Source organism: Sorex araneus, chromosome 9, assembly GCF_027595985.1.
Source record: "Sorex araneus isolate mSorAra2 chromosome 9, mSorAra2.pri, whole genome shotgun sequence".
Lineage (NCBI taxonomy): Eukaryota > Metazoa > Chordata > Mammalia > Eulipotyphla > Soricidae > Sorex > Sorex araneus.
Window position 1 is genome coordinate 64,535,542 of NC_073310.1, and position 68,521 is coordinate 64,604,062.

The 68,521-nt window shown below is 57.4% G+C and overlaps 2 protein-coding genes across 3 annotated transcripts in view; both read right to left on the minus strand.

Moving 5' to 3' along the window:
• The window catches only part of MCM10 (minichromosome maintenance 10 replication initiation factor), a 16,292-nt gene extending 2,782 nt beyond the window's left edge, over positions 1-13,510 (minus strand). The window contains exons 1-15 of the mRNA XM_055147436.1: positions 13,454-13,510; positions 9,756-10,046; positions 8,965-9,066; positions 8,707-8,847; positions 7,086-7,257; positions 6,166-6,331; positions 5,428-5,595; positions 4,903-5,019; positions 4,339-4,538; positions 3,333-3,421; positions 2,596-2,703; positions 2,399-2,516; positions 1,593-1,773; positions 892-1,036; positions 463-581 (exon numbers count right to left, since the gene is read on the minus strand). Coding sequence (XP_055003411.1) covers positions 463-581; positions 892-1,036; positions 1,593-1,773; positions 2,399-2,516; positions 2,596-2,703; positions 3,333-3,421; positions 4,339-4,538; positions 4,903-5,019; positions 5,428-5,595; positions 6,166-6,331; positions 7,086-7,257; positions 8,707-8,847; positions 8,965-9,066; positions 9,756-10,046; positions 13,454-13,460 — 2,124 coding nt within the window. The 5' untranslated portion in view covers positions 13,461-13,510. The remainder of the gene's footprint in view (positions 1-462; positions 582-891; positions 1,037-1,592; positions 1,774-2,398; positions 2,517-2,595; positions 2,704-3,332; positions 3,422-4,338; positions 4,539-4,902; positions 5,020-5,427; positions 5,596-6,165; positions 6,332-7,085; positions 7,258-8,706; positions 8,848-8,964; positions 9,067-9,755; positions 10,047-13,453) is intronic.
• Positions 13,511-16,951: 3,441 nt separating this feature from the next.
• On the minus strand, positions 16,952-50,325 carry OPTN (optineurin). Of its 2 annotated transcripts, none has more exons than XM_004605325.2 (14): positions 50,132-50,325; positions 43,733-43,914; positions 41,772-41,974; positions 35,711-35,896; positions 33,767-33,840; positions 31,070-31,204; positions 26,962-27,064; positions 25,907-26,022; positions 24,129-24,278; positions 23,030-23,123; positions 21,581-21,739; positions 18,924-19,054; positions 18,109-18,188; positions 16,952-17,664 (listed from the first exon to the last, which is right to left on the minus strand). In XM_004605325.2, exons 2-14 carry the CDS (start codon positions 43,896-43,898, stop codon positions 17,552-17,554), a joined length of 1,710 nt encoding a protein of 569 aa, XP_004605382.2. In that variant the 5' UTR covers positions 43,899-43,914; positions 50,132-50,325; the 3' UTR covers positions 16,952-17,551. The 2 variants fall into 2 exon arrangements, with proteins under 2 accessions (XP_004605382.2, XP_055003369.1); XM_055147394.1 differs by lacking the exon at positions 50,132-50,325 and adding an exon at positions 49,824-49,830.
• Positions 50,326-68,521: the final 18,196 nt, after the last annotated feature.

Consider the following 68,521-nt stretch of genomic DNA (forward strand, 5'->3'; position numbering starts at 1 on the left):
CACACTGCCAAGGCCCTGCTGTCCCCCAGGCTGCCGACGGGGAGCAGACAGGTCCCCTTCCTGCAGGGGACGGTGCACCCCCAAACCCGAAGGTCCCTCTGAATACCCCTCAGACCCCCAGGCCACACAAACTATTTTTATCCTTTTTGGGTCACACCCAGCAATGCACAGGGGTCACTCCTGGCTCCGCACTCAGGAGACCAAATGGGATGCCGAGGATCGAACCTGGGCCAGCCATGTGCAAGGCAAACGCCCTCCCCGCTGTGCTATGGCCCCTGCCCCCAACACATACTCACCCCGAGTATTTTCCATCCTAGGGCCAAAGGGACAATACACAGGAAGGCGTCCAACCCGAGCTTAATCCTAGGGTCCCCTGAGCACTGCCAGGAGGGAGTCCCGAGCCCAGAACCAAGGGCTCACCCTGCCTTAGGCCCTCCCGCTTGCGACGCCGCTTCCTCTCACCTCCTTCACGATCCCCGTGTGCCTCGACTTGGCCTTTAGGATCTTCTGGAACTCCTCGGACTCCAGGTAGGCCTGCTGCTCCCTCCTCCTCTTCCTGGCGGGCTCCGAGTCCTCCTCGGCTGCAGGAGGGAGGAGTGGCATGAGCCCGTGGCCCCGGCGGCCTGTCCCATCCCCCCGCCTCCCCCGGGTCCCCGCGCCCTTTAAACGCCCGGCCTGCAGGTAGCAACGGTAGAAAGTTCTAGCAAGACAGTGAGAGACAGAACAGGCACCGGCAGTCTGGCCGGGCCGGCTACGGAGCCCGACCCCCGTTCTGGAACCAGGAGCCGACCGTGGCGACAGCGGACAGCAGCCAAGCCCTTGCAGAGCACGCGGAGATGCCCTGCGGGCCCCCCCGTGGCACAGGCCCCCCCGCGGCCCCCGCCACAGTACCTGGCGCGGCGCCCGAGACGCTCTTTTCCACACGGCCCTTCACCTCGAGGACAGCCCGGGGGTCCTTCGGCGTCTTCTTGATGGTGTTCGGGTTGGTTCTGGTGAGGATCTGGCCTTTGGCCCGCAACTTGGTAATGGCCGCGAGCTGCACCAAGAACGAGGGGGCAGGGAAAAGCCGACCTGAACAACGGGAAAGGCACGGCCCGAAGCGGTGGCCCCGGGGCAGCAGAGGCGAAGCTGGTCTCAGCTCGACACCCACCGCGCGCGCGTAGCCCAGCCCGCAGGGGCCACACATCTGGAGGGTCCCAGCAGCCTCCAGTCTCGGGCTCTCGAGAAACACGGGGCGAGCACTGCCTGACGGGCCCTGAGAACACTGCAGGTCTCCACGGGAGAGCAGCCCGCCGGGCGGGGAAGCCCCCGCGCGCTGCGTCTCCAGGCCAAGGCCGGGGCCAACCCTCGGCTGGGTGCCCACACGGCCCCGGGGGCTACACGCGGTCCGAGCATCCCGGGGAAGCCTTTGTCCTCGGGGTCTGGGGCTGGCCCGGGGCCGGCGCCCCTCAGAGCAGAGCCCTCCCCAGTGAGGAGCGGCTTCCTCGGGTCGCTCTCACGTGAGACTGACACCCTAGAAGCGTCTTCGACGCTAACGACCCCAACAAGCGAGGGGTCGGTGGCACCCGCCGCCCACAGCACCATCCACTCACCTTCCTGGCCTCGGCCAACGCGCCCAGCTGGGGTCTGGGCGGCGGCGACTCGTCGTAAAAGAGAACGTCGTCCCCCTCTGCGATGCCTCGTCCCAGCCGGGGCAGCTGCGGCCCCGCGTGCGGCGTCCCTGGCGGGGGTGGCACAGCCGGGTCCTGCAGTCGGCCCGCGCTCTGGAGGGAGCTTCAAGGCAGAGCGGGAGAGGGTCAGCGCGCCCGCAGACGGCCTTCCCGCACCTCAGGTGGGCTGCCCTGCCCACGCAGCCCCCGGCACCACCCGCAGCACCCTGAACCCCTCTGAGTCTGCAGGGGAGGGCCTGGTGGACAGAGGGGCCCTCACAGGAAGGTGCGGTCAATTGGCCGCTCACAGGACGGCGGGGGAGCGCCCAGGGGTGAAGGCCCCGGCCTTGCAAGCGGCCAAGCCCGGTTCTATCCGGGACCCCACAGGGTCCCTTGAGCGCCGCTGGGCATGAGTGACCCCTAAGCACTGGGGCCAGGCCTAGCCCTGCCCCCAGCACCACTGGGTGTGACCCCGACCAGCTGTTTTTCTGGGGCCCAAGCGGCGTACACCGGGTAGGGGGCTTGTCCTGTACGCAGCCGGGCCCCACCTGAGCCCTGGCACCTCAGGGGTCCCCTGGGCCCTACCAGGAGTGACCCCTGAGCACCACCACCAGGGGTGGCCTCCAAACCCCCAAGTAATTTTTTCCCAGTTTTTGAGTTCCAGGGTTAAAAACACATCTAAGGTTTTTAGATGTGTTTTTAAGAGAGCTGCTAAGACACGGCTCCCGGCGCAGGGCGTGGTCACCCACCGTTTCTGAGCCTCTTCGGCCCTCTTCCTCCTCATCTCCAACATCTGCTGCTTCTGCTGCTTCAGCAGGGCCGAGGCCGAGATGGACTGGACGGCCGATCTCGGGAGCCCCGTGGCCCCTAGAACACAAGCCGCGGGCTGAGGGCGTGGGGGGCGGGGCGGGCCTGGGGGACTGGGAGTGAGTGGCCCCCATTCTACCTGACGTGGCCTTTGCCAAATGCTGCTTCAGGTTCCGGGCGCCAAACGTGGGCAGGTCCATCAGCTCCTTGAACTCCTCCGAGCACGACAAGCTCTTCTGGGGCACTCCTAGGGCCGAGCGGACGTCACGTCAGAGGACCCGACGCAGGGCCTGTGACGTGCCACAGACATTACAGACGCCAGAGACAGGGCCCTTGGCCCGCTCGTGTCAGCTAAAAGGAGACGCGGTCACCAATCGGAGCCAAGGCCCAGAGCGACAGGGCAGCGGGGAGGGACTTTGCCTGCATGCAGATGACCTGGGTTCGATCCCCGGCGTCCCATATGGTCCCCCCAAGCACCACCAGGAGCACTTCCCGAGTGTGCGAGCCAAAGTAAGGCCTGAGCACCACGGGTGTGACCCCAAACCCTCCCCCCGCCCGAAAACACCAAGTACAGGTGTGGGCTGTGGGTGTGGCCCTAGCTGGAGCCAACCGGGCTGATCCCTGGCCCCCGCGCAGCACGGCCAGGAGTGACCCTGAGCCCAGCCACTGGGTGTGACCCTCCACGCCCCCAATGTCAGACCCCGGTACGCCAACTCAGAAAGGCAGACAGCTCTGGTGTGGCTGTGGGCACTGTGGGTTTCCTCCTGGGGCTGCCCCCGGCACGTGCCGGCCTTACCCACACCCACCCCCGCCCAGCCACATGCCCGGCCCTGGCCCGCAGGCCGTGGAGACACCCCGAGCGGGAGCCCCCGTTACCCAGCTTCCGCTGCGTCTCCTGGAGGACCTGGTCCGAGCCCCTCACCACCAGGTGGCTCAGCGTGGTCTGGATCTTCTTCTTGGGGGCTCTGCAATGACAGGGGTGCCCCCAAGGGGGTCGCTGAGCCCCAGGTCACCACAAAATGGGGCGGCCGAAGCCGTGTGGCCGCTTGGGCCCAAGGCCGTGCAGGCCCTCGCTGACCACCAGAGTCATCTGAGCGTGGTCGGCCCGCAGGACTGAGGAGCAGGGCACAGGCTCTGTGGGAGACGCCAGGCACGCGGCACCGACCCACGGGGAGGCGCCGTGGAAGCGGCCACCGGGGCCACGTGGGGGTCCGCCACGGAACGACCCAACAGGGACACGGCGTCTCGTAGGGAGTGAGGCGGGTTCCAGGGCCCAGGTGAGCCCAGTTCCTGCTGGCCGCAGGCAGTGCGGGACGGAGCGAGCTCGGGCCGACCACACACGGGGCCGCTCCTTCTGGCGGGCGCACTCCGGGGGATGGTTCTGAGTCTGAGACAGGCCGAGAGGGGCTGCTCCAGGCCCTGCCTGCAGGAGGCCCCTGTCCTGTGCCGGGGTCGCAGCCAGCTCGGGCTCCCCTGTGCCGGGCCCCCGTGACGAAGCCAGTGGCCACCTCCTGGAGCCCGGAGGGCCTGCCCCAGTGCCCAGTGTACCCCTGCCCGGTCCCAGGAGGGCCAGAACCTCTCCTAGGGGGCACGAGGGAAATACTCAAAGGGGTCTGAGGACGACAAACACACTCTCCCCCGCAAAACACACTTTTGGGTTGTTTATTTTTTGGCCACACCCGGTGGTGCTCAGGAGTTACTCCAGCCTCTGCACTCGGGCCTATTCCGCCTGGCAGTGCTCAGGGTTATATGAGGCGCTGGCACGCAGGGCAAGCACGAGCCCTCCCACTGCTCGACCATCACGCTGACCCGCCCCCCGCCCTCAGCAGCCCTGACCCGCCCGTGCCGGGCCACGAAGCCCCAGTGCCCGCTGGCCACTTACAGGGAGGCCGCGTAGGAGGCGGAGGACACGCCCCCGTAGTAGAAGCCGTCCTGGCACAGCCGCTCCTTGAGGCTGGCGCCCCTGCGCGCGAACTTCTTGGGGACGCGCCCGCCGGAGAAGCTGGACTGCAGGTCCGGGCGCTTGGCGCTCAACCGCCTGTACTGGGCCTGGATGTGGTACTGGCAGTACTCGCAGTCCCTCTGCGGGGAGGACGGGGCCTCTGCTGCTGGCTGCTCCGCGGACGCAGTGCTGGGCGCCCACCCGCCGCGCCCACCCGCCAGCCCCCTCAGCCCAGCCTCGTGCCATCGCCTCCAGGCTCTTCCTTTAAGCATCGCACGGGAGTCAGGGTCCGCCCCGCCGTAACACCCACCCTGGCAGTGCTCAGGGCGCTGGACGGCGACAGGACACGCCAGGGATGGACACGGGGTCTCCTGCCTCGGCTGCCTCTGCGCCCCCAGGGGGCGATCACGGACGGCACGTTCCCATCCCCCCACACTCCTGATTATGGGGACAGTCTGCACGGTGCCAGCACCCCCCCGCCCCTCTCTGCGCGCCGAGACCCACCAGGTTGACCGTCTGGGTACACGGCTCCCCGTTCTTCTTCTTTGCCCGGCAGGTGCCCAGGTCCAGCGCCTCCCCCATGACCAGGACCTTCTGCGGATGGTCGATGCTCAGGCACACCTGTGGGGGGCCCTTGGGTCAAGCAGCGCCCCAGCCTCGCTCCAGCCCGGGCCCCTCGCCGCCCGCCGCCCCCGGGGGCCCATTTGGGCTGTACAGGGTCTCGAGGGCGAGTGAAGCTGCACTCGGGGGCAGGGGAAGGTGCCAAGGGCTATTCTCCCCTCGAAATCTCTCTCGCCTCAGCACAGGAACGGGGTTTGGTTTGGGCCAGCACAGGCAGAACGGAACCACTCGAGGCCGGGGACAGGTCTGGCCGCCCTCTTCACGGCGCTCCCTGGCCGGCCCGTGCTGCAGGACTGCCGGGAGCACCTACGCCCGCATGGTGGGCCCCGACCTGCTGCTGCCCCAAAGGACGGGGGGGTGGAGGGAACTCGGACTCCGCGGGGCCAGGCCAGCGCAGACAGCACTCACCTCCTCGGAGCCGTCCCGGGGCTTCATGAGGTTGGCATTGAGCAGCCCGACGACGCTGCCCTGGGCCGTCTTCCAGAGCTGCCTGTGCACGTCCCCGAACAGGAAGAGGGACACGTGCCGTGTCAGGTCACGGAGGTCGTTCAGGTGCCAGATGCTGAAGGTTTTCCCCTGCGACAAAGACCTGCTGCTCTCAGGAGGCCGCAGGGCACCTCCCGGCCCCCGAGCCCGTCAGTGCTGCCCGACACCAGCGGGGTCAGCATCTCCGCGCCAGGTCACGCTCGGGCCTGTCCTCTCCGAGGGTGAAGGGCAGTGAGGCCGCGAGGTGGCACCAGGGCCGCAGCTGGAGGGGGCCAGGGTGAGTGCCCAGCGCTTCATGCAGCTTAGGTTCGACCCCCACAGCCCCGGCGGGGTCCTGGGGCACTGCTGGGTGTGGCCCCAACCCAAACCCAGGGGCCGGGGGTGATGGGGGCCGCCGGAGGCATAACCAGCTCAAATCGGCTCACGAGGGGTCCTGGCCCAGCTGCAAAGCAGCCTCAGACCTAGCCAAGTCTCCGAGGATCCCAACTCGCTTCCGGTCCCGATCTAAGGGGCAAGCCCCGCCCCCCGGCCACTAAACACGGGTGAGGGAAACGTCGTGAGGACGAAGCGGACAAGGCGAGGAGCCGGGACCAGCCCGGCAGACCGGAGTGAGCAGGCCTCCTGGATTCCGGCCGGCGAGGGCCCGGGCACGGGACTCACGCTGTTGCAGCTCTGGGGGGTGACCTTCTTCAGGATCACCCCGAAGGTCACCCAGTCGATCTCGTCGAGCTTCTCGCTGGCCAGCTTCTCCTGGAGCTGGGACAGGCGGACCAGCTTCCGGCCAACCATCTTCTTGTTCATTTCCGTGGAGGACACGCGAGGCCGCCTGCGGGGAGAAGCCGCAGGTGACCGAGATGGCCTCTGCTCCCGGCCGCTCGGCGGGGCGAGGGGCAGGCATCCCCTTGGAGTTCCCGGGGGCCTTCACGATGTCACGGGGAGAAGACACATGTCTTCATAGCAAGTATGTAAAAAATTAGGTGACTTGCTTTGCTGGCCAGAACCGGGCGCCTGCGGTGCCCCAGGCCTCTGAAGGTCATTTCTTACTGGGGTCGGGGACAGTGCGGGCTTATGGCACTTGCGGGCAGCTGGCGCTCACTCACATTCCCCATACCACATATGGTCCCCCGAGCACGCGCGGGGTCACGTGACGCTGAACAGAGCCAGGAAGAGCCCCTCTCTGGCTGTGGCCCAGCCCCACTGCAGGAGGGGTCGGGAGACCCTGGTTCTGACCCCCACACAGCGGCATGGCCCCTATTTAATGAAAAGTGGGGAAAAGCGCCCACGGGGCCTTCTCCGCCCCCCGTCCTGGACGTGCACACTCTCTCCCGCTCCTCCGTCTCCCCGAGTCCGCTCCCCAGCGCAGAGCTGTGCTCCTTGGCTTGTTCCGGGGGGCTGCTTTGCTGGCTAAGCCGTAGGCGTCACCGAGCAGCTCAAAATCATCTCCAGCTCCGTCACTTTGTCCCCGGGACAAAGCAGGAAACGGGCCCGAAACGTCCCCTCCACGTGGCTCCTCTCGGCCGGGTTCTGCCAGCCCCACCACTGCCCCCACCCAGCTGCGAGCCCCGAGGGGCCTCACCAACCTGAGCCGCAGGCCGGAGAAGGCCTCCACAGACACGGGCTCGGCTGCGGCCCCGGGGCTCCCGGGCGCCTCCGTCCGCTGCCCCCGCGCCCCTCGGCCGGGCTCGTTCCCAGGTGTGCTCTGCAGCGGCCGGGCAGGTGCCGCGGTGGGCGCCAGAGGCGGGCTTTTGGGCTCTAGGGAATCAAGATAAAAAGTGAGTAAGCACCCAGGCTATCCAGCACACGTTTCTGGGGGGCAGTGTTTTCTTTCTCAACCAACACGGCGGGCCCAGGCGTGAGGGGTCTCTGCCCGACTGAGAACACCGCTACTCAAGCCGGACAGTCTCAACAGAAACCCACGTCCCATGGGGTGAACCGGTCACCGCTGGGCTGGACAGCGACGTCTGCCCCAGGACGTCTGCTGGGTGTTCTCTGAGGGTCCCCGGTCAGCGGCATGCAAGGCCAACGCCCTCCGCCCGGGACTATTGCTCCAGCCCCAACTCTTCACATTTCATTTACTGTTTTTGGTCACACCTGGTGGTACTCAGGGGTCACACCTGGTGGTACTCGGGGACCATATGGGGTGCTGGGTTCGAACCTGGCTCGGGCACGTGGAGGCAAACGCCCTCCCCACTGTGCTATCTATTGCTCTAGCCCCGACTCTCTGTACTTTAAAAGCACCTGCCAATCCCCTGCGGGTAAGGAAAACCGGCCGTTTCTGGGTAGTGGAGCCCCCTCTCTCAGGCATTGCTTCCAAGCCAGAGGGTGGCCACAGCAAGCCCAGAACCGGGATTAGTCTCTAAAACCCACCCTCAGGCGGGGAGCTGCCCCAGGAGACACCTCAGTGAGACCAAAGTGCCGGTGGGTGGACCCGCCTCGCCGGCAGTGGACTGGCCCTTAGACACGAACACCAGGTGCCACAGGCGCCCTGACCCCTGCCTGTGTCCACAAAGGCGCCTCTCAGGAGCACGGCAGCAGACGCTGCTCACCGGGCCCTGGGATCTTAGGGAAATCAGGAATAATGTATTTTCCATAGACATCATCTCCAAGAAATAATCACTTCAGCAAGAGGAGGCAGAACAATAAACCCAATACAGAGGGTCTCTCCCTCTCCCTCTCTCCCTCTTTTTCTCTCTCCCGCCATACCCAGCGGGGCCCAGGGACCAAATGGGGAGCCAGGGGTTGCTCACAGACGGGCTGTGCGTCAGGCCAGTGCCCTCCCCGCTGCCCTGTCACCCGCACCCTAAGGCCCCAGCACATCTTTCCTGTCTCACGGTAGGCTGAGGCGGGAAGACTGCATTTGAAGCCCGCGCTCCTGCCAGAGACAGCGTTTCTCAAGAATCACCCCCAGATTTAATACAGCTCCAAAGTGGCCACTCACAACCTTCACGATGAAAACTCGAGATCACGTGGGTTCAGCCCAGAGGTCAACTGACTACTGCTTACGTCTACGTCAACTAGACGATTACAGGACGAACATCCTCAGTTTAAGACAGTGTCCGGCTCCCCTTCCCCCAAACATGCTCTTCTCAATGGGTGCATGTGCACGCATGTGCATACACACACACACACACGCACGCACGCACGCACACACACAATTTCAAACAAGCCAGCACCTGAGGACCGGGAAGGCTGCGTACTCACCGGTGGGAGTTTTGGGGTCCACCTTTGGGGTCCGAGCCACTCGCTTAGCCCTGGGCGGAGCCGGGACATCAAGCTCAGCAGAAAAGCAGGCGGACTCCTGGATTCTCCGAGGCCTCTTCTCCTTGAGAGGGGGGCGAGGGGCTCCGTCTTTTTGGTCTGAGGCACAGCAAATTGGAGAAGAGCATTTGGACAGGTTGTTCTCTGGGCCCTGGGCCTGGAGCCACTTTCCCCGCCCCAAGAGACGGCCCTGAGTCTCACCCCGGGCGCCGGGCGGGAGTGGGCGCGCAGGCGTGGCGAGGGAGGCCATCTGCAGCTGCGCCTGCAAAGCCTTCATCTGCTCCTGCAGCTTCCTGAGTTCATCTGGAGAGAAAAAGAGCCTCGGACTTGAGCTGCACAGCAGGGAAATACTATCCACAACGGTAAACGCTGGGAACGGCTTTGGATTCCGCCCAAGCCACAAAACCTCAAAACCAGCAGCAGAACCACCCGCCGAGAACACACACCATTAACTTCCACGCCTGAGAGGCCCCAGGGAAGTAAACTCCACGTCAGTGACGGGCCTTTTCACGCTGCGCGAGTTATGAATCTGTCTCGCGGATAACTGTGGGCAGCCCGACTGACCCCTCCACAGGAAGCAGGAAATGACCGTTCAGTCCACAGACCATGTGTGACCAGAAAGAAACCGGCTTGTGTTGGACCCAACAGGAGGTGGGGCTGAAACGTGGGACCTTATTACAATAAAGTCGAGAGAAGATGCCAGGAGTCAGGGGGAGCGTGCCTCTTACTGTGAGCTCTGTTTCTAGAACATTCCGTGCCCATGGGCTGGGCAAGCAGGCAGAGGCTAGCTGCACTATAGGGACAAACCCCGCGTTACACTTCTCTGTGCCCAGCAGGAAAAGCACCAGAACCTTCAGGAAGGTCAATCAACGCCAGCTAAGGGGGATGGAAGGAGCCCGCTCAGGCGGAAAGGAGGCCTTCAATATTCGCCCCGCCCACCGTGCCCCGCGCCTGGCACTCAGGGACCGAGGCGGCAGCAGGTCCCCACACACCTTGCAGCTCCTGATGGGTTTTCCCGGGACCAGGAGCGTCCGGCTGCGGAGGGGCGCCTTCCTCTTCGTCCGTTAAGTCGCCCACGTCCCCAAACAGGGCGGCCACGTTCTCCTTCTGGTCTTCGAGGGTGCCCACCTCCTCGCCCTCCTCGCCCTCCGTGTAGGACTCCCCATCCCCGTCCGCGTCGAAGAGCTCGTCGAAGGTGTCCGGGCCGCCGTGGGGACCCCCGACCGCGGCCGCCTCGCTCTCCTCCAGCAGGGCGGTGAGCAGGCACAGGTCCTCCTCCTCGGCTGGCCAGGGACAGAAGACAAACCGCGGGGTCAGGTGGGACCGCGGCAGCCTCCAGCAGGGAAGGAGGACGGTCAGAGCTGCGGGGCGGTCACCGTCCCTCTCCCCGGCTGCTCAGGAAGAAGCCCCCGAAACGTGCTGCTGTTCCCGGGGTCTCCGCGAGGCCCTGCCCCCTCCTCCCCGCGGGACCACGTGGGCGCGACGAGAGGATGCTGCAGTGAGGGAACACCTGCCAGGGTAGAATCAGCTCCACCTACACCAACACAGCCCACCCCGCGAATCCAGCGGGGCCTGGGAACCAGGCCAGCCAGGAATCTCACGCGGGGAGAGCCAGGCAGCGGGCAGGGAGCTCGGCTTGCGAGTAGCCGACTGGGGTTAGATCCCCGGCACCCCAGATGGTCCCCCGTGCACCGACAACAGTGAGGCCTGATGCAGAGCCAGGAATAACACCTGGGCATCGCCAGGTGTGGTCCCGAAACAAACAAAAAAAAAAAAGAAGGAAAAACTAAAAATCTCATCAAAAAGTATCATTTCTTTTCTTTCTTTCTTTCTTTTTTTTCGCATTTTGGGTCACACCCGGCGATGCTCAGGGGTTACTCCTGGCTCTTCACTCAGGAATTACTCCTGGCGGTGCTCAGGGGACCATATGGGATGCTGGGACTCGAACCCGGGTCGGCCACGTGCAAGGCAAACGCCCTCCCCGCTGTGCTATGCTCCAGCCCCCAAAGCACCCCATTTCTATCAGAACCCCTAATGCTAACGGGCGGTGTGCAGCCAGCAGACTCGGCAGTGGGCTCAGCAGGATGCAAGGAAAGAAATCAAAGTGGGTGAACGCCCCATCTAGCACCTCGGGGCTTCCCTGGGAGGGTCCCCATTCCAGGGAACAGACTGGTCGGCCCGTCTCGAGCTCGTAAATCTCTGAGAAACTAGTTTCTCTCTTTAAGTGAGTGGCCTGTGTCCCCATGTCCACAAGGCCTGGATACCAGACGTCCTTTTCTATCAAGCAAACTCACGGTTAAGAAATTACTACTCTTGGGGCTGGAGCGATAGCACAGCGGGGAGGGCGTTTGCCTTGCACGCGACCGACCCAGGTTCGATTCCCAGCATCCCATACGGTTCCCTGAGCACTGCCAGGGGTAATTCCTGAGTGCATGAGCCAGGAGTAACCCCTGTACAATGCCGGGTGTGACCCAAAGTGAAACAGACAAACAAACAAACAAACAAACAGAAATTACTACTCTTGACTATAGACTGAACACGATGGCCACTTAATACCTCTACTGTAAACCACAACACCCAAAAGGAGAGAGTGCGCAAAAGGGAATGCCCGGCCACAGAGGTGGGGTGGGGTGTGGGGAGGAGGGTGGGAGGGATGCTGGGACCACTGGTGGTAGAAAATGGGCACTGGTGGAGGGATGGGTACTTGACCATTGTATGACTGAAATGCAAGCAGGAAAGTTTGTAAATCTGTAACTCTACCTCACGGTGATTCACTAATTAAGAATAATAATAAAAAAAATTACTACTCTTGGGGCTGGAGCGATAGCACAGCGGGTAAAGTGTTTGCCTTGCAGGTGGCCACCTGGGTTCGATTCCCAGCATCCTATATGGTCCCCCGAGCACCGCCAGGAGTAATTCCTGAGTGCAGAGCCAGGAGGAACCCCTGTGCCTCGTCAGGTGTGACCCAGAAAGAAAAAAAAAAAGAAAAGAAATCACTACTCTTGGTCCTTCTAAGCACAGAACAGGCATAGCGCGCTGCTGCCCTACCATCTGCCTCGCCGCCCCAGTTTTCTAAACCAGCGAGCGACTCTGCCCTCCCAAGGACAGAGAAAAGACCAACCCCCCCAGCGCTCAGCATCTCCTCTTTCCAGACTGACAACTCTGGAAGCCACGAATCACGGTCTGGACCCTGTTCGAACTCAGGTAGCACAAGGCGCCCCCCCGCATGCAGGCAGGAGCTCCTGGTCAGCAAGCAGCAGCCCCGGAAGGACCTGCTCCCACTCTCCCCTTAACGGCGTCGGGCGGTGAAAACTCTCCGGGGGAGACGAAGCAGGCAGGCGCATAACGGGTCCCCCACCCCCTCGGCAAGGAGATCTTGGCACGCAATCAAGCCCACCTGATGGACACAGGAACGAAAGGCCCGACAAGCCCTTCACTGGGGCCAGCACGCCGGATGGTCCCCCAAGTCCCACCGGGAGTCAGCCCTGAGCACTGCTGTGACCCAGGAAAACCAAAGCAGGGGCCGGGGCAGCAGCGCAGGCCGTGGCGCGAGGTCAGGGCGCCGTCCCTGGACTCCCGTCCCGGGTCCCAGGGCCTGGGAGATTCCTCACCTCGGGGCGTTCACTCAACACTGCCCTGATTCATCCAGGCGAAACAGTTACCATCCGCTCCTGTCTGGCAACTTTCTTTTTTTGCTTTTTGGGTCACACTCGGCGATGCACAGGGGTCACTCCTGGCTCCAGGAAATCACCCCTGGCAGTGCTCAGGGGACCATATGGGATGCTGGGATTCGAACCCGGGTTGGTCGCGTGCAAGGCAAACGCCCTCCCCGCTGTGCTATCGCTCCAGCCCCAAGACTGGCAACTTTCACTCAGCCTCTCCCAGCAAAAGCACTCCCTGGGGCCTAGAGCACTGCGGGTAGAGCACTTGCCTTGGCACATGGCTGACCCCGGGCCATCTGGTTCCCCGAGCACTGCCCCAGGAGTGATTCCCGCATGCAGAGCCAGGTGTAAACCCTTAGCATTGCCAGGTGTGACCAAAACCCAAAAAGAAAACAAACACAAAAGCGAGGCCGATTCTCACCCCTCGAAGAACAGAGCAGCAGCCCAGGTACCCCCAGACACACACCGTGTGCGCTCAGCAGCCCCCCGCAGGCCCCCCTCACTGTCCCATAACACGCGTGTCCAGCCCTCCGAGGGCGTGAGGGAGCAGTCCTGTTCATTTGCAGGCCTCAGGTCCCGGGAGGGCAGAGCTGCCCGTGCTCAGGGCCAGCAGGAGTCCCTCTCTTTGGACTGTGGTTTACTTCCTGGCGGGGTCCCCAGCTCCCCTTTTGGCCACTGACCCTTTATGCCGTGAAAGCTACAGGGGGCGGAGCAACAGCACAGCGGAGAGGGTTTGCCTTGCACGTGACCAACCCGGGTTCGATTCCCAGCATCCCATATGGTCCCCCGAGCACGGCCAGGGGTAATTCCTGAGTGCAGAGCCAGGAGTAACCCCTGAGCATCGCTAGGTGTGACCCAAAAAGAAACAAACAAAAACCAAAAACCAAAAGCGAAAGGTACAGAGTCTTGCCCACACCCGCAGCCCGGCCTTGGGAGAGGGCCCAGCCCGTAGGAGCCATGACCCCCACGACGACATGCGCCACAAGCCTGGGGTCCCCACAGAGGGACAGAGGCTCCTGCCGACTTACCGTCCATGCTGAGGCCTTGGAGGAGGGTCCGGCGCCCGGGAAGTGGCAAGGCGGGGGTGGGCCTGAAAGCAACACCTTGGTCAGCCGAGACCCTCCCCTGAGACCCTCCCCTGAGACCCTCCCCTGAGACCCTCCCCGCGCCTCCCGCTCCAGTTCATGAAGAGCTGCCATGTCTACCCCCAGCTGGGGCCGCCTCCGCCCGGAGGGGAGCAGCCCCCTGCTGCCGTCTAACTGGCCATGCGCCCAGGGAGGCTGGCCCGCACCAGGCTGGCGTTCCAGGGGTCTCCAGGCAGTCCCGGCTGGCGGGGGCGGGAGGAGCGGCTGACCTGGGCCGGGAGACTCACTCAGAGCGTCTGATCGTGGGGGGATTCCCACACTCCCCCTCGCCCTCGCCCTCGGGAGCTCCCGTGGGTCCCGCCTCCCCTCGCTCCCTGCGCTGCACCATCCCTCCTTTCTACCCTGACCCCCCTCCCTGCGGACACCACTGCACTGGGCCGTGAGGCGAGCCCCAGGCCGGCCCGCGCGGGCACTTCCTGCCCTCGGCATCTCCGCTTTCTTCCCCAGGTCACTCTCTGGGATCTGGGCCCGGCCCTGCGCAGAGGGGATGGCCTCAGAGGCTCCTGCCTGCCCCCAGGTCCCGGAACCCAGAGCTGCCCACGGCCGGAGCAGGCCAGGCCAGGCGGGACAAGGAGACACCGCAGGGAACACGCACACAGACCACGAGCCTCCCAGAGGTCCTGCTCCGGCCTCGGACCCGAGGCAGACCGGAGTAGGCGGGGCCAGGTGCTGCCTGGCACGCAGCCCACCTGGGTCCAAGCCTAAGCACCCCGAGGCCCCCATCGAGTCAGCCCTGCCCCGGAGACCAGCCCGCGCTGCACCTGGAGAACTCCACTGACGGAGCCGCTTCCTGCAGCCTGCGGCCCGACCCAGTGCTCCCACTCACCCAGACCCGACCCAGTGCTCCCACTCACCCAGACCCGACCCACTGCTCCCACTCACCCCGACCCAACCTGGCAGGGTGCTCCCGCTCACCCTGACCCGGCAGGATGCTCCCGCTCACCCTGACCCGACTCAGTGCTCCCACTCACCCCGACCCGACCTGGCGGGGTGCTCCCGCTCATCCCTGACCCGACCCGGTGCTCCCGCTCACCCCAACCCGACCCAGTGCTCCCACTCACCCAGACCCGACCCAGTGCTCCCACTCACCCAGACCCAACCTGGCAGGGTGCTCCCGCTCACCCTGACCCGGTGGGATGCTCCCGCTCACCCCAACCCGACCCAGTGCTCCCGCTCACCCCGACCTGGCGGAATGCTCCTGCTCATCCCGACCCGACCGGGCCCGGTGCTCCCGCTCACCCCTGACCCGACCCGGCCCGGTGCTCCCGCTCACCCCGACCTGGCGGAATGCTCCTGCTCATCCCGACCCGACCGGGCCCGGTGCTCCCACTCACCCCAACCCGACCCGGCCCGGTGCTCCCGCTCACCCCGACCCGACCCGGCCCGGTGCTCCCGCTCACCCCGACCCGACCCGGCCCGGTGCTCCCGCTCACCCCGACCCGGCCCGGTGCTCCCGCTCACCCCGACCCGACCCGGCCCGGTGCTCCCGCTCACCCCTGACCCGACCCGGCCCGGTGCTCCCGCTCACCGCGACCGACCCTGTGGAGTGCTCCCGCTCACCCTGACCGGGCCCGGCGGGGTGCTCCCGCTCCTTCTGGGGAGGGGAAGCCGCGTCCCGCGCAGCGCGACCCCCGCCGCCGGCGCACTCTGAGTGGCGGCTCCCGCCTCCGCCGGCCCCGCGCCTGCCCGCGCCTCCTCCCGGCGCGCCAAAATTCCAACTCGGCCCCGCCTCTCGTGACGTCAGACGCACGCCGGCGGCAGGCCGCGCTGGTTGGCTCCGCCGGGGCTCTCGGGGCGGAAGTCCGGGAGTGGGGAGGCAAGCTGATTGGCTCGAGAGACGGGCCGCCCTCTTTGTTGGGGGCAAGGTAGCTTCCGGTCGGGGAAAGGTGGTGATGGGAGTCTCCTTTAATTGAAAGAAAGTGCTCTGGCGCCTCCCAGTGCCAGGAGGTGGGAACGCAATTCCTAATGCTTCGTATAAACTCACTTCATCGTCTAGAACCCGGTTTTCTCTTTGGAGGGTGGAGCTAGGAAAGGGTACTACCCCGATCCTCCCACCAGAGGGCATCATTGTCCTGCCCCTGACCTTCTGGAAGGTCAGCTGAGTCCTCCCTCTCTTGCGGGGACTCGCACATGCACGTCAAGTGCTCTGCACTAAGCGTCATCCCCCAGCTCCGCTCAGATTGACGTCCGGCGAGTACAGATAAAGCAGTGCTGGCCGATCCTGCTCTTCCATAGCCTGCCCAGGGATTGGTGCTGTGACCCTGAAACACAACTGCATCTTGCTTTCATTTGCCATTTGCTAATGATGTGAGGTCGAGCAGGTTTTCCATTTGGTTTTGGGTTACACCTGGCCGTGCTCGAGGATCACATGATCACTCTAGGGTTGGCCACATGCAACGCAAGTAAGACCACAGCCTTTACCAGGTCCAGGAGGACTTGTCTGCATTTGCAGTCCAATTATCAAGCTACTGGTTTGATGACTAGTGTAATAAGATCGTTTACATTATTATTTTAGAGTTGGGGTTGGCTTAATATTTTTTGAAAGAATGGGGAGCCAGAGAAATAGTACAGTGGGCAGGGCACTTGCCTTCTACGGAAATGACCTGGGTTCAATCCCCCGCACGGCCAGCAGTGACCCCTGAGCAGTCAGGAATAAGTCCTGAGCACAGCCAGGTGTGGTCCCCAAACACAGACATGCTCACGCATGTGTGCGTTATATCAGATTTGTCTGGAAGAGATTCTGTGACAAATCCAGACAGGAAATCTCTTTATTTTTTCAGAAATGTCTCAGTATCTAGATTCGTCAAGGTGCTGCTCACTTTTGGGGGGGTCATGGCCTCCCAAGCAGTGATCAAGGGGTCCTGGGGCCCCTTCCGAAAATACCTCAGCCAGTGTTGGGGACGACAAGGGCCACACTGGGCCTGGGAACCGAACTCGGGGCTACCACATGCTAACCATTCACTCTAGCTCTTTGAACTACACGGTTTACGTTTGAGATGGGCCCAGTATTAGCTAATCTTGGTAAGCCAGAGCTTTCCAGTATAGAACAAATCCTTATCTAACCCCCCTTGCAGCCACATGTGTGGGTCTCATGTGAAGGAACTGCTCATGCTTAGTGTGTGTGTGTGTGTGTGTGTGTGTGTGGTGGGGCACACCCAGCTGTGCTCAGGACACACTCCTGGCTCTGCACTCAGGGACCCCTTGGAGAGCCAGGTGGGGAGGTGGCAATCAAGCCTGTGTCAGTCAGCCACATGCAAGGCCAGGACCCTCCCACTGTCCTTTGGTTCCAGCCCTGATCTACTCTGACTTCAAAGAACGGTCTGGAGGGCCTCAGCTCGCAGGCTCTGGACACAGACACGCCAATCAAGTGCGAATACTGCGGAAGATTACTAAGTCAAATTTTATTTTGCACCAACTATTTTCTGTGATCATGAATACCAGGAGGAAATTAGACAGCGGCTCTTCCAAAACTAATAAACTATGTACTGTGTAAGACGGGGTCTCGGCAGCGCCGTGGAGGAGCCGACGGCTGCGGAGCCAGGAGCCTGGCGCTCTGCGCTTTGCCGACACCTCGCACGCATGCTGCCGTGCCGCTGCAGTCCTGAGCTCCGGGACGGCCAGGCGGCCACTGCAGCACAACAGACACATGCCTCAAACGCACGGAGACTATTACCACGACGTCGAAAAATAATGCTGGAGAGGTTTCCTTCCCGTCACTTCCTGCCTCCTTTACGAGCCTCTTAAAACGCCTCCGTGGTTGCTCCCGCCCGGCATTCCTGGGGTCTGTCCCGCCGGGGATGGGTCCGTGCGAGACTCTCGGGAGGAGCATGTTCTGTGGAGGGCTCTGTCCCGCCGGTCGACGGACATCCACACAAACTATCAGACACCCACTCCTGTCTCCTGAAACAAACACAACGCGTGAAAACGTTAGCGTAAAAAACGAGGAACACAACGACGGCTCGGGAGGCAGGGCTGCCCGGGCTAGATGATGCAGTCCATGACGTGGATCTGGAGTGTGTCGATGTCCGGGAGGATGGCCGCACACTTGGGGCAGCAGTGGACGGGCGGCGGCTGCCAGTTCCGATCCTCGGCTCCTGCGAAGACACGGAGGGGGAAGCGTCACTCCGTGGGCTCCAGGCTGCCGTCAGGCCAGTTCCAGGGTTCACAACAGAAGCTTCGTCGGAACCGCACGTCAACTCTGGGACCAGTGCCCAGCGGGCACCCCAGTGGCGGGGGCGGTGCGGGAATGAAATCCGTCTGAAGCCGTCATTAACGGGTCTGTGAGTCACAACACCTGGGAAAGGTGGAAGAAACCCAGAAGTGCCTCCGGGAAGAGACGGGAGGAGTCAGGAAGGAGGCCGGCCCAGGGTGCTTCACGGTTCCCCTCTGGCGGCAGAGGAGAGAAGGGGCCCAGCTGTGGGCCTGGGCATGTGTGTCCCCCCGCGGGCACACGGAGTGGCAGCGTGCTGGGACACCCACCGGCTCGGAGCGAGGGACTGGGCGGGCGCTGCCGCGGGAAGGAAGCTCAGGGCACTCACCTCTCTGGACCAGGCAGGGCTGCGGCTCTGAGTCACCGGCGCGCGCCCCGTGGCGGCTCTGCATCTCCATGAGCGACTGCCTGCGGAGGGGACAGAGAGGAGAGAGGGGCTGGGGAGGGGGAGGCCGCCCAGGACGGGATGGGCCGGGGCGGGACGGGGGAACAGCTGGAGACTGATCTGGGTCTATCTTATTTTATTGTCCTTTGGGGGTTTGGGGCTTCACACTGACCCTGGCCCTGAGCCCGGAGACCACCCTGGCGGAGCTCAGAGGACCATACGGGGTGCCAGGGATTGAACCCAGGTCGGCGCACGCAAGGCACGCAGCACTGACCACCTGTAGTGTCGCTCCAGCCCCTCCTCATCCTATTTTATGGGTGGTGTATAACTTTATTTCTGCATTTTAACGTTTTCTCAAAATGAAACTTTAGAGGGCAGAAGTCACTGCCAGCAGGGAAGGTGCCTCCTTCAATCCCTAGTGTCCCATGTGGCCCCCAGAGCCAGGAGTAAGCCCTGAGCACTGTGGAGTGTGGCCCCCAGCCCCAAACAACAGCAATAATAGTAATAACCAATAGTGTGCCAGAGTCTTGGGGTTCCTCCTGCCGGGACACAGCAGGGTACGGCATCGGGCACAGAGGGTCACATCCTGCAGCCGAACAGCCAAGCTCTTGGTCCAGTTCCCCCGAGACAAGCCCGCGGTGGGCCGAGGAGGAAGACACGGACCCCGGCCAGTCGGGCACCGGGAACAGCCGCCTGCTGCTGTTGCTGCAGTGCCGGCCGCGCCCTGCTCGGCCGTGCTCCCGACTCGCCCTCCTCACCTGCTGCCGTCCTCAAACGCGTCGTTCTCCTTCAGCAGGAGTGCCAGCTGCAGCGCCAGCTGCTCCTTCTCTTCGTGAATCTTCTCTCTCGCTGCCCTCTCGGCGTGGAAGTCGGAGCAGTAAACCTCCATCTGCCACGGGGGGACGGGAGGGCCGTCACCAGCCGGCCCGGCTCCCTCGCGGGGCCGCGGGGCTCAGCCGCAGAGCCTGGCACCCCCCGCGTGCACGGCCAGCCCTGTGGTCGCTCTGTGGTCGCGAATGGGCCTCAGTTCATGGGGACCCGCGATGGCGCCAGCCCAGGCGGCTCACACACTTCGGGTGGCGTTGGGGCAACAGGGCAGGGTCAGGGTTGACGCTTGTCCTGTGCGTGGCCAGCCCTGACCTCACTTAGCGACCACCATGAGAGGCCCCCTACACCCCTCCTCCCAAAGCAAAACAAAATTAAAAAACCCAACCCTCAGCCATGGAGTCAGTTCTAATTCCCTGGGCCTTTTTTTTTTTTTTTCTTTTTGGGTCACACCCGGCGGTGCACAGGGGTTACTCCTGGCTCTGCACTCAGGAATTACTCCGGGCGGTGCTCAGGGGACCATATGGGATGCTGGGAATCGAACCCCATCGGCCGCGTGCAAGGCAAACGCCCTACCCACTGTGCTATTGCTCCAGCACCTGGGCCTATTATTTTATTTTATTTATTTATTTATTTTTTTTGCTTTTTGGGTCACACCCGGCGGTGCACAGGGGTTACTCCTGGCTCTGCACTCAGGAACTACCCCTGGCCGTGCTCAGGGGACCATATGGGATGCTGGGAATTGAACCCCATCGGCCGCGTGCAAGGCAAACGCCCTACCCACTGTGCTATTGCTCCAGCCCCTGGGCCTATTGTTTTAAAGGCGACCCTTGGCGGGGCTTGGGGGAGCATCTGGGGTGGAGGCTCACAGTGGGTGGGCCTGGGCTCCGAGGAGGAGCTGACCCTCGGGCTAAGCCACTCTGCGAAGGCTAGTTAGTCCCTCGCACAGACTGATGAAGGCGGCTTTAAGGCAATATTTTGCTTACTTGTTTTGTTTTTTGGTCACACCCGGCAGTGCTCAGAGTTACTCCTGGGGGGCTGGGGGGCTGTACCAGTGCTGGGGGTCTAACCCGGGCTGGCCACATGCCAGGCAAACACCCACCTGCTGCCCTCTCACTCTGGCCCCTGGTGTAAGGCAACACTCGAAACGGTTGGAACAGGGTCAGAGCGTAGTAGAGCGAGTCGGGCATTTGCCTTGCATGCAGCTGACCTGGGTTCGATCCCCGGCACCCCATATGGTCCTGCAAGCACCCCCAGGAGTGACCCGAGTGCAGAGCCGGGAGTAACCCCTGAGCATCGCTGGGTGTGACCCAAAAAGAAAAAAGAAAGGAGAAAAATAAAAGAAACGATATTAACAGATAGTGCGACTTGCTTAATTCTGAAAGTGTGAGGTTCGTGTTAGTGCACTGTGTTTGCTGACGGTCTTACTTCACTGTGACTCTAAAATGCTGCGCTCCTTTGACAATTGCGCTTAAGAGCTCAACTTTTTTTTTTCTTTCTTCCTTTTTTTTCTTCTTGGGTCACACCTGGCGATGCTCAGGAGTTCCTTCTGGCTCTACACTCAGGAATCACTCCTGGCAGTGCTCGGGGGGACCATACTGGATGCTGGGGGCTGAACCCAGGTTGGCCGTGTACAGGCGCACGCCCGACCCACTGTGCTATTGCTCCGGCCCCAGAACTGGACTTTTAAAGAATATTCCTGTCGGGCCCAAGGACAGGCTGGCAGCAGACACAGGGCCTGATCAGACTCTGGGACCCAGAGGCTGGGGGCGGGGCTCAGTCCGGCTCGGCGCCAGGGAAAGGGGAACATCCTCAAACACTGCCCTGCAGCTCCCTGAACGGCTGGTGTGAACCCATGAGGAGTTATGCCAACTGGCGGGGCCCAAGAGCAACGGGCACTCCCAGGCGCCAGCTCCTCCGCCTGCCCTGAGGTCCCCCGACCCCCAACTCACTCCAGGGTGTCCCTCCAGCAGCAGACGCGCAGGTGGCCCAGGGCGGGCAAAGCATGCTGGAACTTGCTGAGTCCCCGTGCCCCAACGGGAAAGAACCCAACTGCCCGCAACTAGATCGGGTGAAGACGGTGTGTAAGTGGGGCCGGAGCAACAGCACAGCGGGAGGGCGTTTGTTTGCACGCGGCCAACCTGGGTTCGATCCCCGGCATCCCGTAGGTCCCCCGAGCACCGCCAGGAGTGATTCCTGAGTGCTGAGCCAGAGTAACCCCCGAGCATCGCCGGGTGTGGCCCCTCTGAAAGAAAAGAGGACGCGTAAGAAACGTGGCGCTCTCCCCACAGCTCAGCCCCCGTGCCAGCGGCGGAGGCCGGGGAAGTGGGGCTCCTGCCCAGGACATGGGCAGCCCCGGCTTACTCGCTGGCCCCACACACTCCTCAGAGCACCTCGGGAACAGCCCCTAAACACTGCCTCGTGCGGCTAGACTCCCGCACTGGAAAAAGCAGAAAACCAAACGCACTAAAGATCAAACACACTGAAACACGGAAACCCAGACAGCGTCGTCGGCGCCATCACGTGCCCGGGTGAGGCCACGGCTCAGGGCCGGTCTCTCCCCCGCCCCCACCGCCTCCGGGGGGCCCACCTGCGCCCGCAGCACGCCCATGGTCTCCAGCCCCTCCTCCTGGCGCGCGATGGTCTGCTTCATCTCGTCCATCTGCAGCTGCTTGGACGCCAGGGCCTTCTCCGCCGCCGCCAGCTTCTCCCGCAGCCCCTGGACCTCCCCCTGCTCCACTTTCTCTGACTGCAAGAGATACACGGGCTCTAGAAAGGGCGAGGGGGGCACTCGCTCTAATCTGATAAAAGAGTGATGTTCGGGGTTTTCTTTTTAAAATGACTGACTCTAAACAGTTCTGGGAACTTAGAAAATCATAGTCACTTAAACCCTTCAGTCCTGGCTTGCAAAGAATAATGTCCTACTCAGGTCATGCAGAAAACACACCGTGCAATCATTAAAAACAAAATATTCACTCGACCACGGGGGAAAGAACCAATCCCGGTGCTGGAGCGATAGCACAGCGGGTAGGGCGTTTGCCTTGCATGCCGGCCGACCTGGGTTCGATTCCCAGCATCCCATAGGTCCCCCGAGCACCACCAGGGGTAATTCCTGAGTGCAGAGCCAAGAGTAACCCCTGTGCATCGCCAGGTGTGACCCAAAAAAAAAACACAAAACAGAAAGAACCAACCCCAAGCTTGGGGAGACGATGGCTTCTCCCAGGACTTCCTTTCTCCCACTCGTGTGGTCCTTTGTGAAGTCAAGGTACAAGAAGGGTCATGTTTACATTTTTTAATTTTCTGGGTTTTTTTTTTTCCTTTTTTGGTCAAACCCAGCAGTGCTCAGGAGTTCCTCCTGGCTCTGCACTCAGGAGCAACCTCTGGAGGTGCTCGAGGGACCATATAGGATGCCAGGGATGGGACCTGGGTTGGCCGCATGCAAGGCAAACGCTCTCCCCGCTGGACTATCGCTCCGGCCCCATAATTTTGTAGATTTTCTAGGTGCTCAGAGGAGCAGCGGGCGCTGAAAGGCGGAGCATCTGCTTATGAACACAAGCAGCTCGGTGCCCCCCGACTCAGACCCTCCACGCTCTTCAGGGTCTCTGACAACAGCTCAAGGTGGCCGAGGACACAGCCCGAGGGGCTGTGATTTGTGAGCACTGGGAATGCTGTGAACACGTCATCACTGCACGCGCCCAGGGCCTGCTAATGGTCACACTGGGCTGGACCTGGGCACTCACTGATACTGCACCCTGAGAGGTTCACGGTCTCAAGCCCACCGGCGGCCGGAGCCTGTGGACTCCACACGGCAGAGGGGCCCCTGGCCGCAGCCCACCCCTCTCTCCACATGCTGCTCTCCTCAAGCCCCTGGCTGAGCTGCCAAAGGGACTCCTGGCGCCCAGCCACAGCACCTGACTCGTGGGCACCAGGAGCCAAGGACGAACTGAAGCACCATCTTCCAACCGAGCCTGGTGACCAGCACGAGCTCGTGACCAGCAACCAAGCAGTCCGTAGGTACGGGAGCGCGCCCCCGCGGTACCTCTTTCCTTTTGAGCTCCTCGACGGTCCTCAGAGTGTGGTTGTGTTCCTGCAGCAAGGTGCTGTGCGCCGCCTGCAGGGCGGCCAGCCTGGCCCTGCACAAGGAAGAACAAGAGGAAAGACAGACTTGGGAAAGCGCAGACCTCGCCTCTCCCAAACACTCCCCCAACACTGGAGTAGCCAGATCTCTCCTCCCGCCCGGCCCCAGCCTGCAGCCTTTCCTCACTCTCGAGCTCCCCCACCCCCCATCGCATAGAGTGTCTGTGATTTCCGGCACGCCAGGCATGGAGCTCTACGCGAGACCCCTGCTGGAAAACTCTCCGAGTGATTCCTGATGGACACTGCCAGCTGTTCTGCAAGATTCGGGGGCAGAAGAAACTGCGGCCACGGCCACGGCCACAGCGCCGTCAGACACAGAGCCGCGGCGTGCAGTGGCTCATCCACTGTGGGTGCTGTCAGCCAACCACCGGGACTTGGTGCAAGTGTTCGACCTGGCACAGACCCTCCGCGGTAGGGTCCTGCTCTGCCAGCTGCTCAACACCCCCCGGGCACACTCCATCCACCTCATGGAGATCAACCTGAGGCCGCAGATGTGCCAGGTGCTGCCCAGAGATGCAGGCAGGTGCGTGTTTGTCAGTGTGCAGATCGTTACAACGTGCCAGTCGGCCAAAAGCTTACATTCGGTAGACTGGGAACTCCTGTAAAGGGGACTAGAGGCCACCCCAAAAGCCTCTGTCCCTCTCGGAGAGCCCAGCAAGTTACCAAGAGTCCCCACCTGCACGGCAGAGCCTGGCAAGCTATCCATGGCGTACTCGATAAAAACAGTAACAATGACAGTCCTCATTCCCCTGACCCTGAAAGATCCCCCAATGCCCCATCGGGCTACATTAGCACGTGACAGGGACGAATGGAGACGTTGCTGGCGCCTGCTCGAGCAAATCGATGAACAACAGGATGACAGTGCTACGGTGCTACAGTGATGATTTCCATCTCCGCCAAAGCCGTGAGTCTCAGCTCCTGTGCAGGGCGCCTTCCAAGAGAAAGCCGTCACCTTTGCCCGGCTGGCGCCGAGGCCCACCCCGGCCCGGGCTCCCACTCACTTCTTGTCCTCGGTCTTCGCCTGCTCCATGTGGATCTCCGACCGCATGCTCTCCACTTGCAGCTCCAGCTTCCTGTTCCTGTAGAGGAGCTCCTGCCTCTCGCTCAGCTCGGACGGGCTCGCACTGCCTTTCCTCTCCAGGGCCTGACACCTGAGGAAGATCGCGCGCTGGTGGGGAGGAACACGCCCCGTTCCCCGCGGCTCTCCGCAGCCCCCATGTGCGCATGCGAGGGGCACGCTCCTCGGACTGCACGCACGGGCCGGGCTGCACTGTCCCCTGAGCTCCTCTCCCGGACAAGGTTGTCTTGTGCCTGAAGGTGACGCACAGATCGAGCTGGGGACCACTATGCAAACAGGCTTCCCGGGCTTGCACAGACCAGGGCTCTGCTTTCCTAAAGGCGCCTTCGCCACAGGAACCGACGCATCGCTTCAATATTTGCAGGAGCTATGGGTTCTGTTATGCTCAGAGGTGGGACTTTTTGTGGTTTTGTTTTTGGGCCACACCAGCGGTGCCTGGGGCTTACTCCTGGCTCTGCACTCAGGGATCACTCCTGGCGGGGCTCATGGGCCACTCGGGGTACTGGGGACCAAACCTGGTCACATATAAGGCAAGTGCCTTGTTTGTTGTACTATTGCTCCAGCCCCCTCAAAGACTTCCGACAAAGATTCACTAGGAGAGGATGAGTGAGCCCTAATTCCTCCTAAAGATCAGAAAAGAGGGGCTGGAGCAATAGCACAGTGCATAGGGCCTTTGCCTTGCACACGGCCGACCTGGGTTTGATTCCCAGCATCCCATAAGGTCCCCTGAGCACCACCAGGAGTAATTCCTGAGGGCAGAGCCAGGAGTGACCCCTGTGCATCGCTGGGTGTGACTCAAAAAGCAAAGAAAAAAAAAAACAGAAAAGAGGAAAGTGGGAAGAGACAAATCAAAAAGGGAACTTGAGCGGCTGGGGCAGTGGTTCCAACTGGAGGACCTCGAGCCTGGCAAGTGTTGAGCCCAGCATGGCCTGGCCCCCGGCCCCCACGCCAGCAGTGTTGAGTGACTGCCCAGCCAAATGGCAGGGATGTGCTGCCGCTAACACCCGTCGTGGAACAGGACTCAGGACACGAGCCCCACGGCTGAGAAGGAGCACAGCGAGGGCACGTCGAGGCTGAGGCGAGCGCGGAGAACAGGAGGCCGCGGCCGGGCTCTGCCGGGCCCGATGGCACAGGGCTGCCCCGCCAAGAGCCAGAGGCCTGGGCGATGCACCGGCCGTCGGTCCGGGCGCTAACCCAAAGGACCTCCGCTTCCCTGTCTGGGGGAGCGTCTTACAGCAAATGCAAAATTCTCAACCATCCCTCAGACACGGCTGGAAAGAAGAGCCGGTGTTTTTGCTTGTTTTTTGCTTTTTGGGCCACACCCAGTGATGCTCAGGGGTTACTCCTGGCTCTGCACTCAGGAATTACTCCTGGTGGTGCTCAGGGGACCATATGGGATGCTGGGAATCGAACCCGGGTCGGCCGCGTGCAGAGCAAACACCCTCCCCGCTGTGCTCCAGCCCCCAAGAGCTGGTGTTTTTCCATGATAAAGTTCACTCAGCTCTTGCTCCCACAGTGCTCCGCAAAATGGCCCGGCCAGCTGGATCCCTGGGGGCCCTAGTTAGTCTCCAGCTCTCCTCTCAGCCCGGGTGCCAAGCTGGGCACTGCCGCTTTCTAAACCCCCGTTCGCACCGGGCTGTGCCGCCCGCAGCAGCCGAGCACGTGTGCGGGCCGACCTTGGGCGGCGAGCGCCGTCCTTACTTCTCCTGCAGCCTCTTCTTCACCAGCTCCGCCTCGCCGAGCTTCGAGTGCGCCTCCTGCAGCTCCTTGAACAGGCTCGTCACCTGCTGGCTCAGCATCCTGACCTCACTCCCCACCTGTCACGCGGGAAACCCCAGTCAGGTGTGTTCCGAGCACTGCAGGTGAGTCCCGTGAGAACACGGCCTGGTGGGGAGCAGCCGTGAAGGCGGGGGTCAGCGAAGCTTGGGACAGTGAGGCCCCGAGCAGCTGACACGAAGCAGAGTCTGGCTGCAGTGCCGTTCCCGGGAGCAGTGACAGTCCTGGGATGCGCGTGTGGCCCCCCCGCCCCCCGTGACCCCAGGCCTCTGCTGCTCCCCGACACTCTTCTCCCTCCACGCCTTTCCTCTTGGCCATTCAAGAATTTTGGTGTGAGTTTTGGAAGCGTTGAAACTGTTCTGTAATCCGTAACCAATTTCATTCCGACAGCAGGGCACCTTATGCTCCTGGTGGTCTCTTCATTTCAGTTTTCATTCTGGGGAGGTGGGCAGCGGGGGGAGCTGACTCCCGGCTCTGCACTCAGAGATCACCCCTGGTGTGGCCGGGGGGCTGTGGCGGGCCACGGATCAAGCTGGTGTCGGCCACTACAACCTTTCTCGCTACATTCTCTCCGGCCCCTTCATTTCAGTTTTCTAAATATTCTTCAGTCTTTTAAAAGTAGAAGAATTCGGCCTGGAGGTGGGCATGGGGCAGGTACCCCCCAGTCCCCTCGTCAGTGGATACACCCACGGGGTCCACGTGGACGCCCTGGCCCCCTGCCCCTAGCTCAAGGCCTGGTTTGCAGGCTCCGGGCGAGTCCAAGCAGACACAGACTGCCGCGGCCCAGTGGAACCTCTCTCTGCACCGCCCCCCCCAGTCAAGCCTAACCCTGCATCCTCCCTCCAAGCACAGGGTCTCACTGCACAGTGGCCCAGGAATGAGGAGTGGGCCGGAACCAGGACTCGAGGGGCTAAAGCAGACAGCGCGTCCCAGGGCCCAGGCCGAGGTCCACCCCGACTATCGCGGCCCGGAGCACCCACACTCTCTGGGCCCTGCTCCTCTTCTTCCTCGCGGTCTGTGTGCCCCTCTGTCTGCGTCTCGGTCTCAGCGTGAGCGGGGACTCGCTTTTCATAATAGGAAATTCTGAAAAATTACAGAATGTAGAAATGTTACTTCCCGAGTGGTCGAGAGGCTTGTTCCTCAAAGAGGCGGAACGAAAGACACGGACTCCTGCACACGGGAAACCCTCCCTCCTTTCCCGTGCTAGCACAGAGACGTCTGCGTTTCTGAGTTCTGTGTATGCTCTAGTTGCTAAGGGTTTGGCAGAGAGGCAAGGCTTGCTGGGGGGCCACACCTCAGCTTGAGTCTCACGTTCCACCCCGAGCGGACCAGGTGCCGGTGGGCAGTTACCCGGTTTAGAAGTCCTCGGAACCGTAGGGCGGTACTCTTGCACCAATAATGGATACTTGGGCTGGAGCAATAGCACAGCGGGGAGGGCGTTTGCCTTGCACGTGGCCAACCTGGGTTTGATTCCCAGCATCCCATATGGTCCCCCGAGCACCACCAGGAGTAATTCCTGAGTGCATGAGCCAGGATTAACCTCTGAGCATTGCCGGGTGTGACCAGAAAAAAAAAAAAGAATACCTAAGAACCATCCCAGTAAAAATGAAATCTAGACCCATTTTCCAGATGGGAGCCTGAATCTCTAGATGTAATTAAAAAACAAAAACAAAAACAGAAAACAACCAAACACCATTTTGTGCCACACCTAGCAGTTCCCGGAGCTACTCCTGGCTCTCAGAGGCCATCTGGAGCGCCGGGGATCCAACCTGGGCTGGCCATGAGCAAGGCAGTCTCCCGCCTGCTGCGCTATGGCTCCAGCCCTCCGCATGGAACGTCTATCCCAGTGCAGTCCACTAAAATGACTTCGGATGCCACAGACTGGGGCCAGCAGTGAGACACGAGCACAGCGTGGCATGTGTGGGGCCCTGGAGCAGACCCTGGGTCCCACTGCCCCCGCCCCAACCAGGTGACCTTGCCACCACAGCAACGATATCCACGAGCTGTGTACCTAGAGGAGTGGAGAGGCAGGGTGAGAGGAAACTCCAGCAGGGCACTGGGGAGCACAGGCGAGGGGCAGGCGAGCTGCGAGCTCGGGGCGGAAGCCGAAGGAGGCCTGGCTGAGGGGAAAGGCAAAAATAACTATTGCGGGGCTGGAGCAATAGCACAGCGGGGAGGGCGTTTGCCTTGCACGCGGCCGACCTGGGTTCAATTCCCAGCATCCCATAGGGTCCCCTGAGCACCGTCAGGAGTAATTCCTGAGTTCAGAGCCAGAAGTAACCCCTGTGCACAGCCAGGTGTGACCCAAAAAAGAAAAAAAAAAAAGAGCAGGGGTCAACAGTCAAGAAGGGAGGGTCAGAGAGCAGGGGTCAACAACAAAGGGTCCCCTGAGCACCGCCAGGGGTAATTCCTGAGTGCAGAGCCAGGAGTAACCCTTGAGCATCGCCGGGTGTGACCCAAAAAGCAAAAAACAAAACAAAACAAAACAAAAAACTATTTGCAAATGACACAATCTTCTCTATGGAAAATCCTAAGGAACCCAGTGTAGATCAGTAACACTAACCGATTCGTGTGGAAAGGTAAAAGTGAGATTAAAAAATATGCAAAACTCAGCTGTTTCCATATGTTGTCAGTGACCCATCCAAAAATGAAATAATTTCAGGGGCTGGAGTGATAGCAAAGCGGGAAGAGTGTTTGCCTTGCATGTGGTTGACCCAGGTTCGATCCCCGGCATCCCATATGTCCCCCGAGCACACCAGGAGTAACCCCTGAGCATCGCTGGGTGAGATCCAAAAAGCAAAGATGAAATAATTTCACGTTTAATCTCACCAAAAAGAGCGGCTATTGCGCCAGGGAGAGAACATGCAGAGGGTGTGGGAGGTCCTGGGCCCCACCCTGAGCACCACTGGGGGCCCCAAAGCACCACCTGGTGTAGCCTCCACAACTGAACAGGGAGAAAAGAGAATGCTTGGAAATAATCGGGAAGAAGTGAAAGATCTGTCTGACGGACTCTGCAGAGCAGCCCTGAAAGAAAAGGCGTTTCAGAGAACTGCAATGAGCACAAAGCCCAGGAGACCTCCGGAAACAACCCCAACTGCCTCCAACCCGGACAATAAAGTTATAAGACAGACACCCAGAATAGTCAAAATATTCTTTTAAAAGAAAGATAGGGGGGCTGGAGCGATAGCACAGCAGGGAGGGCGTTTGCCTTGCACGAGGCCAACCCGGGTTCAATTTCCAACATCCCATATGGTCCCCTGAGCACCGCCAGGAGTAATTCCTGAGTGCATCATCAGGTGTGACCCCCCCCAAAGAAATAAAGCAAAAAAAAAAAAATTTAAAAAAGGATGGGACTTACCCTCCTGATTTCAAAATTTACTATAAAATACTAATAACCAAGATAGTGCGGCCCTGGCATACGGTTAACCATGTAGACCAATGGAACAAAATGAAGGGTTTAGAAATTAATCTTACATTTATTTATCAATTGACTTACAGCAGGGCTGTCAAGAAAATCCAGTGAGACAAAAAGTAATTTTCCCAACTTAAGGTGCTAGGCCAACCAGATAGGTACCCGTCAACAAAATTTTAAAAACTGTACCCCTACTTCCCCTACTTCACCCCACACAAAAAATTAACTGAGGGGCTGAAGCGTTCTAGTACAGTGGATAGGGTGTTGGCCTTGTATGCAACTGGCCCAGGTTGAATTCCTGGCACTGCATATGGTCTCCTGAGCACAGAGCCAGGAGTAGTAAGTCCTGAGCACTGTCAGGCGTGGCTCCTAAAGAAAACAAAACAAAACAACACCCAATAACAATCCTCAGTAAGATGTGCAGAGTTGAGCCCTGGGTGTTGGTGTGACAGGGAGACACAGCAGCAGGGCCAGGGACTGCCTGGAGGAAGCTGGGGTCACTGGTCCCTGCACTGCTGAGTCACCTCCATGCTAGGGCGGGGGAAGCCCCCGGTGTGGCCTGGCCCAAAACTGCACCGCCTGGTGGGACCCCCACAAAAAAAAAAAAAAAAAAATGGAAGGAAAGAGAAAAAATGGTGCAGTTACTAAAAGTGTGTCATTTCCTCAAAACCGTAAATACAGAATCACACGCATGATATGCAACTCTGCTGTTGAGGTCCACCTCCCAGAAAACAAGTAAGATATGTCCACATGCAAAAATCATGCATGAGGGGCCAGAACGGTAGTACGGTGGGGAGGGCGTTTCCCTTGCACTCGGCCAACCTCGGTTCAATCCCCGGCATCCCATATGGTCCCCCAAGCATCACCAGGAGTAATTCCTTAGTGCGGAGCCAGGAGTAACTCCTGAGCACTGCTATGTGTGACCAAAAAAAAAAAAACTGTGCATGAGTATTCAGAGCAGACATTTTCATAGTAGGCTCAAAAGTGGGAACAGCCCCGCTGTTCATCATCTGCTCACCAATGCTCATTCAAATTCACCATTTGAATAAACAGAAAGTCCAGTTACGCGATGTAATACTACTCAGCAACCAAACAACAAAGAGCTGTTATATGCGGTTACTGGATGGAGCCCCCAAACACCCAGGAAGTCACAGTCAAGAGGTGCGTTCTGTGGTTCCATTTGCACGGCAGGTCCGGGGTGTAGGGAGAGGAGCGATCCCCCAGGAAGCGGGTCTTCTGGAAACTGGCACGAGGGAGTGGGCAAGAGTGGCCCAAGAACACGGAATGAGGGCTGACGAGTACTGAGGTTCTTGGGGTGGGGTGGGGGAATGTTCTAATCTTAAATGTGGTACACAGTTACAAAATCCTGTGATTCTACAGGCTGACAGCACTGTTCATTTTATTTATTTATTTTTGTTTTTTTGGGTCACATCCAGCAATGCACAGGGGTTACTCCTGGCTCTGCACTCAGGAATTACTCCTGGCGGTACTCGGGGGACCATATGGGATGCTGGGAATCGAACCCGGGTCAGCTGCGTGCGAGGCAAACGCCCTCCCCGCTGTGCTTTCGCTCCAGCCCCAGCACTGTTCATTTTAAATAATGAACTGCACAGCATCTCCACGGCATCTCCAGAGGGTCGTTGGGAAGCGAGCTGCCCTGCAGTGGCCACCCCTACCTTTCCTGGGCCTCCCTGAGGGCGAGCTCGAGGCTCTCCACCTTCTGGTTTCCTTCTCGCAGACAGAGGAGGAGCTGGCTCACAGTCAACTCCTCAGACTCCAGATGATCCCTGGGACCTGCCGCCGCCCTGCTCCTGCAGCAAGACAGTCTAAAGGTTAGGAGGTTTTATTAAAAAAAAAAAAAAAATCTACATCTAAGTGTAGAGCAGCTCAATAGAACAAAACCCAATTTAAAGGACTGGATTTCCGGAATATTCTCGGGTTAGCTCTAATTTCCCTACCAAGCACCAAGGCCTCTCAAGGGGACAGTGGGGCGGGGTCCTCAGCACACTGGTCACCACCAGTGCCCATGGTGGGCCTGTGTCCCAGAGTGTCAGAACCCAGCCTGGGGCCATGAGGCAACAGGGAAGAAAATCCTTTCGGTTTGATTTGAAATAATTAGAGGCGGGAGGGGTAGGGCTGGTCGTTCTGTTTGCGCTCTCTCTCTCTCTCTCTCTCTCTCTCTCTCTCTCTCTCCATTTTGTGTGTTTTAAAATTTCTATTGCACTGTCCCAGAAGTGCAAGGTCCCCTGTACTTCTTTTAATTTGAATGTGTATATATATATATGTGTGTATATATGTATGTATATGTATATATATACATATACATACATATATACATATATATGTATATGTATATATATATATATACATATATATATTTGGCATGGGGGTGGGGGCGGGAAATGGCCTTGAATGGCCAGCGATACAGAATAAGACACATTCTCTAGATTCACAGTTATGGAGACGCATCTAAAAAAAAAAAATCAAAATTGAGGCGCTCCGGGAGGCGAGGTAGCTCGAAAGCGCCGTTTGCCCCGGCTAGCAAAGTTGGCAGGGGTGAAGGAGGTCCGCCGTTTCTTTTCTTTTGTTTTTCTGCACCCCCGGGAAGACTGACCTCTGGGGGGTGGCCCTCGCACCCTCCCGTCCCTAGTCCTCCCGCACCCGAAACTGCAGCCGGTCCCGGGAAGGGAGCTAGTGCGGCTCCCGTGCAAAATGCTGAGTGCTGCGATGGCCGAGGGGGGGCGCTGGAGGTGTCCACCGGCCAGAACCCCTCTCTCTCTCCACTTTGCAACGTGGTGAGTCAAATGTTTATTCATGAGCCACAGAACCAGGCCCTCTGGGCTGCCCTAGGAGCAAAGACTCAGTTAGGCTGGACTCAGCCCTGCTCGCCGGGCACCTCCTCAGGCCCCCGGACCTCGGAAAGTGCTGGCAGAAACACCTTGGGCGCCGACTCCAAACTCCAGGACAGGGGTGCAATCAAGCCCCGAAACACATTCCTTTTATTATTTTTTTTTGGTTTGTTTTTTGCTTTTTGGGTCACACCTAGCCATGCTCAGGGGTTACTCCTGGTGGCGCTTGGGGGACCTTATGGGATGTCGGGGAAAGAACCGGGGTTAGCCGCATGCAAGGCCAACGCCCTCCCCACTGTACTATCGCTCTGGGCCCTGAAACACATTTTCAAGCAGGGGAAGAGGCTGTTACTGAAAACCAGAGTAGGCTCACGGGGAAGTGGCTTCGGGAGGAAGAAGTGGTCGGGAAATCGCAAGCAGGATTTCTTCCTTCCCACCACTTCCTGAAATGCCTTTCGGTATTAAAACACACACAAGCATCTACACACATATACAATTGGGGAGAAAGTGGAGGGATTTCTAACCCAAGCAAGGGGAACGGTTTTCATCTGTGCCAATTGCTGTTTGATGAAAGAACGTGTTTCTTTTCTCATGAAAAAAGAATCCCTTTCCTGTCTCCTGAGTTATCGGCTGTGTACATTCAAGTTCTAGGAGGGAATGATTATTTTACAGCCAAGGAAGATCCTCAGAGAACGTTCCAGATCACTGGGAATTTTAAGGAAACAGCAGAGGTAAGGCACTTAGAGACGGGTTACAGCCCTGAGGGTGTCTCCGGGTGCCAAGAAATGGCCACAGTGACCCGTCAGTGCTCTCAGAGCAGTGGCCAGTTCCCAGTCACCTCTGCTCAGGCGCAGGAGTGAACAGGGCAGGCCAGAGGAGACGGCTCCTCGGTCAGTCTGGAGGCCAGCCTGGGTCAAGGAGCAGGGGTCGGGGCTGGAGTGACAGCACAGCGGGGAGGGTGTTTGCCTTGCACTCGGCCGACCTGGGTTCAATTCCCAGCATCCCATATGGTCCCCTGAGCACCGTCAGGAGTAATTCCTGAGTTCAGGGCCAGGAGTTAACCCTGAGCATAGCCAGGTGTGACCCAAAAAAGAAAAAAAAAAAAGAGCAGGGGTCAACAGTCAACAAGGGAGGGTCAGAGAGCAGGCATCAACAAGGGAAGGTCAGAGAGCAGGGGTCAACAAGGGAGGGTCAGAGAGCAGGGGTCGACAGGGAGGGTCAGAGTGCAGGGGTTGACAGGGAGGGTCAGAGAGCAGGGGTCAACAGGGAGGGTCAGAGAGCAGGGGTCGACAGGGAGGGTCAGAGAGCAGGGCGCTAAGTGGGAGGAGAGGGCCTCGGGACTGGGAGGAAGCCGAGCCCCTCTAGACGGGGTGCAGCAGAGGCCCCAGCCCCTGCTTCTACTCCCTGCCTGGCACCAAAACTGTTCCAAGCAAACGCGTGAGTACGAGCCGCACCCCTGTCAGCCCTCCGCCCCTCCCCTCGGTGCCCGGGGTCCATCCCCCCAGGCCAGTCCCGGTCACCTACGTGTCCATGGGGTCCGCCCGGGCAGGCCTGGGGTCAGGGTTCAGGTCCTTTGTGGCCACGTCGACCCCTCCTTCCTGGAAGGGCAGAAAAGGTCGGGGTGAACACAGCGTCTGCAAGGGAGGTCTCTGGGCTTTTTCTTGGGCTTGAGGCTGCACCCAGCCGTGCTTGGGGCTTTCTCCTGGCTGGGTTCAGGGGTCACTCCTGGGCGGGGCCGGGGGGCCCCATCTGGAGCCTGACATTGAACCCGGACGACTGTGCGAGGGAGGCAAGCGCCTTGCCCACGCTCTAGCTCTCGATCCAAGACAGATTCTTCATGAGAGAGGAAGGGGAAACGCAGACGTCCAAAGGCGGTCTCTGCCCTCAGCTGCCCACCGCGCAGGTTACAACTCGCTAGGGAGGGGGAGGGCAGCCAGGCTGACCCAGACACGTGAGGGCTGACCTCTCGCCCGCAGGCCCCTTCTCTCCCTGCTCCGGGCCACAGACCTGTGTCAATCCAGACAAATGCCACAACACGCCACCTCTGTGTTGAAAATGAGAGTTTCCTGGGGAGAGGCCGGGGGGCCACAAGGCCCGTGTGGGGGCCGTTCGGCACCAGGAGAGCCAACAGCTCTCAAGGACGTGCAGGGCAGTAGGAAGTGCTCTCCTGGGGCGGCCGGTGTGGACCAGCTCGTGGGAGCCCACGGGGAAAACACTCTCGCTCAGCTAAGCGCCGCCCCTCTGCGAGGGCACAGCATGGCTGACCGGGAACTTCCTGGGGCTTATCAGCTATTTGCAGGAGGTCAGGGCCCGAGGGAGAGGCGCGGCCGAGTGCCGAGTGCCAGGCTGTTTGCACTCCCTGACCCTCATCTCCAGGGGTGTGGCACTGCGCTGCAGGGGGGCGGGGGGGGGGGTGAGGTGAGCGAAGCTAGCACCCGGCATTTCTTTTTGTTAGTTTACATGGGTGACCCAGAGGTGCTCAGGGCTTCCCACCGGCCCCGTGAGGTCTGCAGGGACCGAAGCCCAGGGCCCGCCCCCGGGCCTCTCTCCCGGGCCTGGCCAGTATCTCTGGCCCGTTTGGATAAGGTGCTCCCACCCGCCCACGGCCTCCACGCGCTTCCCTCTGCGAGGCAGAGCTCGACCTCTGGGGCCGAAGTGGTAGGGACAAACGGGGCCAGGCAGGACGAGGGCAGGACTGTGGCCCTAAGGCACAGGGCGGCTGAGCACCGGGAGAGAAGCACCATCCCAGCTCCCGCTCTGCTGTCTCGGCGGCCACTCACCCTGGAGAGGCTCCCCGGGGACAGCCGCCCTCCGGCCCCCCGAGGCGTGGGCGCCCACCTCCCTTCCCGAGTTCCTGCATGGACTCTGCTCCTGCCTCAGTCTTCACGGCCTGAGGCCGGGCGGAGAGCAAGGCCGTGAGCACTCCGGGGATCCTCCCTCAGCCACGGGTCCACGTCAGTGCCCTCGGGAGCTACTCGCAGCTCGGGGCTCGGGCTGGTCACTTCCCAGTGCTCAGGGGCCCCGGCCCTTCAGGCTCATCTCTGGCTGGAGGCTGTGTCTGCAGCAGGCGCAGTGAGACGCTGAGCACAGCGCGAGGCCTGGCCTGGAGGGGCTCCTGTTCGCTCTTTCCTCGCCCCCCCCCCCGGAAGTCTGGCTGGCCGGGGGAGGCGGGAGCAGGGCCTCGGCACGTCGTGGCTTGCATCCTCCATGCTGCCACTGCGTTACTCGGGCCTGGGTCTAAATCCAGAGCTGGGAGATGGGCAGGGCACGCGCCTCCAATGAGCAGAGCCCCGACACCACAGGGCCCTCTGAGCACCGCCGGGAGGGAGCCCGGGGACAGCCGAAGGCCACTGGGTGTGGCCCCAGACGAAACTCGGACTCGTGACTGTCGGGCTTCCCCTGCGGAGAGGAAGGCGGCGTCTGACCGACCACCCCGAGGGAGGGCTGGAGGGGCAGCCCCGGACTCACGGGCATCCGAATCTCCACGAAGGAGTCCTCGGAGGAGCTAGTGCCGGAGCCCAGCTGCAGCTGGAGCTCGGACACGATGCCCAGCAGGTCGGCCTTCTCGGCCTGCAGGCGGCCCACCTGCGTCTTCAGCTGCTCCACTTCCCGCTCCCCTTCAGCCGGGAGGGCCCTGGGGTCCTTGCAGGGGTCCTGCAAGGGCAAAGTGTGATCAGTGAGAACCTGTCCCTCGAAGGCTGGGCCTCAGACTCTGACCCAGGCCACCGCTAAGCTTCAGAGTCCGACCTCTCCTCGGGGTTCTTTTGGTGAAGGTCTGTGCTCATTGCTTGTTTTTGCATTTTTTTTGGGGGGTCACACCCGGCAATGCACAGGGGTTACTCCTGGCTCTTCACTCAGGAATTACCCCTGGCGGAGCTCAGAGGACCATGTGGGATGCTGGGAATCGAACCCGGGTCAGCCTCGTGCAAGGCAACCGCCCTATCCGCTGTGCTATCACTCTAGCCCCTGTTTTGCATTTGTTTATTAGGCTCAAATAACAGAAAGTGAAAGCACTGAGAAAGGAGAGGCTTCCTCAGCCTGCAAGAAGCCCCCCTCCCCTGGGCTCCCCACCCGAGACAAAAGGCCCATCTCAGGACCCGGAACCCTATTGAGATGGAGAATTCTGCCCAGATCCGGTGTGTGGGGGCTGGAACAAAGGTCCCTGGGAGAATATCAAAGGGAGATAAGCGGCACCCACACCCAGCCACAAAGCCTTTGGGATACCACTGAGTCAACTGGCTGGGCAGGATAAGGTGCAACTGCCTGCACGCCCCCTGAGGTAGGGCCTTTGCTACTCCAGAGCATCTCTCCTTCCTGGGGAAAAGGCCCAACAGCCTACAAAGGGCAAGGCCTCGCCCCAGCCCCCAGCCCGGGCTCCCAGCAAAGCAGGGGCGGGGGAGGGTGGGCGGTGACCATTTACCCAGCCACAGAGTGGCAGGTGTCCTGAGACCTCTGGTCTGTACCACCAGGGGCCTGGGCAGACTCCTGAGCCCTGATGTCCCCAGCACTCCCCGGGTGACTGAGTGGATGGGCTGGGAGGCAGCGGACGCCTCTCTCCCCCCACTTCACATATGCGCCCACCCCCCCCTGGCGGGTGAGTCATGGCCCCCACCCGATTTCCAGAAAACTAGGAATGGCCACTACTCAGCCCAGGGCCTCTCTCTCCCTCCCCCAACCGGGCCTGTCCCTCCACCAAAGCCCAGATGTGCGGTCAGGCCAGTCATGGCCAGGCATCGTACAGAGCCCGGGGGCCTCAGGGCTGTTCCGTGCTGGGCTTTCCAGGCCGCGAAGAGTAACTCTGGAGGGTAAGAGTGATGACAAACAGGAAGCTGTGTGTAATGAAAATCAGGAGAATGTGCCGGGACCGGGAACCTGGAGCTGACCCGAGTCAGAGCAGGGAGGGAGGGAGAAGCGTTCCTGTCACGTGCCAGCTGGCCACACTGCAAGCCCACCAGCACACCAGACTGCCGGGCACACCGGGCCGCGAGCTGGTGGGAGTGCCCGGGAAACGGTACCTGGAGGCCGCACAGACTGGGCAGGAGACGCTGACACAGACTGTCCTTCTGAGCGCCTGAAGGCCGCACCGTTGGGAAGGACGCGCTGACTGTGTTCCCCTCAGTACGCCCTCTGCACCCCGCCTGGCCGGCAAGAATGTGCGAAGACTGTAGCCGCCATCAGAGGATAAAAGACCCTCTCAGCAAGCGGGGCTCCACGTCTCTCTCCTGACTTGGGGGCCTCGGCGCGGAGCCTCTGATAAACTCACTCTCCTATCCTGAGCTGTCTCTTTCTCTTTTCTCTTGTAATTTTTAATTAGAGAATCACTGTGAGGTACAGTTACAAACTTAGGAACTTTTGTGTTTGCATTTCACGCATACAGTGATCCTTTACCCATCCCTCCACCAGTGCCCATTCTCCTCCACCACTGATCCCAGCATCCCTCTCCCCCCCCCCACCACCCCACCTGCCTCTGCGGCAGGGCAGGGCATTCCCTTTTGTTCTCCCCCTGGGCTGTCTCTTGCACAACAATAGAAATATTGAAAAGCAGAGGCTGGTCCAAAGGGAGAGGATTACATTTGAGTCTGTGATAACATCAGGGCTCAGCATTGAAGTTTATTTTTGTTTTGGTTGGTCTCTGGGCCACACCCAGCAGTGCTCAGGGCTAGCTCCTGGCTCTGTGCTCAGACCTCACTCCCGGCTCTGTGTCAGGGCTTACTCCTGGCTCTGTGCTCAGGGATTACTCCTGGCTCTGTGCTCAGGGCTCACTCCCGGCTCTGTGCTCAGAGCTCACTCCTGGCTCTGTGCTCAGAGCTCACTCCTGGCTCTGTGCTCAGGGCTCACTCCTGGCTCAGGGATTACTCCTGGCTCTGTGCTCAGGAATTACTCCAGGCTCTGTGCTCAGGCATTGCTCCAGGCTCTGTGCTCAAGGCTCACTCCTGGCTCTGTGCTCAGGGCTCACTCCCAGCTCTGTGTTCAGGGATTACTCCTGGCTCTGTGCTCAGGGCTCACTCCGGCTCTGTGCTCAGGAATTACTCCTGGCTCTGTGCACACCTGGCTCCATGCTTGGGGGACCGTGTGTGGTGCTGGGGATGGAACCTAGGTCCGTTGCATAGGGCAAGTGCCCTGCCCCTGTGCAAGTCTCTAACTCTGTAGCATCTCTGGTAGGTCAAACATGGGTTGGGTTTACCTCTGTTCCTGCACCGAGAACAACCCTGTCTAGGCGTGGGCCTTGCTGGGAGGAGGGGAGGGATTTGAGTCCCATGCTGCTCCTCCTCGTGCCCGGCCGTCTGGCCCAGCCAGCACCGGGGAGACGGAGAGATGATGCACACGGCCTTCTTTTTTTTTTTTTTTGCTTTTTTTTGGGTCACACCCGGCGATGCACAGGGGCTACTCCTGGCTCTGCACTCAGGAATTACTCCTGGCGGTGCTCAGGGGACCATATGGGATGCTGGGAATCGAACCCGGGTCGGTCGAGTGCCAGGCAAACACCCTACCCGCTGTGCTATCACTCCAGCCCCCGCACACGGCCTTCTTGATGTCTTCTTGCTCTTGCCTCTGGATTTTCTCTATGGGAATGACTGCTCAGATTGCCAGAGCACTGCTAGGCACTCCAGTCTCATAAAATTGGTGACAATAGAAAAAAGGAGCGCGTGCACGCACACACACACACACACACACACACACACACACACACACACACACACACACACACACACACACACACTCTCTCCTTGTCTGCTGTGGACTTCCTAAGGAAGGGTGAACGGCCCCAAAGCTAAGGGTAGAATGAGAGCTGTTTGTTTGTTCGCTTGTTTTGGGCTCACACCTGGCAGTGCTCATTGCCCTGAGATTCCTCCTGGCTCTGCACTCAAGAATTATTTGTGGTGGTGCTTGGGGGACCGTCGGGGATGCCGGGGATGGGCCCTGGGTTGGCCCCAGGCAAGCAAGTGCCCAGCTCACTGTACCAGCCCTGGGCGAGAGCTTTCTGAAAGGCCCCTGATAACACGGGACAGAGTCAGGACTCGAGGGACAGAGTCACCCCAACCCCAGGAGCGCTGCTCGGCCCACGAGAGGAGAGCGATGCCCGCGACCCTGATGCCAGGTGGCTGAGGAAAGGTGCCGTGTCCCCGGGGGCTCTGAGTCTCCCCAAAGGGACACCAAGTGCCCAGGAAGCAAACGATAAGGAAAAGGCGCTGTTTAGCCTGGAGCCTGGAGGCAGGAGCGGCAGCCAAGGCCGAGCCGGCCGGGACCTGGACCCGACTCTCGGGTCTCCGGGGATGTTCTGGGATGTTCTGGGGCTGAACTTTACCAATCGCTTCCGGCAGGAAGGCAGGAAGCAGACTTTCGTTGTCACTGACCGGGGGCTGTGCCTGGGGACCCTGCGGTGCCAGGACTGAACCCGGGGCTTCCCACGTGCTGTCCCTGTGTCTGAGGCCAGGATCCAGCCACCCAGGCCGCGGGCCGGTTTCTTGGCCTCTCTCACCCGAGACTCAGTCGGGGCTGACCACCCTCCGGAGCTCCCGCCCGGGCCTCACTCTGGGGTCTCGCCTACTCCACGGACCCCGCCCCTCCCCGGCCTGCACTCTGCCCATGGCTCTGTCCTAAGTCCCAGTGACCGGCACAGGCTGGAGGCACTTTTGTCATCCATCCGGAAGGAAAAGAGAAGTCCATGAGTGGCGACCTTTGCCCAGCCATCGGGACCCAAGTTCCAAAGCGCTCTCCTGAGGTAATAAAGCCGCAGCAGCTGCCCTGAGGGCGGGGCGGCCTCACCCCAGCACGGCAGGCCAGAGCTGGCTTCTGACCCCCGGCCCCCGCCCCCAGCACGGGCGCAGACTGGCCTGGAACAGAGGCCCTGAGGCCCTGGGGACCAAGGGGTCCCACGCAGATACAGTGCAAGGACGAGCCTGAGGAGGAGGAAGGGGGGCTGGGGCCTGCAGAGGCCTAGCAAGGCTCCACGCTGAGCACCCCCGTGCCACAGTGCCTCAGATGGTCCGAGAAGCAAAGTTAGAGGCCGCAGGAGGCCCCGGCGCAAGGTTTCAAAGCCCGTAAGTGCCTCTTTGCTGAGTCCTCTGTCCCGGGGCCCACTCTGAGTCCTCCCTGGAGCTGGTGTCAGCTGATCTCCTGTACGGAAAGCAACAGGCCTGCAGCTCCCGATCCCATCCTCCCGGGTACAAGGCGGTGGAGAAAAACCCACAGCCAAACTATTGCAGTAGACAAACTGTTTCTGGAAGTTTCCACCTTGGCCCCTGGGCCACGGGCTCCTGCAGGTTGGAGCTGTCAGCTCACACCCCACAAGCCAAGGGAAGAGACAAGTGGGAGAAACTTTCTTCGAGTAGAAGATTATTTATCTGTCCTGGTGATCATTCCTTCTGAGTAGCCTATCTCAAAAATATTTAGGTAAAGATCCCCCCTCCAAAGAAGTGACTGGATGTTCTTTGAATTTAAGACAAGAAAAGGAAGTGATGAATTTTATCAAGGAGAAAACATTCCCAGAACTAATGGCTGCCATTAAATGGAATGTCTCCTTTGTCCCACGTGGCGGCTATCAACTAAAAACCTTTTCATTTCTTAGAATATTCCACATTGGGGCTGGAGTGATACACAATGGGTAGGGCGTTTGCCTTGCACACGGCTGACTGGGGTTCCATCCTCAGCATCCCATATGGTCCTCTGAGCACCGCCAGGAGTAATTTCTGAGAGCAGAGCCAGGCATAACCCCTGTGCATTGCTGGGTGTGACTCAAAAAGCAAAACAAACAAACAAAACCCCCCCATATACTCCACACTATTCCCATTTCACTGTTTTCTTCCCATTTATGGTTTGCATTCTTCGCCCAAGAAACAAGAGATCATCAGAGTTCAAGATAAACTCTGGAAAAGAAACACTGAGGTCTGGGGTGACATCACCCCCAAAATCAACCTCCTTCCTCTGAGGGTCCGTTTCAGATCTGAAAGGAAATAATACTCCTAAGCCTGCTTGCAAGATGTGAAGTCCTGAATCTTAGACTGAGAGAACCAAAATGGGCAATAATTAGTGATGATGCAGCTGGAGGGACAGCACAGCAGGGAGGGCATTTGTCTTGCATGTGGCAGATCCGGGTTCGATCCCCAGCATCCCATATGGTCCCCCAGCACAGTCAGGTGTAATTCCTGAGCACAGAGCCAGGAATAGCCCCTGAGCATTGCCGGTGTGACCCAAAAAGGAAAAAAAAAATAGTGATAAATCTCAGACTGAGAAAACCAAAATGATCAATAATTAAAAAGAGGATCCTACTTTTTAAACGTAACATGTCAAAGACAAAGAGCACAGGGTGCCTTTGATTGTCCTCAAAACTCTGCACCCCAGCCCTGCAGGGATCATACATGACCCCTGGAAAGGCTCCCAGTCTTCTCAACAAGATCGTGTCCCTCAGGACAGCGCCAAACATCAGTCTAGCCTGAACCATAACGGGTTTCGATCCGCAAGTTTAGACAAATGTGATTCTGCCCAAAATGATCCACAAGATCCCAACCGGATTGCTCGGCCTGCTCACCTCCGGGGCCTTCTCTGCTCTCCCTGTGAGTACTCTGATTTCTTCCTTCAATTTTTCATTTTCTTGACTCAAAGCCATCAGGCGCTCTTTGGCTTCTCTGCTCTGGGTCTCAAAGAAAAGGCGTTCTTCCTTCTGTTTCTCTGTCCAGGCAGAAAGCTCCTCGAAGCGTCCCTTCATGGCCTGGTTATTCAGCTTCATGGCTTCTGTAGGGGTGCAGAGGGACAGCGTCACACGCCGGGGCACCGGGCGTGAGGGTCACATCAAGCCTTGCCCTGCACTGCTCCCCCGGGTAGCTCTGAATAGGCAGATGCCACGGGCTGGGCCCACGGAGCAGAAGGAGGAGGGTGTTTTCTCCCAGCCGGGCAAATGTCATTTCTAGTTCTCCAAAGAAAATACAAGTTGAAAATACAATTTGGTCTGGGGACCTAAACTCTAGCCAAACCCTAGATCTCAGCCCAGGGCGCTGGCTTTCACTTAACAAGTGTTGCCCCCAAAACCAGAATGACTGAGAAGAAAAGGAGAGGCTGGGGCTGGAGAGCGAGCACGCTGGGTAAGGGGCCCACCTGGCACACGGCCTATCTGGGGTCCATCCCTGACACCCCAGAGGGTCCCCTGGGCCCCTCCAGGAGTGATCCCTGAGCACAGACCCAGGAGTGAGACCTGAGCACTGCCCAGTGTGGGCACAAAACAAAAACAAAGAAATGGAGGGGCCTAGATGTGAGAAAACAGCTTACGCTGGAACCGGTCCAGCTCGCAGCGTGGGACAAGCTGCAGGGAGGATGAGGGGGTCTGGCGGGGTCTGGCAGAGCGGGGTGGTGTGAAGGCTGCAGGGAGGATGAGGGGGTCTGGCGAGTGCTGGGCAGAGCAGGGTGGTGTGAAGGCTGCAGGCACTCAGGAATGGTCTGGAAGCCCAGGAATGTTTGTGAGGGGTTCAGAAAGCGTGCCCAGCTGAGCCACACACAGTGAACAGAGTGGCCGACGGACATGCTCAGAGCCACGTTTCCAGTGCAGTGATGAGGAGAAAGGTGACCCGTGGTCAAGGAGGGCTCCATCACCTGGTGTCCTCAAAAGCACTGTCCAGCCAGGCCCCTGCGGTCCTCATCGTCCTCATCGGCAAAGATGTGTGCAAGGGTCCATCTCTGCCCAGCCAAAGTCACAAGCATGTAGCAGAGGGCGAGTCATACCCTGCATAACGCCAAACCCCAGACAGTCTGGGCCGCTTTACCCACAAAGCCTTGCAGCCAGCCAGCCTTCCTTCCTTCCTTCCTTCCTTCCTTCCTTCCTTCCTTCCTTCCTTCCTTCCTTCCTTCCTTCCTTCCTTTCTTCCTTCCTTCCCTCCTTCCTTCCCTCCTTCCTTCCTTCCCTCCCCTCCTCCCTCTTTCTTTCTCTTTATTTCTTTCTTTTTCTTTTCTTTCCTTTCTCTCTTTCTCTCTTTCTTTCTCTCTCTCTCTTTCTTTCTCTCTCTCTCTTTCTTTCTTTCTTTCCTTTCTTTCTTTCTCTCTCTCCTTTCCTTTCTCTCTTTCTTTCTTTCTTTCTTTCTTTCTTTCTTTCTTTCTTTTCTTTCTGAGTGGGGAACAGATGGGTGCAAAAAGAGGTGTTTTTTTTTTTTTCCTTTTTGGCTTACACCTGGCAATGCTCAGGGGCCACTCCTGGCTCTGCACTCAGGAATTACTCCTGGCGGTGTTCAGGGGACCATATGGGATGCTGGGATTTGAACCCGGGTTGGCCGCATGCAAGGCAAATGCCCTACCCTCCGTGCTAGCACTCCAGCCCCATAGGTGCAAAAAGTTTTGATTATTTGATTATACAAGTCAGATTACTTCATGGAAGTGGGCTAGATGTTTTAGTGTCACTTCCCTGTGAGCACTGTTTGAATTCTGGCCTGGGTCGGACAATAAGAAAGCGGAGGCAGTTTGGTCCCCAGGGTGAGACTCCGCCCAGGAGCCCGCCCTGCGGCTCACCCTTCAGCTGGTGGTTCTCGGCCAGGAGCTCCTTCATCTGCTGCAGCAGCTCCTCAGGCGTGAGCGTGTCCAGGCTCGGGGGGGCCAGGCCGGGGGGCCCATTTCCGGTGGCTTCACTGGGGCTGTCCCCCTTCTCTGTCCGGCCGCCATGTGGTTGGTGGGACATGGTGAGACCACGACTCCTAGGGACAGTCAGCAGCTGTGAGCGTCGGTGCCCTCCCCCCAGCCGTTAGCCGTCACTGATATTCACCCCAGGTCTGCTTTCCCACTCCCACGGCACATCTCAGAGTCCTTCCCGTGAACGTCAAGGGCGCAGCTCAGCGTCAGTGTGAGCCTGTGTACTACGGGGGTGCAAAGAGGGGCCGGGAACAGAGGAGCGAGTAAAGGCAGGAGGCCGTGAGGGGCTGAAATCCAAACAGAGTTCAAGAGAATTTCCATAGATTTGTAGACATGGGAAAACTTCCAAGAAGTTGATATCCCGGGAAAATCTTGAATTCAAATCTCAAACCTCTACATTTCCCGTATTTTGTCGGTTTAAAGGGGAAGGAAGAACAGACATATTCTGAGTGCTTCTTCTGCGGAATCAGCGTTCCAGAGAGTCTCTATTTTATTTCTATTTTAAATTTTCCCTCAAATCCCATCAAGAAGCCACTTCACGGGGGATGGGGCTGAGTCAGAGCCAGAAGCTCATTCATGGCCATAAATAAATCAAGCAACCGAGTCCCCAGGATGATGCCCAGACCCAGCCCCACCGTCCAGTCACGCTGCCCCTGCCCCTGAGGCTCCAAGCCCAGCGTCCCCCGAGAGGCAGAGGCAAAGCTTGCTGGGGCCAGAGCAACAGAACAGGGGGAGGGTGGGGAGGGCGGAGAGGTGGGTGCCTTGCAGCCGCCCATCCAGGTTTTTGTTTTTGTTTTTTTGCTTTATTTTTTTTGCTTTTTGGGTCACACCCGGAGATGCACAGGGGTTACTCCTGGCTCTGTGCTCAGGAATTACTCCTGGTGGTGCTCAGGGGACCATATGGGATGCTGGGAATCGAACCCGGGTTGGCCGCGTGCAAGGCAAACGCCCTCCTCACTGTACTATCACTCCAGTCCCCCACCCAGGTTTGATCCTCAGCATCCTATCTGGTCCCCTGAGCCCACCAAGAGTAACCCTTGAGTGCAGAGCCAGGAGTAAACCCTCAGAACTGCAGGGTGTGACTCAAAACAAACAAACAAGAATGCAAATAAACAAAACATTAACACTACTGTAACCACATTACCGAACTATATATACAAAAGAAATATGTGTTAAATGGATTTTTATTGACAGCATTGCCACATATTTTGCAGAGGCATATGAAAAATTCCAGGTAATAAATCTAGAGAAAATCCTGGGACTATGGATTACTTACCTGCCCGGTAAAATTACTCAGGCATTCAATGGTCTCACTACGGTTTGCAAAAGTACAGAGAAACATCTGACACGAAAGCCCAGCTCTGAGCAAATGTCTGGTTTGGTGTCATTTTCCTCTATGTGCCTATTTCTCCTCCTTGGCTTCTCTAAGCGGAGGGAAGTGGAGGAGGCAGGAGAGAGATTTGCTCGCGAGTTTTCCACTCTTCCCTCTGGGCACAATCTTGATAAAGCGAGGACTGGTACAAGTTGCAACATCAGTGTGGCTCAATGCTTGACAAAGACAAGGCACAAAAGCAGGGCTACGCTAAAGGCAGAATAGCCATGGGGCCACTAACCAGCGGTGTGACTCTGAGGAGTCACCTGACCTCTGTGCCGACTTCCTGGCCCCGAAGGGCCGGTGCAGCTTTGAGCAAGTGGCGGTCAAGAGAGCTGCTTTCCCAAAGCCCTGCGCTTCGCCTGTGGAGGCTTCGGTCCATCCCAGTACTGCGAGGGGTCCTGAGCACCACCAGGTGTGGCCCCAAACCAAAACATCAAACAAACCCTATTGAAAGTATTTCTGCATTTCTCGCAAGCTCAAGATCCACACTTCAAACTACGCAACCTTCTCTTACCCATCCTTGATACTCTCTTAATTAAGGCGGAATCTAGTTAACCAGCATCACTAGGAAACTTCTGGGAATTCGAATGCAACAAAAAAGCTGTTGAAGCCGGAGCTACAGTACAACAGGTAGGGCATCTGCCTCGCAAGCGGCCAACTGGGGTTCAATCCTCAGGGTCCCTCATGGTCCCCTCCCCCCACCTTCCCTCACTCCCCACCCCAGCACCTCCGCCAGGAGTAGTGCCCGAGTGCAGAGCCAGGAGTAACTCCTGAGCATTGCCAGATGTGACCCCAAGCCCAAAAAATAAAGAAACGAATAAGTTGTTACTTTTCTATATACCATACATAAGTATGCAAAAACTTATTACCAAGACTATTGAAAGTATACTGATTTTTGGTGACTCGAAGGGCACACTTTATGTTACTGGGCCGGGGCACATTATCAGCTGTCACAATGCAGTTGTAGAATTTTAATAGAGCATCAATTAAAGAAAACTGAATTCTTTTTTTTTTTTTTTTTTTGCTTTTTTGTGTCACACCTGGCAGTACACAGGGGTTACTCCTGGCTCTGCACTCAGGAATTACCCTTGGTGGTGCTCAGGGGACTTATATGGGATGCTGGGATTCGAACCCTGGTTGACCGCATGCAAGGCAAACGCCCTACCCGCTGTGCTATCGCTCCAGCCCCGAAAACCGAATTCTTTAGGATTTTAATATCACCTAGGCTGCTTTCAATTGAACAAATACAGAGATGCATTATAAATCTCTGTATGCAGTTTTAAGGTTATAGAAAGTGAACTAAGCCATTTATTCTGAGGCTCTAATAATGGAATTTCTCAGAAAAATCAAACTAATCTGGATCTGGAATGTGTCATTTCTAAGCAAAGGTGATATTTAACTACAGAAGGGGAATTAATTTATCACAGGATTTGTTAAGATTTCACCAGGGAGGAAGAAAGAGAACTAACTGGAGGTGGCAAGATCAAAAGCAAAACCTCTGAGATGTGTCCCTGAATTTGCTACCTGAAGCCCTGATTGTAAATTAATACCCTGGGGGCCGGGGAGGCAATACAAGGATTAAGGCACCCCTGAAGGGGCCGACCCTGAGTACAAAGCCAAAGGTAAGCCCTCAGCACTCCCTTCCAACAAATGAGACCAAACTCAAGAAAAGAGCACCTCAATCATGAACACCAATTTCACATAAAAACAAAAAATAAAAAAAAAAAATGCAGTATCCTGTTATAATTGCTAACATATATCATACACATACATATACATATACACACCTGACGGCGTAGTCTTAATTTCATCAGTCTGGTAACTAGAGCAATAACTGAACTTTGTAAGCACGAGTCTAAACCTCCTTCCTAAATCGGCCTTGTGAGTGAAGGTGTCAGCCCAACTTCTTACTCCATAGGAGAACACCTCACTGGGTTTCCATGGCAGAGGTTATACTAAGACTGAGCACAATGAATACAGCACAGAAAATAGAAGCAAAGAGCCAGGCAGGCAAGGAGCCGGCTATGCCAGGAGGGCTCGGGCTGCCAGTGGGCACTCCGTGTGCCGTGGCATTCCGTGGACAGTGAACACAGAGTACGCCCACGGGCCTCACCCCGGCAAGTCTCGCTGCCCAGATCTGCGGGCTAAGTATTCAGGGCTAATCCCTACGTGGATTAGTTAGTTAATTTAGGGGCCTCTCCAGGGGTGCTCAGAGGGTCTGAGGTCATTCCTTGGCGGTACGTGGCCAAGTGGGCAGGAAAGTTCAATGCCACGGCCTGAGCCTGTGATGCCGGGGTCACCAGGCCCACCCCAGCAGAGCCTGGGAGGCCTCTGGCTACACCCTCAATGCCAGGAGGTCCTGTGGTGCCGGGGAGTAAGGCCGGGTTGCCTGACTGTCGTCCTACCTCTCAGACCTGGGTAAGGTCATGTTAATGCAAACCAGTTTCTTGATCGGAGCCAAAAGAGTGTGACTAATAAATTCAGATTTGGGCTCACAAGGGGATGGCGTCAGATTCCAGGATGCACCCCCAACTCTTCTCCATCCTTGAGAAAAAAGCCCCTGGGCTTATCCCATCACAGTAATAAAAGATGCTACTGAGAGGGCTACTGCATGGACGCAGGTCTGAGGCGTCAGACTTGGCTCTTACGCTCTCTCCTCCCCCGTCTGGGGGGCTCCAAGTGCTCTCACACCCCCCTGTTCTCCAACCCAAAACCTTATTATCATCATCATTATTATTACTTGCATTTTGGGTCACACCGTGATGCCCAGGGGTTACTCCTGGCTCTGCACTCAGGAATTACTCCTGGCAGTGCTCAGGGGACCCTATGGGATGCTGGGAATCGAACCCGGGTCGGCTGCGTACAAGGCAAACATGTTCCCCGCTGTACTGTCACTCCAGCCCCAGCAACCCAAAACCTTAGTCCAGGCCCTTCCTGTCTCATGTGGACCACAGCAACCAAAGCCACAGGGATTGGCCGATTTCGTGCACTGCTGAGCTCCCGTCATCTAGAGAGCTGCCTGGTGCATCTTGGGCTTCAACAAATACTTGGCAGATGAGTTGTCATCCCTACAGGTCTGACCCTCATCCCTCTCCACTGCACACCAACTACTTTCATGGTTTTCCTCCGCACACAAGGTCACCCCCAGTTTAACGCCTCCCCACACGAGATGGAGAGAATGACAGAGTCTGCGTGAGGCTGACCAGTACTGGCCCTGTGACCGTGCCACATGGGCCCAGGGACACTAAGGGGCTCACGGTTCACCACATGCTATTGATTCTGTGGCCCGTGTTTCACCCTCAGTGGGACATGTCCGAAGTCCCCTTTGCCTTGGTGGACACTCACTGTCCAGTTCAATCAGATGGCCCATGGCAGATAAGCTGTTTTTCCTCTGAGCACCCAACTGCACTCCTGTGTTCCACTTCCTTGGTCCTTCCCTGCAAGGCCCAGCAACTGACCTCTGTCCTGTCACTCTGCCAAAGGGATGGGCACAAGAGCAGGTCGGCAGTCAATGTTTATGGGAAGGAAATGAGCCCAGTGCCCTGGACAGCCACCTGCCAGACACTTCCAACTGTGCAGGTGACACCAGCAAGCTTTCAGAAAACTCGGTTCTTAATGGTGTTCCTTTCCATTGCCTCCACTTTTCACTAAGTTAGAAAAATCAGTATTTTCTAGATCACTCCAGAGGCATCTGGATGTCACGTCACAACTCATTTTTTATTATCCAAACCTGTTTTATTATATGTCTAAGTGAAGACAAGAAAAGTTTTAAAAAAATTTTTTTTTCTCAATGAGTATTTTGTTAAAAGTTGTAAACTGGGGCTGGAGAGACAGTGCAGCAGTTTGCCTGTGTGTGGCTGACCAGGGTTCTACTGGCAACACATATGGTTCCTCCAATCCTCCAAGAGTGAGCCTCGAGCACAGAGCTTGGAGTAATTCCTAAGCATTGCTGGGTATGTCCCCCTTCCCTCCCCCAAAAAACCCAAAGCCAAAAAGCTTTAATTTCTTCCTTTCCCTTTGGGTTTACCATCCATCGATTCCATGAAGGAAACAGATGGCCACCTATAAAAATCTGGATGAGGCAGAACTGAAGAAGGGGGTCCCCGGGGACCCCAGGAGTCCTAGGGACAGGCAAGAATCAACTTCCCTCTGGCACCTCCCGAGGGAAGGGTTGGATTCCCTACCAGGACACGCAGCTGAGGTCAAGCAGACAATGACAGCCAGAAAATTACTTCTGTAATGTGCGACACAGTGGAGCTAAAGCAACACCCACGTTGACCCGTAATTCCTGGGAAGTCCCAGCCTCCATCCTGGCTCCCGGCCTCAGAGCCGCATCACCCTGCTTCGCGCATGCCGGGCTGGGGATGGGGCCCCCGACCAGGCTGGGGTCCCCTGAGCAAAGGGCAAGCGGGGCGAGCGTCCCTCGGTGGCCCTGCCCGGGGACTCGGCTGAGGGCGTCCGGGCTCAGCTGGCCGCTGTTTTCGCGTCCACGCCCGCCCTCGGGCCCCGCAGGCTGGACCCCGGCCCGGACCCCCTGTCCGGCCGCGAGAACCGTCCCCGGGAACCGTCCCCGGCGGGGGCGGGGGCCGACCTCCCTGCCCGGCGCTCCCCCCTGACCCCGGGGACAGAGGCCGCCCCAGAGCCTCGGCCCGGCACGGGGAGGTCGCGGGCGCCCCGGGGACCCCCGAGGGCCGGAGGGGGCCCGGTCTCTCCGAGGGGCGCCCCGCACTGCCCCGCGGGCACCCCGCGGCCGCCACGAGCCCCCGCGGCGCCCGGCGGCGGGGTCACGACCCGCCGGGCCTGGCCGCCCTCTCCGGCCGCGGAGCCTCGGGGCCAGCGGGGCCAGCGTCCAGCCGAGGCCAGGCCGCCCCCCTCGCGCGCCCAGTCGGCGCCCTTCCCCGGCTCACCCGGCGCTCCCGCCTCTCTCCGGGTCACGGCTTTCTGGGCATCGTGCCCGCTGGGGGCGGGCTCCGGACCCGGATGCAGACGCGACCAGGGCACCGGCCGGGGGGCTCGGGAGCCTCGGGCTGACTGGCGGCCGCGCGACGACGCCCAGCGCAGCTCAGCTGACCGCTGCGCCGCGGGGAAATTCCCGGGCCCCGCCCCCGCAAGCCCCGCCCCACAAGGCCCCGCCTCCATATGGGCTCCGCCCACAATCGCCGCGCCCTTCCGCTGTTGCTGCTCCTCAGCCTCTCCCCATAGGTCGCGCCCCAATCCCTCCCCCTCAGCCACGCCCACATCCACGCCCCGCCTCTCCAAGGCTCCGCCCTCAGCGGCCCTCCGCGACTCCGGTGAGCCTGGGGCCCCGCCCCTCTCGAGGCCCCGCCCACAGGCCCCGCCCCTGCCGCGCGGGCGCGCGTGGCGTCATAAGCCTGCGGTGCGCGCAGAGCTCGGAGCCGGCTGCGTGCCGGGAGGTCAGCGATACGGCCAGGTGTCCGAGTGGCCGGCGTGAGAAGAAAGGGTTGAATGCACGAGCGGCGCTAGCCGGCGTTCCTGGGGTCCCCTCGGGGGACTGCGGGCATTCCTGCAGAAGGCCAGAGCCACCGGGGCCCGCTGTGGCCTCGGCGACGGGCAGCGGGGTCCAGGCACCCTGGGGAGGAGCCCTGCGTCTCCCTCCCTCCCCCCCTCCCATCTCGGTAGCGTTAGCTGAGCCGGACTCCCCCCGATTTTCCCCTACAATAGACCTTTATCGAGAACCAGAAGGACTGCGGTTTAGGGACGGCGGGGAGCGCCCCTCCCGTGCACGCTGGCGACCCGGGTTCGATCCTCGGCATCTCATGGGGTCCCCGAGCACTGCGAGGAGTGACCCATCGAGCAAGCCGGGGGTGGCTAAAAACAAACAAAAAAAGACAGCTGCGGTTTGCTCCCTGGACGCTGGTTCTCCGTTCAGTCCGGGCCGTCCGTGGACAGCCTTTGGGTGCCTCATGCAGGCGGGATCTTCGGCCCAGGGAGGCACCTGAGGGATCAGTGCAGTGACATTGCGGAAGGGGGCAGCAGGACGGGCGGGAGGGAGGGCCCGCGCCCAGCCGCCCCGAGGACGCGCTGTCAAGGTCGCGGGCGCGCGGGCGCGGGGTCTGGGCACGGGCGCGGCGATTAGCGCAGGATCCTCGGAGACGGGCGGCGGGACGGGCTTGGTGCCGAAGGCGAGAAGAGCGTGAGGTCGGGGCCGAACCTGGTGTCGGAATGAGTCAGGACAGGCGCCTCCCGGCTTGCAAGGACCGAGAGGGGTGCAAGGCGGGCGCCCCTTCCAGACGTCCCCAAGGACTGTATGTCGCGGTCGGATCAGCCTGCTCCAGGCCCTCTCTGCACCCAGGATCCAGGATCAGCCCCAGAGGGTGCATGGGGAGGGGGCCCCGACAAGTAACTGCGGTGGACGCAGTAGCTTCAGGGGGTGAGGGGTGGGGGGTGGAGAATAGGAGAGGAAGCATCTTACCCGAGTAAACCCGGGTTGCCATGGGCCAGAGTTTTAAACATTTAAGATAACAGTGTAGCGTGGAAGAGCTTAGGGGAAAGTATCAGGGAAAATTGGAGCAAAGTTCACAACTTTGTGTTGGAACTGGCTTGGTCATGGGGCAGGAGCCGATACCACGTTGCTGGGTCATTAGAAGGGGGGTCGCTCCTGGCCCTTCACAGCCACCGACTTACTGATTCTGTTTCAAGCCAGACTGATGACACAGGGAAACTCTGCCGGGGTGGGGTGGGATGGGGTGCAGGAGCTGGGGATGGATTGCTTGGGTCCCGAAACTCGGCAGTGCCCCAATAGGAACTCAGAGACAGGAAGCAGATCTGTGGTTTCCCTGGGCTGGGGATAACTTTCACTACCAGTGAGTGGACACTTTTTCCGGGGGGTGGCAAGCAGCGTACTCTGCAACTGGACCTGTGGCTGCGCCTTGGAGGCTGACAGGCTCCCAGCTGGCGACCTTCAAGCAGCTCCAGCCCCAAAGCCTCTAGACCCCAGTCTTCGGTTCAGTATGAGCCCAGAGGTGGGAAAACAGCCTCGCAGCAGCGCAAGGCAGGCCGTCCGGCAGGGGCAATATGCCCAGGAGAGAATCCTTGGCATAGCACCAGCCTCTTCCGTTCTGGCCGTCGCTGACTGGCCAGGGCCCCCTACAGAAAGGACAGCCATCTGCCTCGCTGCAGCACCCCTCGTAAGCTTCACTCGCCAGCAGCATGCAGGAGAATCATTGGCCAGGTAGATGGGCACGCAGGCCTGATCTACACAAAACCAAGCCTTGCTCTTCTGTGGATGCCAGGGTTTGACTAGCTAATTGGCATGGTTGCCGCTGCGAAGTTGAATAGTTACAAGCCCCTGTTTCCTGAGCAAAGCTACTGAGGCTTCCTAACAGGCTATAACAAACTCTTGGCTGGAAAAAAAAAGTCCTTGCCGGAGATGATTGGGTGTTCATGGAATAACATAGCACTGGGGCCAAGCTTTGAAGAACCAGCTGAGAAAATTGTTTCTCTCTGTGAACTTGGAAGTGCTTATGTGGTATTTCCCTGCAATCATTTTGGAGATCTCACATAAATTTAGAACCTTCCCATTCATTTGGTTTTATTATAATTCTGGGAAAGTGGGCTAGGCTGTTTATTATGGAAACAAGGGAAGAACCCGTGATGTTTTTCTAAAGTGATTTCCTGTCTACCTTGGCTTCCATTCTTGAGAATCTTTAATTTTTTTAAGTGCAAAAGTATCTTTTAGCAAAGTTGTTAGCTCCATCGGTGCACAGATACGTTCCTTGTCTGCCTGTTCATGAACTGTCATGCCCAATAGCTCTCTTTCTTCTCTTTAATTTTGTACCCCTCTTTCTAGAGCCCTCATTCTTGCTATAGGGCTAAGGTGATACAGGGACAGTAATTTGCTGTGCTTTCAACCCAGGACCTTACCTTTCCGTTCAGGATTATTTCTAATTTTATAATAGAAATTTTATTAAAGGAATTGAGAAATCTGCCACTATTGAGGGACCTTTCTTTTTCTTTCTCTCATTTCCCTCCTCCCTCCCTCCCTCCCTCCCTTCCTTCCTTCCTTCCTTCCTTCCTTCCTTCCTTCCTTCCTTCCTTCCTTCCTTCCTTCCTTTCTTCCTTGCTGCCTCCCTTCCTTCCTGCCTCCCTGCCTCCCTTCCTGCCTTCTTTAAAATCAGATATCTAGGGGCTGGAACGATAGCACAGCGGAGAGGGCGTTTGCCTTGCATGCGGCCCACCCGGGTTCGATTCCCAGCATCCCATATGGTCCCCCGAGCACTGTCAGGGGTAATTCCTGAGTGCAGAGCCAGGAGTGACCCCTGTGCATCATCGGGTGTGACCCAAAAAGCAAAAAAAAAAAAAAAAATTAAAAAAAATCAGATATCTAGAGCGCTTTCATCCCCCCTCTGCTGGGCTGGCCCCAGGCTGGCTGCATGAAAGGCGCACACTTTAGCCCCTGGCCCTAGGTCCGATGTGCCTTTTCTGCTGTCAGTGTCCTTGGCCAGATCAGGGCCAGAGTAGGGCTCACTGCGCTGCTCTCTCTTCTCTCTTCTGCAGACTGGCCCCTTCTCCCAGGTTTCCGATTCACAGCCCTTCCTCATCGTCCTTCCATGAACGCGACTGCATCCAGGCCGCTGGCCCTGGGGTGGAGGCTAACTGGGACCTTACAGTGTGGCCCGAGAGTCACTGCCTCACCATTCGCCCCAGCTAGTCACCCATTTGTATTTCGTGCAATAGATGTGTTTTAAAGCAAGTAAGCAAGGTTGGGGAGACGGTTCAAAGGGCTGGGGGTGGGAGTGCAAGACCCCAGGAAGTGACCCTGTGCTGGCACTCACTGGTGTGGCCCTAAAGAGGGAGAACGAAGCACAGAAGCCAAACCATTGGGGGGAGTGTTGTTTTGGGGTCACACCAGCAGTGCTCAAGGATTACCCCTGGCTCTGCACTCAGGAATCAGTCCTGGCAGTACTCAGGGGACCATGTGGGATATCAGAGATCAAACCAGGGGCTGGAGCAATAGCACAGCGGGTAGGGCGTTTGCCTTGCACGCGGCCGACCTGGGTTCGATTCCCAGCATCCCATATGGTCCCCCGAGCACTGCCAGGAGTAATTCCTGAGTGCAGAGCCAGGAGTGACCCCTGTGCATCGCTGGGTGTGACCCAAAAAGAAAAAAAAAAGACAAAACAGAGATCAAACCAAATTGACTAGGTTTGTGCAAGGCTAATGCACTATGGCTCTGGCCCCACAAAAACAAATTTCAGGGTACTTTATGAAACTGGAAGGAAGCAGCAGGAAAGACCCCTGAGCAGCTGAGATATTTGCTAGAAGTTGGAGAGGTTTGCTTTCAGGGAGGGAAAATGCTGTTTGCAGGGGCGCTCAATCCTGGCTGTCTCCCGGCCACTGACTGCCTGTGTCCAGCAGATGGTGCCAAATGACATCGTGTACGGAGACTTCAGGGGCCTGGGGGACATCTGGGAGCACTCCTGGACCCCTGGTTCACACATAGCAATTGTGCAGTCGCTGTGTGTGCCCCACCCAGTGGTTCCACTTAGGGCGGTGTGTGGGTCTGAATAAGAACCGTTCGGAAAGATGTTTGTGTCTCTGGTAACCCAGCACTATTATGGGGTAATGGCAGTGTGGGGTGTGGGTCTCACACACACAGGCACCGCACACAGAACCCAGTGAGGCAACCCGTGTGTGTGTGTGTGTGTGTATGTGTGTGTGTGTGTGTGTGCGCACACGCTTCTAAGAAAGATCAAACAGTAAAGAATAAATAGACTTCCAAAAAAGTTAAAGTATATTATAGAACAATCTATGATCAAAAATAATTGGAGAAGATAAGAGAGGGAGGAAGATGCTGGGGTGAGCATGAGACCAGGATGAGGTTGGTTTGTTGGGGTGTTTTTGGGGGGCAGGGGTGCTCAGGGGTTTCTCCTGGCTCTGCACTCAGGAATTATCCCAGCACCAGTGTCCCCAGGTTCCCTCCCATCACCCCCCCGCCCGCCTGCCTCTCTATGCTAGGGGTTTTTCTTCTCTCTCTGTCTCTGTCTCGGTCTCTCCCTCTGGTTTAATCCAGATGATTCCAACTAATCTGGCCCAAACACCTGCTAAATGGGAGCCAGCAGCTGGGTGAGAGCTCGGCGCTCAGGGCACACACCTCTATGTGCCAGGATTTGGGTTCAAGCCCTGGCACTTCATACGCCAATCTCCCACCTTACCCTACAGCATGTCCTGAATGTTCAAGTGGTTGCTCCTGTTGGCCAAATATTGCCTGGAGTGGCCCCGGGTCCCCTGATCACAGCATAGATGCCCCACCCTCCCCTTAGCCCCCAGCACACATGTGCAAAGGGATTCAGAGTCCAGGCTTCTGAAGAGAGCGGGAGGGTTGTATTTCAGCCTAGGAATTTATTGTATTTTATTTTTATTTTTGGCTTTTTGGTTCACCTGGTGATGCACATGGCTTACTCCTGGCTTTGCACTCAGAAATTATTCCTGGCAGTGCTCAGGAGACCATATGGGATGCGGGGAATCAAACCCGGGTTGGCTGATTGCAAGGCAAATGCCCTACCCACTGTACTATTACTCCAGTCCCAGAATTTATGTTTTAAACAATCATTTTAGGTGACTCAGATGCAGAAGACGGGAGATATCTCTCTCTCTCTCTCTTTTTTTTTTTTTTTTGCTTTTTTTTGGGTCACACCCAGCAATGCACAGGGGTCACTCCTGGCTCATGCACTCAGGAATCACCCCTGGCAGTGCTCAGGGGACCATATGGGATGCTGGGATTGGAACCTGGGTCGGCCGTGTGCAAGGCAAATGCCCTACCCACTGTGCTATCACTCTAGTCCCAGATGGGAGATATCTCTTGAAGAAATATTGTCAAATCAAAGGAAGAATTGGGCTCCCTGGAAAGCCTTCAGACTCACTTCCCACCCACCCACTCTCCATCCATCCTCCATTTACCACTCATCCACCCACCACCACCCATCCATCCATCCATCCATCCATCCATCCATCCATCCATCCATCTACCCACCTATCTATCCACCCACCCACCCATTCATCTGCCCACCCATCCTTCCATCCATCCACCCATCCATCTACCCATCCATCCACCTCCCATCCATCCACCCACCACTCATCCATCTATCCATCCAGCATCCATCCTTCCAGTCAGTCATCCACTCATCCATCATCCATCCACCTATCCACCCATCCATCCATTCATCCATCCATCACCTTGCTCCTGAAGGAGCAACAAAAATTCCTGATGCGCTTGCTTTGTACTTGGTGATCTGAGACACAGTCGAAACAGAATCTCAGTTCCTGCCTGATGTAGCGGGGAGGGCTGGATTTTCCACCAAAGAGAGGGGATGAGAGTCTAAGTGGGAGTGCTGTGGGCTGGGCTCGGTGGGGGAAGGAGACACGGTTGCGTGGAAGGGGGTGTCACCTGGACCCTCGAGAGCGAGCAGGGTGCTGGGGATGGAAGATCAGCCTGGCTTCATCTCCAGCGAAGCGGGATGCTGATCACAGCCATCAGCGCCCTGAGGTGCATCACGGACACGCGTGTGGGAATGGCAAGGCCAGTCTTGTTGATGGGCTCGGGTGCGAGCTCCTTATGATAGGCTGCAGTGGAGAAAGGAAAGTTTCCGGTTCATTACATCATCTCTCGTGGACTCATGTTCCACGTGGAGAGTGGATGACAAGTAGAAGGCCCTGACCGGCATGTTTATGACACACCCTATTTTGCTTCAAAATCCAGTGGGCTCACCCCAGCTGTTCCCCCTAGGCTGAGGAGGATGATTCTGAGGCCCTGGGTGGGGACAGAAAATTAGCCCCCTAAACAGCGGACAAGGATGTGCTGAAACCTGGAAGGCAGGTTTGTCTAAGGAAAACTCACCTCTCAGTTGACAAAGAGGGCTGTGTTTCTTGCCGTTTGCGTTCAGACAGATCATTTGGCTGACTGTGTTCTAGCGCCTTACACGAAAGGCATTTTAATCCAACTGCCTCATTCTTCCCCAGATCTCCTTGCCAATGCTCTACAAAGCATCACACCCCAAATATTTAAGCATTTTTGTCCAGCAGTTGAGACAGAGCTGGAAGGGCGGGGTAGCGCTGAGCCCGCCGACTGGGTGGGGAGGGCGCGGGTCCCAGCAGAGCTGCGAATTTCAACTCTTCCTTTGCTTACAGTAGCTGCGGGCTGGGGGAGATGATTCCACCCTATGTTCCTCTTTCTTTTTTTTTTTTTATTTTTTTTTAAATTTTTTTTTTGGGGGGGTCACACCCGGCAAAGCACAGGGGTTACTCCTGGCTCTGCACTCAGGAATTACTCCTGGCAGTGCTCAGGGGACCATATGGGACGCTGGGATTCGAACCCGGGTTGGCCGCATGCAAGGCAAACGCCCTACCTGCTGTGCTATCGCTCCAGCCCCTATGTTCCTCTTTCTTCATCTGTAAAGAGACATGAACTGGTTGTGGTGAACCACCCCCTACACACACACACACACACACACACACACACACACACACACACACACACACACACACACACACACTCACTCCAGGAAGCACTTTGGACAGCTCCTCTGCATTATGGTATCAGCTCTGATGCGGAGGAAAGTTCCAGAGTGTGACAGTCTGAGTTTTATGGGACCTGTAGGTATGCAGAAGGGGTCTTATTGTCTATTTGAAAATCACCCATCCTCTGGGCTAAAACATATCCAAGTTTCACAACCCCCCTGAGAAAAAAAATGATATCTTGTAATAGAAAAACATTTCAGAATAAAGTATAACTTAGATCCTTCAGGCAGAGATTTTATTTTATTCTTTAATTTTTATTTATTTATGTATTTCTTTATGCTTTTTGGGTCACACCTGGCGATGCACAGGGGTTACTCCTGGTTCTGCACTCAGGAATTACCCCTGGCCGTGCTCAGGGGACCATATGGGGTGCTGGGATTTGAACCCAGGTCGGCCGCGTGCAAGGCAAACGCCCCACCCGCTGTGCTATCGCTCCAGCCCCAGGAACCAAAGAGTTTTATAGACAAGTATCTCACGCATTCCTCACACCATATTCAAAGGTTACTTTAGTCAAATCAGGTCCATGTGAGACGGACGGGAGGGCCCAGGCCTTTGACTCTGCTTGGCTCTCTGTAGGGACTCGAGGAGTTAGAGCCATTCCTGGATGTTGGTGCTCTTTAGACACAATCCTACTCTCTTCTCACTCCATCCACAGAACCTTCTAGAAAGCCCACTTGCCAGCCAGGAAGCCGAATCCAGGAGTGGTGGCACAGGAAGGGCCTGGTGGGGAGGCCTCCCTCGCTCACCCTAAGCTCCCCTGAGCCACAGCAGAGCCAGATGTTGTGGCCCCTAGACCCCTCCGCCTCACCTCACGGTCACTCTCGCTCAGTCCACCCTGCTTTAGACTGACACTGCGAGCCAGTCGAAATGCTCCAGCCAAAGTCACAAATGATCCTTTTCTGGCCAAATTCAATAGACCTTTTCCTCTGATTCTTCTGGAGACAGTGATTCACTTTCCTATGTTCTGGCTTCTGAGGCACAGCTGGCTCCCACTTCCTCTGCTGAGTCTTCAGGCCCTCTCTTCTCCCTCCGCGCCCCCCGCCCCGGGCTCCCTCTCACAGGACCCCCACTCTCCCCCAGAAGAGCCAATCCTGTGGGGAGCTCCGCCACCCTCTTGGAAGGCCTAATCCCTGAACATCTATGCTGTGGCCAGAGGCCACAGCGTGAGACAAAAATAGCCTTTCGTCCACACGAGCCTTGTTCATTGTTTTCTTTTGTTTTCAATGGGATGAGATGAAACAGCTGCCTCAAATTTGAGGCCGTTATGTAGTGGGGGGGAACGCTCCTCGAGAGACCAGGATTCTACTCTGGCTGGCAAGACGTTTGCATTGTGAAAACAGACGAGGGGCAGGAGCCGGCTTGGGGGAAGAGCTGGAGGAGCCTGCCTTAGAGGCGAGAGCCAGGAGGGGGCGAGGCAGGGAACGAGCATTACCCGACACTCGCCTCCCTTCCTGCACAAGCGTTAGCAACGACTCCCCAGTCTTGACCAGCTCTCGCTGGCTGACCATGGAATGTTTCGTTCGTGGGTCCCACAGGATTTCAAACTCAGGTTCAATAGTAAATTGCCTGTCTGACTCTGGGGTGGAATCAGACGCACCTACAGGGCCACTCCAGAGGGTTGCTTTGCCAAGGGAACACCAGCCTTCCGGTGGCTTGAGCCAGTGAAGACTGATTTCCTATCTCGCTGGCAGTGCAAAGTGGGTGTTCCGGTCAGCATGTGGGGGAAGATGGACACTGAAGGATGGTCCCCAGAGTTAGAGACCCAGGTTCAAGAGAGCGCTGTCACTTTCACCCTGTGACTTCCCAGGGCACTCGGAGTCAAGATCACAAGGGAGAGAAGAGAGGGCCAGGAGAGGGTCCACCATGCTTCCACGTGGCATTCCTCTGGGGCACCCATGGCTGGGCACCCTGCTGCCCCCTAGGGGAACCCAGCAGTGTCTGTACCCCTGAGCCCCAAGAGGGAGCACCGTGCCCCTCTCGATGCAGACCAACTACTCTTCACACTTTCCCATCCTCCCGATGTTGAATTTCTTTTTCCAGCATTATGTTCTGACTTGGTTCCCTCGTCTATTAAAAAGGGCAAACAAAAGCTTCACTTCCCAGAGGTGATGAAAATCGAGAAAATCTCTATAATCAACTAGACTGTGCTTGCTTAGGATTGATGCTCAAAAGTTGGCTTACTTACCCAATTGAAAAAAAAAAACATATTGGGGCTGGAGTGATAGCACAGCGGGTATGGCATTTGTCTTGCACGCAGCCGACCCGGATTCTATTCCCAGCATCCCATATGGTCCCCTGAGCACCGCCAGGGGTGATTCCTGAGTGCAGAGCCAGAAGTAACCCCTGTGCATTGCCAGGTGTGACCCAAAAAGAAAAAAAAGAATGTTTGGAGTCAGAGAGATAGTACGGAGGGTAGGGCACATGCCTTGCATGCAGCCAACCCAGGTTGAGCTTTATGGTCCCCCAAGCCTCTCCAGGAGTGATCCCTGAGCACAGAGCCAGGATCATGGTCCAAAATGGATGAATAAAATTAAATGATGCATCTATTCCTATATCAAAATCTCTTTGATGTAGGGAGGGATGCTGGGACCACTGGTGGTGGAAAATGGGCACTGATGGAGGGATGGATACTTTTTTTTTTTTTGCTTTTTGGGTCACACCTGGTGATGCACAGGGGTTACTTCTGGCTCTGCACTCAGGAATTACCCCTGGCAGTGCTCAGGGGACCATATGGGATGCTGGGAATCGAACCCAGATCAACCGCGTTCAAGGCAAATGCCCTACGTGCTGTGCTATTGCTCCAGCCCCGAGGGATGGATACTTGACCATTGTATGACTGAAATATAAGCATGGAAGTTTGTAAGTCTGCAACTATACCTCACAATGATTCACTAATTAAAAAAAACTCTTTAATACAAAAAGATTGTATTAAATCTCTTTAACACAAAAAATTTAATACAAAAAATTGTATTAAATCTTTTTTTTTTTTTAATTTTTTTTTCTTTTTGGGTCACACCCGGCGATGCACAGGGGTCACTCCTGGCTCATGCACTCAGGAATCACCCCTGGCGGTGCTCAGGGGACCATATGGGATGCTGGGATTCGAACCCGGGTCGGCCGCGTGCAAGGCAAACGCCCTACCCGCTGTGCTATCGCTCCAGCCCCTGTATTAAATCTTTTTAATACAAAAAATACTCCTGATCAAAACACATGAATTTGAATTTAAAAAAAAAAAGAAAAAAAAGCAGGGGCTGGAGAGATAATACACGTGTGTGGGGACCCCAGTTCATTGAGGGCCCCTCTGGCCCTGGGGGCAGTGTATGTTGGTGGCCATCCCACTCGTGGTCCTTATTCTTAGGCCCTATTCTCAGGAGTAGGAGAACTTTCTACGGACACACAGAAAACACCAGCATCTTCTAAATTCCAGACTCACGTATCCCACAGACAGACTTCCCTAAAATTTATCTGCCGAGCACCGAGTGTCTCAGGGACCCATTCCAGAGGGGGAGAGGGTCTCCTTCCGGGGCGTCCACTCTGGGCGGCCAGTTCCTAAAAGCAGGAGGTTCTAATCACCCCCTCTACTTGCCAAGCATGTGGCTCAGCCCCAGAGTGGACAGCTGAGCTGGCAAGGGTGCTCGGAGTTCAGGTGTGGAAATGGACTCTAAGACTAAGGAGGCCTGGGGCTGGAGCGATAGCACAGCGGGTAGGGCGTTTGCCTTGCACGAGGTCAACCCAGGTTCGATTCCCAGCATCCCATAGGGTCCCCCGAGCACTGCCAGGAGTAATTCCTGAGTGCAGAGCCAGGAGTAACCCCTGTGCATCGCCAGGTGTGACCAAAAAGAAAAAAAAAAAAAGACTAAGGAGGCCAAGCCAGCTTAGAAGTGGGTAGGGGTCTGCCTCAGCGAGAGAGGACAGTGTCATGTGACAAGTAAACAGGGACTTACAGGACGAACACCAGGTGCTTTCTAATGAGATGTTTGTCCTGCTCTAGAAATAGGTTTCCCTGCGAGTAAAGGCCACTTCAGGTAATCCCTGAATTCCGAGCGGGACTCCTGTTTTCTTCCTGGCTCTGAAGGGCCCCTCCCAGCAAGGCGCAGGCAGCCGTACGTGGTGCCAGCGGTTGAAGCTGAGTCAACTGCATGTAAAGCAAGCGCCTTACCGGCTGCACTATCTGGGCCCCAAAATGATGCTTTTGTAAATAAGGAGTAGGATCACGGAGATGACAGGGAGGTCTGAAGTGCAGGTTTTGCACGAGGGAATTGCAGGTTTGATCCCTGGCACTACAGGATGCCCGGAACGTCCGGGAACGTCCCCACACCCAAATATACATCAAGTAAAACTATACGGCCGTCTTTTATTAGTGCTATAATCGACTCTCCCGAATTCGCACTTTTGAGTTTGGACACACAATTGAATAGGTGATAGAGCTGTGTTAGCTGTAAAATCTGAAGTTATCATCTGTGGGCGCTGAACATATTCATCCCTCAGTACTGAGTGCTCAATGTCATTTTATCTAGTGCTTGTAATATGAATACAGGCTGGGAAACTTTTTTTTTTATATAAAAAAATAGTGTATAAAGTGGGATCCCCTTATTGGCACCAAGTCATGCTATTTTTAAGTACCACAAAGTCAGTGATGGGAAAACTGCAAAAGGCAGATATCCTTATGGAATGCGCGTCTCCTCTGGGGTTGCTGAAATACTGGCTCCGTTTTGCCTTGGCAATGAATTGTACAGTGAGAGAGGTTAATAAATGCAGCGCCAATAAAAAAAAAAAAAACTCCTCCTAGGGGGCAGAGACGCAGCTCAGTGGTAGAGCATATGTCTTGCATATATGAGGCCCTGGGTTAGATCCCTGGCAATGCAAGAAAAAAATTCCTTTGAGGAAAAAAATAAAAGGCATGAACCATGATGCCTTTGGGGTTATGTTATAAATGAACTAGTTGGACTTATTCCTGATGGGAAAAAAAGAAAAAGGAAAAAGGAGCTGCAATCAACGTTTGGTTGAATTTACATTTCAGAGCCATCTTGATTAACCCTTTTTATGCACGGCCTTCAGAGCCAGCAACAGAAAACCCCAAAGCATTCCACACCTGGGTCATTTTTCAGCAGGCGTCATTGTAGAGCCGGGAGATGGTGGATGGAAGAACAATCCTCCAGCAAACTTTCGATAGGATTTTAATTCTTCTAGGCAGCTGGTTAAAAAAAAATGGAAGCAGAAAATTGAAAACACACAGCGGTATGTATGTTTGGAGTCTCGATAAACTTTCCCATGCAGGCAGCTCTTCCCGAGGTCCACAGTGGCTGAGCAGACTCTGGCCGGCTGAGATAGGGGTAAGCGCCGGGGTGAAAATCCGTCTGTGACTTCTTGCTCCCCGGAGTGGGTCCAGCTGGGGGCCTTCCTTGTACGAGGGGCGGTTCACCCCTTCCAAGAACTCGGCTCCTCTCCCTCCGCCTCTGCCCCGGAGACTTCCCTTGCTGCCATGGGAAAGAGCCACTTTGACAGGCTCTCAGGGACCCCGGGGCAGCCCTGTGACGACGACACACAGCCCTTCTTCCCATCCCCCCCAGCTGCGTCCCACTGGCTCCGTTCCATCCCAAGGACCCAGAGGTGAAAGGAGAGTCAGTGGGACCCTATTTGGCCCCAGCGTGAAGGCGGCCCAGCTCGAAGAGGAGGAGGATTTGTCTTTGAGTCACGGGAGGCGGCTGGAAGCCGCGGCAGCGACATCAGGGGACTCCCGAGCTGTTGCCTTGAAGGTTTTCAGCTTCTTCCTTTCCCCGGTAATGGTTGTATCTCCAAAGTCTTGGTGTGCCTGTGTGCGTGTGCGAGTGTGCGTGTGTGTGTATGTGTCCACACCCAGTGGCGCTCAGGGGCTACTCCTGGCTCTGTGTTCGGGAGGTTACTCCTGGAGGTGCTTGGAGCCGCTGTGGTGCTGGGCATTGGGCCACGCTTGCCCACAGACAGAGCCTTACCCATTATACTACCTCTCTGGCCCCTCTCTCCCCGTCATTCCACTCAAGGGTTGATGGACCCAAGAACACTGCATCGCTTGTTGTTGTTGTTTTAATTCTCTATAAAATAGACTCTCATTCATTCAAACGGTATAGAATTTCAGGGGAGAGCTTGGTACCTCTCTCCACAGTGGGGTCCCCCACCCAAACACTCTCCTCTCACACACCCAGGGTTTCTGCTTCTTTGTGATGTCCTTGGGGCTGAGAACACAGCCCTGCACCCAGGAGATGAGAGGGGAACACAGAGTTATTTGTTGAGATGTAGATGCTGGATGGACTGGATCGATAGCACAGCGGGCAGGGCATTTGCCTTGCACAAAGCCAGCCAGGGTTCAGTTCCTCCGCCCCTCTCGGAGAGCCCAGCGTGCTACTGAGAGTATCTCGCCTGCATGGCAGAGCCTGGCAAGCTACCTGTGTCGTATTTGATATGCCAAAAACAGGAACAGTAAGTCTCACAATGGAGTTGTTGCCGGTGCCCACTCGAGCAAATCCATGAGCAATGGATGACAGAGATACAGATGCTGCATCATAACTATAGACGTTAAAAACACTCTGTGCCTCCTTTATCCATTAAGTATCCACACATTTAAAATATGAGCATGCTGTGGGACTGGAGTGATAGCACAGCAGGGAGGGCGTTTGCCTTGCACACAGCTGAACTGGGTTCAATTCTCAGCATCCCATATGGTCCCCTGAGCACCCAGGAGTGATTCCTGAGTGCAGAGCCAGGAGTAACCCCTGTGCCTCGCCGGGTGTGACCCAAAAAGCAAAAAAAAAAAAAAAAAAAAAAAAGGAGGATGCTGAGAATTCGTTTTGGTGGGCTTAATGTCACAACAGGAATTCCCTCCTCCCCTTTCTGGGGGTGTGTCCCAGTCCTTTCTGCCTCAGCACACAGGGGCTCAGGGCTTATTTCTGCCTCTGTGATCAGGGGTCTCTCCTGGAGGGACTTAGGGGTTCACATTCAGCATCACACGAGACGGTGTCAGGGCAACAGCATGCAAGGCCAGCACCCTAACCCCCGTTCTGTCCTTCTAGCTTAACACAGACGTGTTTGAGCCTTTCAGGGTCTGAAACGCTCCCCGGTGTCTGGCTTTCATTTTGCCCCTTGTGGAGAAGGACAGTCAGTGTGTTCCCCATGAGAGTCAGGTTCGGGAGCTTGACTTCAGCCCCCCTCCCAGCCCCTCCCAGGCCAGAGCAGCTCTCCGAGGGGTGGTCTTCCCCACACGGGCTCACTTTCTGAAATGCAGACATTGATAAGAGAGGGGGTCTCTCAGCAGTCCCGACTCCTCACATCTGTGCGGTCCTGCCAGGAGAGAGCTGTCCCAGACTCAGCCCAGGATGGCTCATAAAGTCCAACGCCAGGCCTTGAATGGGATGCAGGGAATGATCACAGGGGAAGTATCACAGGCAACAGGGCACGTCCCCAGTCCGCCTCCTTCGTTGAATGGTGTGCGGGGTGCAAGTTTCTTCAAAAATGTCATTTTCATTTCGCCCAGCCCTGTGCAGCCCTTCTCGGGAGCAAGAGTCCCACCAGAGCTGCCTTGTGCAAAGCCATCTCTTAGAACGAGACACCCCCCCTTGGGAGCTGGGGGCCCCAGGCAGGGAGTCCTAACCTCCGGCCTGGTTCCCAGCACCCTTCCCTGCCCGCAGCTATGTGAACTCGGCGAGGATGTGACCTTCAGGGACTCCAGCGTCTTTATCTGTGAACTCACGCTGGCTTCCTGCCTCCCCGGGGTGCCAGAAGGGGACCCTGCGGCTGTTCAGAGCATGTGGGCAGCCTCTGCGAGCGTCTGTGCCTGGAGAAAATGATCTCATAGGACGAGCGTCCTTGTTTCATGTTCTCGCCCGATCTGCCTCGCTGCGCCTCTGGACAGTTTTCAAAGCAAACAGAAAGCTGAACTGAACTCAGCGAGGATGAGCCCCGTCTTGTTGCTGGAGGCTTGGGGGGGGGGTGTCATACCAGTGCCATTGAGGGGAGGGGAAGGGAAGTGCTGTTGGGAGACTTGTCTGCAGGGAGACCAGCAGGAGCACTCCTGGGGGATTAGATGGAGGATGGAAAACTCTAGAAGGGAGCATCTGGGGGCCATGCTCTCTCTCTCTCTCTCTCTCTCTCTCTCTCTCTCTCTCTCTTTAAATGTTGTGCTTACATGTAGAGCAGAGTGATAGCACTGCAGGTAGGGCGTTTGCCTTACATGCAGTTGACCCGGGTTCGATTCCTCTGTCCCTCTAGGAGAGCCCAGTAAGCTATCAAGAGTATCGCGCCCGCATGGCAGAGCCTGGCAAGCTCCCCGTGGCGTATTGGATATGCCAAAAACAGTAACAAATAAGTCTCACAATGGAGATGTTACTGGTGTCCGCTCGAGCAAATCGATGAACAATGGGACAACAGTGCTACTTACATTTATTACCGTTTTAAAAATTTTATTTTATTTCTATAAAGTAGTTCACAATATTTTATTACATTTAATATTCAAACACTAATCCCACCACTGTTACACGTTTCTACCACCATATTTTGGATATTTCCATCCCCAACCCCAACGCCTGCCCCAAAGCAGAACCGAAATAATTTATTTGTATTGTTTGTTATGAATAAACTGCTGAAAATGCGGCCATGCCCTTACACCGCCTGCATCTTTGCTGCTTTGTGTTCTGATGAGTGAAAGAACCAAGTTCCTGTTCCTTCCCGTAGGTCCCTTTTCCTTTAGGACGTATTAAGACACTGTCGGGTTCTGGGGGGGTTACGAGTCCAGTGGTTGCGAGTCAGACAGTGTCAGGCACTGCCCGGTCACTCATCTGACCCTTTCGCACGGAGCTGGGAGAGCATGTGCGCCGGGGAGCGAATCAGCTCAGCCCAGTGACTCTTCCTTCTGCACGCGGTGAGGCTGAAGACAGAAGCTCCTGCAGAGTGGCAGTGTCCTTGCTCAGAGGATGGCTGACGACCACTGGCTCACAGGGAGCCACACGCAAATGTGAACGGTTGTAAACGTTGGGATTTGCTCATCTGGAGACTGTTTTCTTTTTGTTTTTTTGGTATTTTGGGGTCACACCCGGCGATGCTCAGGGGTTACTCCTGGCTCTGTACTCAGGAATCACTCCTGGCAGTGCTCAGGAGACCGTATGGGATGCTGGAATTGAGCCCAGGTTGGCCCCATGCAAGGCAAATGCCTCCCCGCTGTGCTATTGCTCCAGCCCCTCAGCCGGAGGCTGGGGGCCCGACTCGAAACCCACTTTACAGCTCCCCAGGCAACATCCCTGCAGAACACCTGCTCAGTGATTGCCATTTGTTTTTTGCTTTTGGGGTCACACCCAGCGGTGCTCAGGGGTTACTCCTGGTGATGTTTGGGGGGCCATGGGGGGTGCTGGGGATCAAACCTGGGTTGACGGCATGCAAGGCAAATGCCCTCCCTGCTGTACTATCGCTCCAGCCCCTCAATGATTGTTATTGACAAATTATCTATCCCTCCTTTCATAACTTCCAAATTCATATGCTAAAGCCCTACCCAGTGTCGCTCTATGTAGAGAGGCCCTTTGTGGCGGGTGGGGAGGGGGCATCATTAGGAATCAATGAGATTAAAAAGGGGGGACCGGGGCTGGAGCAATAGCACAGCGGGTAGGGCGTTTGCCTTGCACGCGGCCGACCCGGGTTCGAATCCCAGCATCCCATATGGTCCCCTGAGCACCGCCAGGGGTGATTCCTGAGTGCAGAGCCAGGAGTAACCCCTGTGCATCGCCAGGTATGACCCTCCACCAAAAAAAAAAGCAAAAAAAAAAGGGGGGACCTGTAACCCAATAGCTCTGATGTCCTATACAAGGGAGAACCCCGAGATTTTCCTTTTCCCACGAGGACCTGGAAAGACCACCCCAAACAATACTCCGGCGGTGCCTTGGTGTGCGACTTCAGCCTCAAGGCGTGAGAGGAAACAAATGTCTCTTGTTTGGGCTCCCTGTCCCCCAACCCCCAGAGTTTTGTGTAGGGCTGCCAGAGCGAACACAATGACATTTTGAAAACTCCTCATTTGCATATTTAATGGGACACAAAGTAACAGTGCTGACACAGCCCTAGATGTCCCTTGCCCACCCTTTATTTGTTGTATGACGGTCTAGAACCCACCAAGGTGTGTATGTATGGGGAGGGTGGGGTCGGGCAGGACACAGATGCTGTGAGAACCACTGTCTGCTTGATCCCTTGTAGCACTGTAGCACTGTCGTCCTGTTGTTCATCGATTTGCTCGAGCGGGCACCAGTAACGTCTCCATTGTTAGATTTGTTACTGTTTTTGGCATATCAAATACGCCACAGGTATTTGCCAGGCTTGCCAGGCTCTGCCATGCGGGCGGGATACTCTCGGTAGCTTGCCAGGCTCTCCGAGACGGAAAGAAGAATCGAACCCGGGTCGGCCGCATGCAAGGCAAATGCCTACCTGCTGTGCTATCACTCCAGCCCCCTTAGTGATAATAATTTTTTAAATATTAATTTATTAAACATTTTCCCCACTTCATTTAAACACCGCGGTCTATAAATTATTCATCATGATTTGTGCCAGACGTTCAATATTCCAACCCCAAACCCACCACCACTGCCACCTTCCCTCCACCATTGTCTCCATGACTTTTTAACAATCAACTGTACTAAGGGCCCAGCTGGACTATGGGGTGCTCAGGGATTACAGCCCTCATGGAGGAAGGTTTGTTCCACTTTTCCTTTTGGTCCGTCTCTGAGGATTTGTTTCTGGGCCACACTCGGCAA

Excerpts from the sequence above, each read along its gene's own strand:
- OPTN (XM_004605325.2), bottom strand. The coding sequence starts at position 43,898 with ATGTCCCACCAACCACATGGCGGCCGGACAGAGAAGGGGGACAGCCCC. Across the intron at positions 31,205-33,766 it reads CGGGCGGACCCCATGGACAC|GAGCAGGGCGGCGGCAGGTC; the intron begins GTAGGTGACCGG and ends GTCTTGCTGCAG. Across the intron at positions 19,055-21,580 it reads TGGGCGTGCTGCGGGCGCAG|ATGGAGGTTTACTGCTCCGA; the intron begins GTGGGCCCCCCG and ends CCCCCGTGGCAG.